This window comes from Engystomops pustulosus, chromosome 1 (genome assembly GCF_040894005.1).
Source record: "Engystomops pustulosus chromosome 1, aEngPut4.maternal, whole genome shotgun sequence".
In the NCBI taxonomy this organism is placed as follows: Eukaryota; Metazoa; Chordata; class Amphibia; order Anura; family Leptodactylidae; genus Engystomops; species Engystomops pustulosus.
In genome coordinates, this window is record NC_092411.1 from 10,424,784 (window position 1) to 10,496,872 (window position 72,089).

General features: G+C 40.7%; 1 protein-coding gene across 3 annotated transcripts; it reads right to left on the reverse strand.

Moving 5' to 3' along the window:
* Positions 1-4,889: 4,889 nt before the first annotated feature.
* On the reverse strand, positions 4,890-43,605 carry SKOR2 (SKI family transcriptional corepressor 2). 3 transcript variants are annotated; one of them, XM_072133070.1, is made up of 9 exons: positions 43,274-43,605; positions 28,421-30,227; positions 27,994-28,051; positions 22,934-23,008; positions 16,631-16,696; positions 14,500-14,595; positions 9,705-9,772; positions 7,358-7,423; positions 4,890-5,395 (listed from the first exon to the last, which is right to left on the reverse strand). In XM_072133070.1, the coding sequence occupies exons 1-8, from the start codon at positions 43,312-43,314 to the stop codon at positions 7,361-7,363; spliced, it is 2,274 nt and encodes a 757-aa protein (XP_071989171.1). In that variant the 5' UTR covers positions 43,315-43,605; the 3' UTR covers positions 4,890-5,395; positions 7,358-7,360. The 3 variants fall into 3 exon arrangements, with proteins under 3 accessions (XP_071989171.1, XP_071989164.1, XP_071989175.1); XM_072133063.1 differs by having other exon boundaries at positions 14,500-14,598; XM_072133074.1 differs by lacking the exon at positions 43,274-43,605 and adding an exon at positions 32,809-32,956 and having other exon boundaries at positions 14,500-14,598.
* Between the last annotated feature and the right edge of the window lie 28,484 nt (positions 43,606-72,089).

Consider the following 72,089-nt stretch of genomic DNA (forward strand, 5'->3'; position numbering starts at 1 on the left):
CCAAAGATTTCTGAAATGGCACTTCCTCTGCAACCACTAAACTTGACTCATCTCATGTGAAAATGGGATGAGAAGAGTCATTTTTGCACATGACTTTGGGGGAGATTTTTATCTTTTATAGGTAAATGGGTGAGATTATACATAAAACATGGAATTCTACAAAGACATTTTTATTTCCGACCTGAGGGGTCTGGTAGTTTTGTAAGGTAAAAGATGGTGACAGGTTCCTACCTAAACTAATTGCTACATTACGCAGGTTTATGCCCACACATGCCACCTTAACTTTTGTTTTCATAATCCAGCTACTTTTCCATGTCAAACATTCACTTTAAAAAATATGCAAATTAGGCTGAAGTGCTTTGGCAGAGCACCTCAGATCTCCACCTCCACACCTCGCTATAAGGTAGGTGGGTAGCTGAAGGGGGAAGGTTGAGAGAAGGCGCTGGGTGGTGGAAGTGTAGCAGAGGGCATTGTTATTACTGTGGAGCTGGAGCTCTGAGGTGCTCTGCTAGTGCCCCCAGAGCACTTCGGCTTAATTTGCATAGTTACATTTTGGCATGGAAGGAACAGCTAGAAAAGTATGGTATAGAAAAGAAAGGTAAGGGTGGCGTGTGTGGGCATAGTCCTAAGTAGCATAGCAGATACTTCAAGTATGTAAATCCTGGTAACAGATTCCCTTCAACCAGAAACTTGCAACAACAGTCACTTATAGCAGAGGGGAGGGGCTGTGGAGCAATTGCAGAGATCTAAGAGCACAGCAGTGTGAGGACACTTGCAGAAGGTGCAATCTTGAATATAAAACTATTTTCATGTATAAAAAGAGATTTTCCAACTGTATGAAAGGTGAAAACTTCCTAAAAAGGTGATACAATTTGAAACATAATACTCTATCTATATTGTATATTCTATATTTCTATGTAATCTGTTGGATAGAGACGTCACAGACTTCACCTGCGGAAATATCTCCCCCCCCCCCCCCCTCCCTCTTTATCACAGGAACAGAAAGCAATTCATTAAGAGGCTTTTTGGTTTGTCTGTCTGTAAATGAATCACAGTCCATTAGGTAGATTATGGAACAATGATCAGGCTGTAGAATGATAACTAGAGAGGAACCTGGATAACTACCCCAGAGCTGCACTCACTATTCTGCTGGTGCAGTCACTGTGTACATACATGACATTACTTATCCTGTACTGATCCTGAGTTACATCCTGTATTATACCCCAGAGCTGCACTCACTATTCTGCTGCTGGTGCAGTCACTGTGTACATACATGACATTACTTATCCTGTACTGATCCTGAGTTAAATCCTGTATTATACTCCAGAGCTGCACTCACTATTCTGCTGCTGGTGCAGTCACTGTGTACATACATGACATTACTTATCCTGTACTGATCCTGAGTTACATCCTGTATTATACTCCAGAGCTGCACTCACTATTCTGCTGCTAGTGCAGTCACTGTGTACATACATGACATTACTTATCCTGTACTGATCCTGAGTTACATCCTGTATTATACCCCAGAGCTGTACTCACTATTCTGCTGCTGGTGCAGTCACTGTGTACATACATGACATTACTTATCCTGTACTGATCCTGAGTTACATCCTGTATTATACACCAGAGCTGCACTCACTATTCTGCTGCTGGTGCACTCACTGTGTACATACATGACATTACTTATCCTGTACTGATCCTGAGTTACATCCTGTATTATACCCCAGAGCTGCACTCACTATTCTGCTGCTGGTGCAGTCACTGTGTACATACATGACATTACTTATCCTGTACTGATCCTGAGTTACATCCTGTATTATACCCCAGAGCTGCACTCACTATTCTGCTGGTGCAGTCACTGTGTACATACATGACATTACTTATCCTGTACTGATCCTGAGTTACATCCTGTATTATACCCCAGAGCTGCACTCACTATTCTGCTGGTGCAGTCACTGTGTACATACATGACATTACTTATCCTGTACTGATCCTGAGTTACATCCTGTATTATACTCCAGAGCTACACTCACTATTCTGCTGCTGGTGCAGTCACTGTGTACATACATGACATTACTTATCCTGTACTGATCCTGAGTTACATCCTGTATTATACCCCAGAGCTGCACTCACTATTTGACTGGTGCAGTCACTGTGTACATACATGACATTACTTATCCTGTACTGATCCTGAGTTACATCCTGTATTATACTCCAGAGCTACACTCACTATTCTGCTGCTGGTGCAGTCACTGTGTACACACATGACATTACTTATCCTGTACTGATCCTGAGTTACATCCTGTATTATACCCCAGAGCTGCACTCACTATTCTGCTGGTGCAGTCACTGTGTACATACATGACATTACTTATCCTGTACTGATCCTGAGTTACATCCTGTATTATACTCCAGAGCTGCACTCACTATTCTGCTGCTGGTGCAGTCACTGTGTACATACATGACATTACTTATCCTGTACTGATCCTGAGTTACATCCTGTATTATACTCCAGAGCTGCACTCACTATTCTGCTGCTGGTGCAGTCACTGTGTACATACATGACATTACTTATCCTGTACTGATCCTGAGTTACATCCTGTATTATACCCCAGAGCTGCACTCACTATTCTGCTGCTAGTGCAGTCACTGTGTACATACATGACATTACTTATCCTGTACTGATCCTGAGTTACATCCTGTATTATTCTCCAGAGCAACACTCAATATTTTACTATTGGTGTCACTGTGTACATGACATTACATCTCTTATCATGAGTTACATCCTTCATTACATTAGATTCCTATACAGAAGATCTATAGTAGAAATTTCCCATTTTATCTCCCATGTATAATACTCCAGAGCTGCACTCACCATTACTGTGATCAATCGGCTGTTTGTTAATGCTTGTTGTGAGCTTAGATTTGCCTGCAGTTTAAATCACCAGATCCATCTCTTTGTGGATATATATATATATATATATATATTTATATCTCAAGTAACAGTAGGAGATTTCTTCTCGGCAGAATTGTAAATGCTGCTCTGAAGTATAATCCAGAACCTATCGCTTTCCCTTAATGACGCAGTTCCCAGTTGCCCAAACAATCGATTGTGAATTTTCCTTTGGGATCTTAAAGTACAACAGTATAAACATGAAGAATATGGAGACTCTCAGGATCCTGGGCGCGGGGTGATGGCACTTACCTGTCGCTGCACAGTAGGTGAGTTCTGGGCTCTGCCTGTGGGATCTGCCTCCTTATCTAGGGCCATTTATGAGGGTTTATGGCACACGAGTAGCACAGCGGAAGATTAGTTACTTTTTCACTTTTATTGCTACAATTACTTTCAAATAACTTGTAGCCTTCATTGTTACCGTATGTTATAGAGCGCCCCCTGCTGGGGAAAATCCGTCAGTACCTCTGGGGATTATAGCATTCAGATTAATTAAACTTAAAGGGGTTGTCTAGGTTAATAAAAGCATAAACGCATCTGAAAACAGTGCCACCCTCGTCTATAGGTTGTGTGTGGTATTGCAATTTAGTCATCAGTCAATACTGTGCAATTCAGTCATCCAGACTGCAATACCAGACAATGGACACAAGCGGCGCTGTGGTCGTGTTTTTTTTAACACTTGAACAAAAAACTTTTAAAGGAGAACTTCCATCACAACGCAAGCTTTTTTTCAAAGGGAACCTGACAGCAATGTCGACCCCTAAACTGCAGCCAGTATTAGGTATTCTCCCTGGGAGAGTTATTATATAATTGTATGTAGCAGCAGTACTGTGTAATATGGACTTACAGTATATTCCAGGATTGTAGCTGGACTTGGAGCACTGAGGGGTTGTCCTCACACTGCTGTACTCTTATTCCCATGCATTGAACTGCTCCTCCGCACTGTTTCCTACAATCTAAGCATAATTGAATAGGCTTCTAGTTAAATGCTACAATTGCTCAGAACATAGAGGGGTCGGTATAGAGAAGATTCATGTGAATAACTCAGAGCACAGCAGTGTGAGGACACACCCCTTTCACAGTTCTGCTGCTACTAACTACACACAAGGAATGATTACACATCTCTCCAGGGACAATATATAACACTGCCTGCAGACCACTGGAGCACACTAGTGTAAGGAACCTCCCGCCCATTTCCCTCAGTACAGTACTGGAATTTAAATCCACATTTCACAGTGCTGCTTCTACTAACTACACACAAGGAATGATTACACATCTCTCCAGGGACAATATCTAACAGTGTCTGCAGAGCACTAAGAGCACAGCAGTGGAAGGAACCTCCCACCCATTTCCCCCAGTACAGTACTGGAGTTTATATCCATGTTTCACAGTTCTGCTGCTACTAACTACACACAAGCTATGATTACACATCTCTCCAGGGACAATATCTAACACTGTCTGCAGAGCACTAAGAGCACAGCAGTACAAGGACAGCCCTTGCCCATTCCCTTCAGTACAATCCTGGAATTTGTATCCATATATCACAGTCCTGCTGCTACTAACAACACACAAGGTATGATTACACACCTCTCCAGGGAAAAGTGCTTGCCATTGGCTGTTGACTGTATGGTCACCAGTACTGATAGATCCATAGTGTTATCATAGTGATAGTGACCTCTGACCTATGAAGGTGTGACAAGTTTGAAACTAGATAGCAGTGCCCCTATGACAACTCTGACTGTCTAGAGCGCACAAGCCAGAGATATTATTTTGGAGGCGGAGCAGACAGGAGGTGGGACTGTGGGATGATTGACACTTCTGTAGTCCTGGGTCATGGGTCCCCCCCTCCTCAGTGGCTCCGCTGTCCGCCATGCTTTACCCTGCAGCGCTACCCAGAGGAGCCTCAGATGCCCGGATACCACTTGATAGCTTTTATTATAGATTCTTATCCACATAAATGTTAAAGAAACTACAAGAACAGTGATAAATACTTTGAGACCAGAGATTATATTCTTAATTACACGTAATATTAAACTGTAAAATTATTTTCAGGAGGGTCCGGCATTAACCCTTTACAGCAGGCAGAGTAAAATGACATGAGGGTCCATCGCCAGTCATTGTCCAATCCACAGGCGTAGTATCACCATCGTGACCGAGGGGGCAGCACTGAGCACAGAGTGCGGCGCTGCTATAGTATACAGTGTCCAGAGGGGGCGCCCTCCCGTGCTGTCCGGGGCGGTTAGTGCAGGTTCTGTGGTCACACATACTTTGGTACCCCTGCAGGGGGGTCTAAGGGGGGGTGAAGTCTCTGCTACTCCTCAGAGTCCTTAGTGTCCGTGATCACTCAGTTGAGTTAAGGAACCGACCTTCCGGTTTCCAGTCTTTGTACAAGTTCGAGGAGGTGATTATCTTACAAAAGGTTTGCAGAAATTCTTACATTGGCTGGAAAAAAGAAAGAAGAAATCAGTTATTTAAGTCACCAGCAGGGGGAGCACAGGAGTCATAGGGCCCCATAGGAACACTTAAAGGGATTGTCCACTTTCAGCAAATTATTAAAATTGTTTGTGTAATCAAAAGTTCTACAATTTTTCAGTATACAGGCGGTCCCCTACTTAAGGACACCTGACTTACAGACGACCCCTAGTTACAGAGGGACCCCTCTGCCCCCTGTGACCTCTGGTGAAGCTCTCTGGATGTTACTATAGTCTCAGACTGCAATGATCAGCTGTAAGGTGTCTGTAATGAAGCTTTATGGATAATCCTTGGTCCCATTACAGCAAAAATTTAGAAACTTTTTCTAGAACTACAATTATAAAATATACAGTTTCGACTTACATACAAATTCAACTTAAGAACAAACCTATGGACCCTATCTTGTACGTAACCTAGGGACTGCCTGTACTTTCTGTATCACTTCCTTTCAGTTTTCAAGATCTCTGCTTGTTGTCTGGCTATAGAAATCTACTGTTTATTTCCTGTGGATAAACACTGGTCGTGGTCATTTGAAGTCACACAGGTGCACATCTCGTTATACTACCTGGTCATGTTATGTTGCACAGGTGTACGGCATGTGTACAAGCTGTGCACCTGTGTGAGATCACATGGCCAGGGATATAACGAAGTGTGCACCTGTGTGACATCACATGACCAGGGATATAACGAGCCGTGCACCTGTGTGACATCACATGACCAGGGATATAACAAGCCGTGCACCTGTGTGACATCACATGACCAGGGATATAACGAGCCGTGCACCTGTGTGACATCACATGACCTGGGATATAATGAGCCGTGCACCTGTGTGACATCACATGACCAGGGATATAATGAGCCGTGCACCTGTGTGACATCACATGACCAGGGATATAATGAGCCGTGCACCTGTGTGACATCACATGACCTGGGATATAATGAGCCGTGCACCTGTGTGACATCACATGACCAGGGATATAATGAGCCGTGCACCTGTGTGACATCACATGACCAGGGATATAATGAGCCGTGCACCTGTGTGACATCACATGACCAGGGATATAACGAGCCGTGCACCTGTGTGACATCACATGACCTGGGATATAATGAGCCGTGCACCTGTGTGACATCACATGACCAGGGATATAATGAGCCGTGCACCTGTGTGACATCACATGACTGGGGATATAACAAGAAATATATGTATATTGTACTAAACCATATGGAAACTGGTCGTGGTCATTTGAAGTCACACAGGTGCACATCTCGTTATACTACCTGGTCATGTTATGTTGCACAGGTGTACGGCATGTGTACAAGCTGTGCACCTGTGTGAGATCACATGGCCAGGGATATAACGAAGTGTGCACCTGTGTGACATCACATGACCAGGGATATAACGAGCCGTGAACCTGTGTGACATCACATGACCAGGGATATAACCAGCTGTGCACCAGTGTGACATCACTTGACCAGGGTATAACGAGCTGTGCACCTGTGTGACATCACATGACCAGGGATATAACGAGCCGTGCACCTGTGTGACATCACATGACCAGGGATATAACAAGCCGTGCACCTGTGTGACATCACATGACCAGGGATATAACGAGCCGTGCACCTGTGTGACATCACATGACCAGGGATATAACGAGCCGTGCACCTGTGTGACATCACATGACCTGGGATATAATGAGCCGTGCACCTGTGTGACATCACATGACCAGGGATATAATGAGCCGTGCACCTGTGTGACATCACATGACTGGGGATATAACAAGAAATATATGTATATTGTACTAAACCATATAAAACAGTAGAAACCTGTCTGCAGTGAGCTCCCCCTAGTGGTAATGCCGTTGTAGAGAAAGCAGAAGGTTCTATGAAATAACTGCACCTCAGTGTCCTCATGTCTCCAGAACCTCCTCTTACCTTTTAGCTTTTGCTCAGGTGAGTCCCGATTTTCTCTTTCCTTATTAAGCTGGCGGCATAGGGGATCTGCAAGGAGAGAAATACATTGTGAGTGGGCGGAGCCATAACTATCACTTCATCTTAAAGGGTTTTTCCATTATTATCACCTATAGCCTGCACACTCTAGATTCATCCTCTGTGAGTGTTGACATCCCAGAATATCCCTTTAACAATTTGTACAAGTGATATGATGGAAATAAAGTTTTATTGTAAATCTGTTTTTTCTCATCAATATTTAGAGGGACTCTGCTTGCAGTCAGTGAATGGGAACAGAATTTACATTCAGAAACTGATATGTTCTTAGATGAATTACTGTTCACAGCTGAGGGTTTGTTACAGTTATATTTTTTCAGCTCAGTTAGGCTACAATGTATCAGTTTGTACAATGTAGCAGTCTACAATCCAGTGTGTTTATCTTCCAGTCTAGCGTAGTCTAAGGCGCAGTTCACACTACCGTTCCTTCCCTCCATTAAAAAAAAGTAAAGAACTGAGGTTTAATGTAACAATCAATTTTTCCGTCCAAAAAGACGCATGGATATGGACACTTGCCTAAATGGAACATAAGGGATGACATCAAATTTACATTGATCAGACCCATAGGAATCAATGGGTCATTGTGCCATCCCGAAAAAAAAAAAAGGATCGCATACAGATCTCAAAACCGCTTGTCTGAATGAGCCCCATAGTGACAAGAAAAACTCCTATAACAGCCAATAATAAAATGAACACCAGGTGGCGCTGCAGGTTCGTGACTTAGATGGAAATGAATTGGCTGCATCTGATTGACACCGTAAATGCGCAATATTGTTACATTGTATAACGGAAAGTAACTGCGGGTTGGGCAATCCACATGTAAGGGTTAATGAATGTGGAAATACCTTTATTACATATTCTAAAAGTTAAAGAATTCAAAGACTTGATCATCTTAAAATGTGTCACATGGTGCAATTTTTGGCACTTTTTCCTCGCCCCTTTAGGTGAGACCACGCACCCGTTTCATCACAAACATTTCTAAAAAGTGTCTGAAATACGTGGCATCAAGGAACATTAGGCAATTATCAGAGCACTAGAATTTTGGCAAGTTTTTCATGAAATATTTTTTTTTTCAATTTACAAAATTTTAAAAACGTACAAAATTGTCCAAAACGAAGACAGACGGCTTAAAATAGCGCTGCATTTATCAGGGTCACGCTGCTTTAAATAGGCAAGAAGATTAGAAAACCGGAAGATTTGAGCCCTGCCCTCTAGTGGCAAATGTATGAACTGCTAGGAATTAGAATTGAAGATATTGGGGGTCATTTATCTTATTTCCCACCTTCTCTGCGCTCTTTTTGCGGCTTTTGTGAGTCTATTTTTTTGCATCTCATTTGTCTTTGTAGTTTTGGATCTTTGTCAAATGCAGTTTATTTTTTAGCCTTATTAGGCGCAAATTTTTAAAAAGTCGCACTTTTGTTGCGCAGTTCACACCATTGCTTTTCCTAAGCACAGTCAGGACTAGCGCATTATTACAATTTTTAGGTGCAAATCAGTAATAAATCCGGTGCATACATCTGGAAGCAGGACGCAAAAAATTGCGCAAATACCCCAATGCGCTCAAAAAGTCACTAAAATAACAAAAACTCTGCATCAGACTAAGATAAATGACCCCCATTTTATGCATCAAAGGAAACCTTTATTGGTAAATATGAGCGAATAAGAGCTTAATTTTCTGGCATCAAATAAAAAACTAATTTTTACAATTCCCTAAAAAAGGTCTCATTTTCTATTGTTAATTTTACACACATTTTGTAAAAAAGATCTGCTTAATTTAAAAAAAATGTTGTTTACAAAATGTGACAGTTGACGCAATGTTAACACACACGTTAAAAGTCGTGTAAACGGTTGCGTTGTGTAATGAATCAGGCAGATCTCTCTTCAGCGGTTGCATTGCAGTTTGATGCTTATGCGTTAAACCCCGCGTGTGCCTGCCCCCTGCATTGGGGTGGGGACTCACATTGGGGGTTTTTTTCACACCAGTGAGTTTTCAGTGAACCCATTTTGGCTTATGGACACATACAGATTGGTTTTCGCTTCCTGGCTTCAGTGATTTGTCACTGATATCTTACTGACCCATTCTTCTCAATGGGCGTTTTCACACCTCAGTATTTTTTCACTGATCAGTGTCAGCGTAGAACCTGTTCTTTTTGTGTTTATTGACAACATTGGATCAGTGGATAAAAACTGACGTGTGAAAAATCCCATTGTAAAAAGAATGGGTCAGTAAGGTAAGGAATGGAGGAGAACGTATCACTCGTGTGCGGTTACTTACAATCTGTAGTTGCTGGACCATCTCCTCTCTGTACGCCAGCTCTCTCTTCATCTGGTCATGGAAGTTATCTGGGAAGGAATGTAGAGAATCCACGTTACTACAATGTAGCGATATACATAGACTATCGCCATTCAACATGGCTCCTCCTCCTCCAGGGCATCAAATGAAGCCAATCAAATACTGAAATGATAAATGTCTTTGTATCTATGAAAGTCATAAAGTCCTAGCAATATAAAACTGCAGAGTACAGATAATGGCGCCATATAGTGCCTATAGGATGTGTTATACCGACCTATAGTGCCTATACATCCATATATAGCCATATCCATTTATAAATAGTACCCATAATATATTATAGTACCCATAGGGGTCATACCGTCTTCGTATTAATAGTACCGTATAATGCTCATATAATATTTTCATACTGAGTAGTGATACATAGTACCAATAGGTGTCAGAACCGTCCTCATATAAATGATTCCACGTATTGGCAATATAATGTGTTATACAGTCCATATACAATTGGTGTCATATATTTGTGTTATACCAGCCTATAGTGCCCATATGATGTGTTATACCGGCCTATAGTGCCCCTATGATGTGTTATACCGGCCTATAGTGCCCCTATGAATACCGTTATACCATCCTCATTTAAATAATGCCATACAGTTCCTATTTTCATATGACCATGCACTAAGCTCTATAAATAGCGCCGTATAGTGGATCCATGATGAGTTATACTGCCCATATATAAAGGGTGCCACATAGTACCCTATATGATGTGTTATACCAAGTATTGTGCTCATATATTATGTTACACCATCCTAATATTAATGGCGCCATATAGTGCCCACATGTTGTATTATACCGCCCTCATATCAGCCATATAGTGCCCATATGGTGTGTTATACCGCCCTCATATCAGCCATATAGTGCCCATTTGGTGTGTTATACCGCCCTCATATCAGCCATATAGTGCCCATATGGTGTGTTATACCGCCCTCATATCAGCCATATAGTGCCCACATGTTGTATTATACCGCCCTCATATCAGCCATATAGTGCCCACATGTTGTGTTATACCGCCCTCATATCAGCCATATAGTGCCCATATGGTGTGTTATACCGCCCTCATATCAGCCATATAGTGCCCACATGTTGTGTTATACCGCTCTCATATCAGCCATATAGTGCCCATATGGGAAGCGTTATACCATCCTCATATCAGCCATATAGTGCCCATATGCTGTGTTATACCGCCCTCATATCAGCCATATAGTGCCCATATGGGAAGCGTTATACCGTCCTCATATGAATAATGACATATAGCGCCTATTTTCATAGTAGGAGACACTAAGCTATATGAATAGTGCCATAATGTACACATGGAAGACTATGAATAATATAGAGAATCCTGAAGAAATGGGCCACTGAAAACTCTCATTTGCTGATGCCACCCCATAGTTGGCACACTATGCCATGAAAAGCAGGAGTGTCATGGGAGGAGGCAGGTTCTAGGGAGCTGTGGTGTGATGTAGGGTTGTGCTGGGTCTGTTCCTATGGACTTGTGACGGGTAGTAAATCCTCAGGACACAAGTTATCAGAGAAGCTCCAGTTTCTGGGAGAGTTTATCATGGTTGGCCCAGAGCGGGGGCACCTGGAGGGTTTATCATGGTTGGCCCAGAGTGAGGGCTCCTGGAGGTTTTATCATGGTTGGCCCAGAACGGGGTCTCCTGGAGGGTTTATCATGGTTGGCCCAGAACGGGGTCTCCTGGAGGGTTTATCATAGTTGGCCCAGAGCGGCGGCTCCGGGAGGGTTTATCATGGTTGGCCCAGAGCGGGGGCTCCGGGAGAGTTTATCATTGTTGGCCCAGAGCGGGGGCTCCGGGAGGGTTTATCATTGTTGGCCCAGAGCGGGTTCTCCTGGAGGGTTTACTATGGTTGGCCCAGAGAGGGTTCTCCTGGAGGGTTTATTATGGTTGGCCCAGAGCGGGGGCTCCGGGAGAGTTTATCATGGTTGGCCCAGAGCGGGGGCACCTGGAGGGTTTATCATGGTTGGCCCAGAGTGAGGGCTCCTGGAGGTTTTATCATGGTTGGCCCAGAACGGGGTCTCCTGGAGGGTTTATCATGGTTGACCCAGAGCGGGGGCTCCGGGAGGGTTTATCATGATTGGCCCAGAGCGGGGACTCCGGGAGGGTTTATCATGGTTGGCCCAGAGCGGGGGCTCCGGGAGAGTTTATCATTGTTGGCCCAGAGCGGGGGCTCCGGGAGGGTTTATCATGGTTGCCCCAGAGCGGGTTCTCCTGGAGGGTTTACTATGGTTGGCCCAGAGCGGGTTCTCCTGGAGGGTTTATTATGGTTGGCCCAGAGCAGGGGCTCCGGGAGAGTTTATCATGGTTGGCCCAGAGCGGGGGCACCTGGAGGGTTTATCATGGTTGGCCCAGAGTGAGGGCTCCTGGAGGTTTTATCATGGTTGGCCCAGAACGGGGTCTCCTGGAGGGTTTATCATGGTTGACCCAGAGCGGGGGCTCCGGGAGGGTTTATCATGATTGGCCCAGAGCGGGGACTCCGGGAGGGTTTATCATGGTTGGCCCAGAGCGGGGGCTCCGGGAGGGTTTATCATGGTTGGCCCAGAGTGGAGGCTCCTGGAGGGTTTATCATGGTTGGCCCAGAGCTCCAGGTAATGGAGGGAACATGTAAGAGATCCCATTAAACAGCCGCCTCTCATCATCTTACCAGGAAAAACAGGAAGACAAACGTCTGGAAGAGGAGGAGGAGGAGGGTCTCATGGGAGGATGATATATATATAACATATAAGATATAGGTCCTGATGGAGAAGCCTTTCAATCACTTAATCAGGCTCTGAAAGGACTTAACCACTTGTGTGCTGTCCTGTCATACATCTAAGATGTGAGGACCCCCCTGGAGCCCCCCACCATGCTCATAGTCCCTTGTATTTGTGCCCCTCTGTAGTCATTTCATAGAGGAACGGCCATTACTTAAAATTATTCTGGAGATTTCAGTTATGGAAATATCTATGAAGATAAGTGTAAGGCTGGATAATGGGCCGGGGGTTTCTCACCCTCACATCCACCCTCCTCCTCCTCTTTTACCGGAATGTTCTACAGCACATCCCCTTTTAAACAGACCCCTTTAAATAAGTAATAACTCCACTTAACCGTCCATGCGAGGGAAGTCTACAGGGACCCATCGTACTGACGTCTATTTATCATCTCCTTCTCACCTATCTATCTATCTATCTATCTCATATCTATCTATCTATCTATCTATCTATCTATCTATCTATCTATCTATCTATCTCATATCTATCTATCTCCTATCTATCTATCTATCTCCTATCTATCTATCTATCTCCTATCTATCTATCTATCTATCTATCTATCTATCTATCTATCTCCTATCTATCTATCTCCTATCTATCTATCTATCTATCTATCTATCTATCTCCTATCTATCTATCTATCTATCTATCTATCTATCTATCTATCGATCTATCTCCTATCTATCTATCTATCTATCTATCTATCTATCTCCTATCTATCTATCTATCTATCTATCTATCTATCTATCTCATATCTATCTATCTATCTATCTATCTATCTATCTATCTATCATCTATCTATCCATCTCATATCTATCTATCTATCTATCCATCTCATATCTATCTATCTATCTATCTATCTATCTATCTATCTATCTATCTATCTATCTATAATCTATCTCATATCTATCTATCTATCTATCTATCTATCTCCTATCTATCTATCTCCTATCTATCTCATATCTATCTATCTATCTATCTATCTATCTCATATCTATCTCATATCTATCTCCTATCTATCTATCTATCTCCTATCTATCTATCTATCTCCTATCTATCTATCTATCTATCTATCTATCTATCTCCTATCTATCTATCTATCTATCTATCTCATATCTACCATCTATCTATATATCTATCTATCTATCTATCTATGTATCTATCTTAAAGGAAACCTACCACCAGGATGAAGGATTGTAAACCCAGCACACTTGCATGCTCGCTAGTTTCCCCTCTGGTGGGATTTGCTCTTTTTTAACTTCTTATGTCTTTGCTATTTCAAAATTATGCAAATGATCCGGAGGGGCTCTGGGCTCCATAAGTGTTAATTGAGCCTGGGGCCCCTCAGACGCATTTGCACGATTTTTAAAGCCTTTTGTTTTGTAAAAAACAGGGCACAAGAAGATAAAATAAGAGCAATTCCTGCCAGAGAGAGCACACACCAGGATGTCAGTGCTTGGTTTACTATTCTTCATCCTGGTGGTAGATTTCCTTTTTATATGAGTTTACACAGTTTACACCTACCCTGTGAAAATCTCATAAAACGTACCAATCATGTACATGACTTTTGTGACACAGGAACGCAGCAGGAGGCACTTGTGGACTTCCCCCCCTCCTCCATCTCCTGCAGACAGATATGACTACTGAGGCGGCTCATCTCCTCTTATACTGTATAATGTTTCCTAATTATGTTTCAACTTTCTCATTCAAAATCTTTACTTAGGGCAAATATAAAGAAATAATAATAATTAAAAAAAAAGATAAAAATAAAAACAAAATAAAAACACAATAGTAATAACTTGAAGTATTACAATGATCAAAATTACAATATACTATTCAGAATATGATAAAAAAAAAACGGAAAAATAAATAAATATATATATAAATAAAATTAAAAATTTTTTTAAAAAATATTAAAAATTAGCATAGACTTTGGAAATAATTGACACTTACTGAAAACCGGAAAGGACGGCGTCCCCTTTAACACTTGGAATTCTTGTTCCAATCTCCGTCTCAGATCGATTTGCTCGAATAAAACTTTTTGAAGTTCTTCTGGGTAAAAAAAAAAAAAAAAGAGAACAAAAAAAGTTATTTTCCAATTGACGTTCATTAAAAGAAAGAAAAAATAAAAATAGATGAAAAAATTCTTGAGTCGGGGGGGGGGGGGGAGATCTGAAAGCCATGAATATAAATCAATGCGATATATTATTATAAAGTCCTCCCACCCGTGTCAGGTATTGATTGATACTCGTGCATTAATCTCAATTATATCCGCGCAGCCGCTATATATTATTCATACGTCGCTTGTCAGGAGTAAAATATGGCCCATAAGCCGGTTACCTGCCTAACTGTGCCGCTAACCCTTTCAGTGGGACGAGGCGCCTCCCTATGACGGATGAGATTCCGGCCTCGGGCAAGGAAGGAGTTAATGTCAGTAGTTAAAAGGGGGGCCGTGTCCCTGCCGTAATGATGGGGGGGGGGGGGGGGATAATGGAGTCTAATGTGTTCACCCTGTAAGAGATCACATCTGGCCGCTCCACGACTAGAGCCGTGACCTTGTGCGTCCTTTAAATGCAGAGTCCAAAAAATTGCATCTTTCAGGGACTTTCTGGGAAAGCTGGGTGACAAGCAATATTGCAAAGGCTGTCACCCAGCTTTCCCAGACTCCTATATGACTGAGTACATCCACCAGTCCGGGTCCTGCAGCCCATCCCTGGTGGCCTTAGACAGCTCCTTGGTCTGGCCCTTGGTGGAGAAGTTGGTGTGGGATTGAGTGTGTAGACAGGTGTCTGTTATACAGGTGCAATTAATACAGGGAATGAGTGCAGAGTAGGAGGAGCTACAGATAATTAGTGCAGAGTAGGAGAATCTACAGGTAATGAGTACGGAGTAGTAGGAGTTACAGGTAATGAGAGCAGAGTAGGAGGAGTTACAGGTAATGAGTGCAGAGTAGGCGGAGTTACAGGTAATGAGTGCAGAGTAGGAGGTGCTACAGGTAATGATTGCAGAGTAGGAGGAGCTACATTTAATTGGTGCAAAGTAGGAGGAGCTACAGGTAATGAGTGCAGAGTAGGAAGGGGCTTCAGATAATAAGTGCAGAGAAGTAGTAGCTACAGGTAATGAGTATTGAGTAGGAGGAGCTACAGGTAATGATTGCAGAGTAGGAGGAGCTACATTTAATTGATGCAAAGTAGGAGGAGCTACAGGTAATGAGTGCAGAGTAGGAAGGGGCTTCAGATAATAAGTGCAGAGAAGTAGTAGCTACAGGTAATGAGTACTGAGTAGTAGGAGCTACAGGTAATGAGTGCAGAGTAGGAGGAGCTACAGGTAATGAGTGCAGAGTAGGAGGAGCTACAGGTAATGGGTGCAGAGTAGGAGGAGCTACATTTAATAGGTGCGGAGTAGGAGGAGCTACAGGTAATGAGTGCTGAGTAGTTGGAGCATCTTAATGCCAAACTTACAGGTTTGAGAGAGGCAGAATTCTTACTGATTGGGAGATTATAGACTTATTTAAGTATATAAAATGCAAATTCATCATTTACATATAAATACAATGTGATTTTTTTGGACTTGTCTTTAGATTCTGTCTAAGTAGGGCGACAATGATACGAATGATGTCCTATAGGCAGGACCCACCGGACTAAAAGGCCAACAAGGTCCTTCACCACTAGAGAACCTGGACAGGACCTTGGCATGAGAAGGGAGGCACCAGCTATATTATATACCATATTATATACTATAGTAGGGGGCTATTAGTTTTTCGTTCTGTGTACATCGCTCCTCTGGTGCCATATTGGATGATGTCTTCATCGCCCCTACTTAGAGTAACCCTATAGTAGCCAATGAAAATCCAGACTGCCCACAGAAAGGTAGATTCTCCCCTTCCTATGTTAGACCCTTAATTGTTATAAGCTAATTACCCCTGATTGTTCATATATTAGGAAAATTCTAATAAAAACTTTTGATAAAAAAAAAACTTCCACTGTTATTATCTTGGAAAGGACATGAGAACTCCTTACCCTGCAGAGCCCCCCACAGGAGAGAAGAGGTATTACACTCTGTCCATGTAATCCCTGGAGCCTACCTTTCCCCATGCTGCCCATGTCCTTCTTCAGGGCCTGTGACGCGCCATTGTCCTGACTCGCTTCTCCTGCAGACAAAACGGCAAAGAAAAAAAAAAAATAAGAACAAAAAAAATGTCTTTTTAACGAGTTTGTTGACTTTGGATTTTTTCCATTTATTTTGTATTTTGTTTCTCCCCCCCCCCCCCTCGTCCGCTTTTATGGCAGTCGAGTAATTGCCTTTTTCAAGATTAAAACAGTTTCACGGGTAGAGAAGAGGCGACATAAATTTCACTTTAAGGGCCCATTCAGCGCGGCGCGTTGCCACAGGCGGGGACGGGGTTACGGCTGGCGCTCGTTGGATTAACCACCGTCTCTCGCTTTGTGTCGCTTTTACATGTTTAGTGTTGGCTGTCAGGAAAGATATTGGCATCTGTTAGTGAAGCGGCGGAGGAAGGGGGGGGGCGGGGGGGGGCTCCGACGCGTTTTATGTCTTTACTTGGAATTTTTTATCTTCCGCCTTTTATGCCAAACATTTCAACAAGTTATTAAAGTAAAGACGGAGAAAGATCAGGATTTCACTCGTGACCCCACTGAGAACATGATGCAAAAGTTAATTAAACCCGTTATGGGCGCAGATGTCCCGCTATCTACAAGGTTGGTTTTTAAAGTTTTTTTGTTATTTTGTGGGATTCAACATTAACTTTATGTATCGATAAAAACTGCGGAGACAACAATGCAACGGGAAAGCGGGGAAATTGTAACAACGGTTATAAGGGGCTACAATGTATCGGAGGAAGGGGGGGGTGTTATTAGTTACATAGTAAAGTTATATGTGGGACCTTGGACTGGGGGTGTTGGGGGCAAAACGGCAAAAACTGGCAACATAAAACGGAACAGAGTAAGGACAGAAAGTGAAGAGAATGTAATAATCTATAAAATACATAAAATATTTATTATTATTTATTTACTTAATTTATATACAGGTGGTCCCCTACTTAAGGACACCCGACTTACAGACGACCCCTAGTTACAGACGGACCCCTCTGCCCACTGTGACCTCTGGTGACCTCTCTGGATGTTACTATAGTCCCGGGCTGCTATGATCAGCTGTAAGGTGTCTGTAATGAAGCTTTATTGATAATCCTTGGTGCAATTACAGCAAAAACTTTTGAAACTCCAATTGTCACTGGGGCAAAAAAAAATTTTTTTGCTGGATCTACAATTATAAAATATACAGTTCCGACTTACATACAAATTCAACTTAAGAACAAACCTATGGAACCTATCTTGTACGTAACCCCGGGGACTGCCGGAGTAGGGAAAAGCAGTGAATTAATTAGGATAAAACCTAAAAATAAATGAATATAAAATACAGTAAATAATTTAAAATTTATATGAAATAAAGAAATAAAATCTAATAAATAAATTATAATAATTTAAGGGGATTCGACCAATTTTTTTTACTACTTTTCTCCAAAAAAAATATCACTACTGTTGTCCACAGGTTGTCTGCGGGAATTTCATGGTGTTGAGCTGCAATACCAGGTTCAACCCATGGATAGGGGTGGTGCTATTTCTTAAAAAAAAAAGCAGCCATGTTTTGTGTACTCTGGACAATCCCTTTAAGGGTGCTGTGAGGAACTGAAAAATTGGCCAAAATTTGATAAAATATTCTTAAAACAGTTCCACGGCTGTTTATGGGTTGTTAAGGGTTTTTTTTTTTCGTTGAAGTTAAAGGGGGGTTACTAGTGGGAACTGGTTAGGGGAAAACTTGAAGGTCAGTGGGGTCCAACCTCTGGGACCACCATATAAAGTCCCCTAGAAATGTGTGCATGACCCCCCCCCCCCTCCACTCAAACCCCTATTCTAGTCATTGTTGGGGTCTAAACATTGTTTCCCCCTCATTATTCCAAAGGCTTTGGACAGGGAATATGTTTTTTTCATTGCTAAAAGCGTTTAGTGCATCTAACATGCAATACCACAGATAGCCTGCAGACAGGTGTGGCACTGTACCCCTTTAAATGCAGCCTAATATCCTAAAATATACTGATATGACTAATGACTAATATTGATTGCAGTGTAAGAGCTATTCTCTTTATATAACAATAAATTGAACACCCGATCAAATCATCTGTGCTGACTCCTTAATAATAAAGGTTTTAACGGTCTAGTTTTCTTTTTTTAAATCAGATCGTATTTATTAAATAGCGAGATCACATTTTCCATTTACAACACTAAGAACAAGAACGCAGCATACCCCCCCCCCCTCCTCCCCAAACCCCAGCCCCCCATTCCGCTGTACATTTCTTCAAAAGTACTAAAGGTCTAGTTTTCAAATTTTTTGAAAAAAAAAAAAATCTTACTGCCGGCCACCTCCACTAGGGGGAGCTCACTACATGTGGATTATACAGTTGTCTTGCCTGTAGTTAGCAATGAAGCTTCCTCTAGTGGTGACTGCGGTAGACCATCAAAATCTTCTTATATTTGTTATCCATGGTCTCATCCCTTCCAAAATCAACTTGTAAAAATATGCTAATGAGCCTGAGGCCCATCCATTCTACAGACTCAAAGGTTGTTACACTGTGCAAAAGCACTTCCCCCACCCACTGTGTGGGATTACAGCAGTCAGAAGTGAGGGAGGAAGTGGTGAGGGAGCAGGGAGAGAGGGAGACAGTGTAACAACCTGTGAAATTTAAAGCACAGAGGGGCTATGGTAACACCCCCAGAGGCCTTCAGGCTTATTAGCATATTTTTACAAGTTGATTTTAGTAGTAATGAGGCCCTCCACGCTGTAGCTTCATAGGCTGTTTCTCCTTGGTCCCTCAGTACCTCACCCTGCCTGCTGTAATCTCACACAGTGGGAGGGGGGAAGTGTTCCTTCACAGTGTAACAGCCTTTGAATCTGCAGCACAAAGGGCCTCTGGTGACATTCCCTAGAGCCGTTTTGTCTCACTAGCATAATTGTAAAAATTGATTTTAGAAGAGACCAGGGAAAACAAATATGAAAAAGATAAATATTCTATAGATAGACAGATATAAGATAAATAGATAGATATATTTTCGGGTGGTTGTGTCAAAGAAATTTCTGGGTATGTGGGATAGATAGATAGAAGACAGATATTTATGAGATATATATATATATAAAGATACAAAGAGGTGAGGCAGCACTCGGGAAAAGTTATGAACTCGGGTGCAATTCCCAGGACCTGAACCAAGGTCCATCAAACCATAGAACAGCAAAAAAAGGCAGCACTCCGAGATTTGTGGAAATCAGAAAAACATACTCATTTATTCACACATGTGTCAAGGCTACGTTTCGGCTCCTTGCATCTGGAGCTTGAGAAAGGCTCCAGATGCAAGGAGCCGAAACGTAGCCTTGACACATGTGTGAATAAATGAGTATGTTTTTCTGATTTCCACAAATCTCGGAGTGCTGCCTTTTTTTGCTGTTCTATATATATATATATATTTGGTGCAGTCAGTATATTTGTCTCTAATTTGCGACTTTTTTGGGTGCAAGCAAAAGTCTGGCACTTAGTGGCTCTGAGTCCCTGCGCCATACCTGACATAGTGAGCGGCTGCTATACAGATGTTTGCGAGGCATCTGTCACAATTTTGCACCTAAAAAGTTGCAAAAAATACCCCTGGTCTGAACAGATGCACTTGAAAAAAAAACTGCCCTTTTCATTACTGAAAACAAAGGGTTTCACTTCCCAAATGAAAAATGACCTCGGTGCAACATAAAAAACCCTTCAGCTCAGTTTTAGGCTGCACTCACACACATGTATGGGGGACGTATATACGGCCGATATACATCCCCCATACACTTCTATGGACTCACGGTATCGTACGGGAGCGGTACGGTGCAGCACACGTGCGGCACCGTACCGCTCCGTGGCCTGGGAAAAGATAGGACATGTCCTATCTTTTCCCGTGTTCCGGCGCCGTGGCCCATATGTTCATATGGAGAGGGGTGGGGGTGAGCGGCGCTCACCTCCTCCTCCTCTCCCCGCGTGCTGCCGTGTGCCCGTCATGCTACAGAGCGGCGGGCACCGGCAGTGTGCATGTAGCCTTATAATGTAAAATTTCTCCAGTGACGACTTCATCATTGTCTATGGGATCATCTTTGTGAGTGATTATTGTCTTATTGTACAGATCAGAGAATATTATCAGACTCCATTTACTGTACATTATAATATATATTTTTTCATCTCTGTAACTTTTAGGGGGACATTAATCATAGTGGGGTCTCAGGTTTCGCCTATTTTTGCACCTGGTTTGCTCTTCTTTTTGGCTCCTGATCTATGATGGATCTGGTTCTGCCTTAGTAAATGTGTTTTGGAATTGTCACATGTCCGATTCATTAGCGCCAAATTTGTCTCTAATTTTTACCCTACCCAGTAGATCTCATTCTTGCTGAAATGAGTCTTTTCCTTTGTTATTATAATGTACAGTAAATGGCGTCTGATAATATTCTCAGATCTGTACAATAAGACAATAATCACTCCCAGAGATGATCCCATAGACAATGATGACGTCGTTACTGGGGAAATTTTACATTTTTACAACTGAGCTGAAGGATTTTCCATGTTGCATAAAGGGAATTTATCATTTAGGAAGCGAAAACCTTTGTTTTTAGTAATGAAAAGGGAAGTTTTTTTGATGTGCAGCTGCTCAGAGGAGGGGCATTTTTGAGTCTTTTTTGCGTCTTTTTATGCACAAATTAGTGATAGATCCCGTGCAAACATCTGTATAGGAGGCACTCACTATGTCAGATAAGGGGCAGGGACTCAAAACCACTAAGTGCAGGACTTTGCCGTGCGCCGGAAAATGGCACAAAAAAGCTCCAATTTAAAGAACTGTGCCAGATTATTGCACAAAAAAACGCTAGAAACAGTCTAAAAAACTATGATTAATGTCCCTCACCAGGAGCAAAAATAGGTGAACCTGAGATCAAACTGTTTATGGGATAGATATGAGATAGATAGATATGAGATAGATAGATAGATAGATAGATAGATAGATAGGAGATAGATAGATAGATAGGAGATAGATATGAGATAGATATGAGATAGATAGATAGATAGATAGATAGATAGATAGATAGATAGATATGAGATATAGATAGATATGAGATAGATTGATAGATAGATAGATATGAGATAGATAGATAGATAGATAGATAGATAGGAGATAGATAGATAGATAGATAGATAGATAGATAGATAGATAGATAGATAGGAGATAGATATGAGATAGATATGAGATAGATAGATAGATAGATAGATAGATATGAGATATAGATAGATATGAGATAGATAGGAGATAGATAGATATGAGATAGAATATAGATAGATAAATATGAGATAGATAGATAGATAGATGATAGATATGATATAGATAGATATGAGATAGAATATAAATAGATAGATGATAGATAGATACTTGTTATGAAATGGATAAAAGATATAGATAAGATCCATAATAGATAAATAGAACAATAGATAGAACAGGTGTAAGTTCCATTGTAGACTCACACAGTGACATTTCCTTTCTTCTCCATAGCCCATAGTGTGATTCCTCCCTCCCCCAGTAGCCCCCGGTCGGTGCCCCCTCCTCCAGTAGGTGCACCCCACACATTTTGAGGCTGTCCTGTCCCCCTCTTGCTGCGGCGGAGCGTCTCCCCTCTCTCCTGCCCCTCTCAGCCTCTCTCTCCGCTGCCTGCACTCTCTCTGTCTCATTTGACAGGCAAATTTGCAGACATTGCCTCGGGATAACAACCTCGTTTGACAGTCAATTAACCGTGAATAGTCAAAGCCAAGGCAGTTTGCATTACATAAATGGGAAATTAGATTCCCTGCTCCCAAGAAAGCAAAACCTCTCCTTAAGACACAGCAATAGACAAGTTAGTATCACAAGTTCTAATCACGTCGTCCGTAAAGCCCTCGGAGACGTTTAGCAATCAGTAAAAAGGTGGTTTCATTTAATTTGTATAATGTAATTTTTGTGAATGTATTATACATTTTGTGTAGAGATCATTATCATGTAGATAATATAAATGTCGCCAAAGACGCCATAAAACACCTTTAATGTCTGTCTGACAGATAGAAAAAGCAATAAGCTGTGATCCTTCTTAATAGAAGGTTTCTACGGAACATTTCAATTATTGTCATTCCAGCCTTCCGCACGCCGCCTCATTGTATACGCTTCTAAAACCGCCACCGTGCGGACAACGCAATTAATAATCCGTTCGCTATTAGCGCCATCTTTGATTTTTTTTTTTTTTTTCCGGAATATTCTATGTGGATATCTTTGTATCTTACCTGGTAATTCTCTCCAGAATTCGCCCGCCGACGTGTCCGATTCTGCGACGTAAAAATGCATGTCTTTGCTTTTATCTGCAAGGAGACACAATGGAGATTTAGCTATGGCAGTTTTATTACTTCATTATATGTATATTGGGTATATAGTCAGGGCAAAGAACTAAATATTCGCTATATTAACTTAATAAACTAAATAAATTAGTTCAGCTATGTCTTAATTCAACTTAACACAAATTCTACCAGGTCCAGAAATTATTCTCAACTAATTTACCAGAATAGCAGCTAGCACCAACCACCACTAGAGGGAGCTCACTGTATACAGATTTCTACCAGCTACATAGATATGTATGCAGTTAGCTCCCCCTAGTGGTGGCAGCAAACAAAACAAAATATAAGGGCAGATTTACTTACCCGGTCCATTCGCGATCCAGCGGAGCGTTCTCTGCGCTGGATCCGGGTCCGGCCAAGATTTATTAAGGTAGTTCCTCCGCCGTCCACCAGGTGGCGCTGCTGCGTTGAAAAGCATCGGAACGCGCTGGAGTTCACCGAGCCGGGCTGAGTGAAGGTAAGTGCAAGCTCCGCGACAGATTATTTTTTTTTAAATACGGCGGGTTTTCGTTCGGCCACGCCCCCCGATTTCCGTCGCGTGCATGCCAGCGCCGATGCGCCACAATCCGATCGCATGCGCCAAAATCCTGGGGCAATTCAGGGGAAATCGGCGCAAATTGGAAATATCCGGGTAACACGTCGGGAAAACGCGAATCGGGCCCTTAGTAAATGACCCCCATATTGTTTTATAAGGCCGGCACCCCCTATAGATGCTTTAGTAATTTTAGTCGTGTGTTCAGAATTTTGGAAGTATAAATAGTGGTATATACAGAAATGTTGTGGGACAGATACAAAAGGTTTGGTCAGACCCAGGTTTAGGGGTGTTAGGGATGCCTCGTTATCATATAATGAGATCAATACTATGAACATTATAGTTGGAGGCCTGGTACATATGTCATATTGGGGACCAGCAATTTCAGTGTTCTCTGGGGGCCAGGGGGGGGGGATTCATGAATTTTGTGCTTAGATATCATGAAAATGTATTGTACTGTGTTAATAAGTTAGAACACAAAATGTATTCAGCATATCCATCATTAGAATAAGATCCAGCCTTAGGAGCAGTAGTAGCCAGCTTGCTGACGGTTTCCAGGTGGTTTATTTGGGTGTTAATCATGGATCTCTCAGGGAGCCTCACACTGTCACTGTCTTTTGAGAAAGAAATGTAAGACTAGGCTCATGTTTTATAAATCTGAAAAGTCAAATTTTTGGGGGTTTAAATGTTTTTGCTTCCCCTATTCTGATCCTATTGTGGCATCTACATAGATAGATAGATAGATAGATGATAGATATGAGATAGATAGATAGATAGATAGATAGATAGATAGATAGATAGATAGATAGATGATAGATATGAGATAGATAGATAGATGGATAGATAGATAGGAGATAGATATCTTTCTATCTCATATCTATCTATCTCATATCTATCCATCTATCTATCTCATATCTATCTATCTCATATCTATCTCCTATCTCATATCTATCTATCTCATATCTATCTCCTATCTCATATCTATATATCTCATATGAGATAGATAGATAGATAGATAGATAGATAGATAGATGATAGATCGATATGAGATAGATGAGAGATAGATATGAGATAGATAGAAGATAGATAGATAGAAGATAGATAGATATGAGATAGATAGATAGATAGATAGATAGATCTGAGATAGATGGCTAGATAGGAGATAAATAGATATGAGATAGATGGATGGATAAATAGATAGATAGATAAATAAAGTAAAAAGCGGGCAGCACTCCATGGTTCAAAATTTCAAAATAAAAGGTGAACTTTATTGAACAAGTGGCGACGTTTCGGTGTGTAACACCTTCATCAAGATAGATATAGGATAAAAAGATTGATACAGAAGAGATAGATATGACAGATAGAAGATGAATAGACATCTAGGAGATTTATTTATTTGTTTGAGAGCAGAACTGCTCTAGTTGCCCATGGCAACCAATCAGAGCTCAGCTTCCAGTTTCCCACAGCTGTTTATAATATGAAAGCTAGTCTGTGATTGGTTTCCATGGGCAACTATAACAATTTCACCTCAGACACTTCTGATAAATCTCCTATATGCAGGGGGAGATTTATCATGTGCTCCACTGTATGATGTCACCCCTGATAAATCCGGCTATGCTAAAGGGGGAAGTTCTACGCCAGGTCCAACCTGATGTAGAATTGTTCCATAACCTACACCTGATCAGACACAGGCTATAGCTTGTGCGCAGGCCTGGGGCAGGAATTTACGACTTCCTTTAAGCCTATGTGCCCAGGAAATGTGCCCATTTCAGAGCGTGTACACTAGATATAGGCATATAATCATCTGGTGAAAAATTTGACCCATAGACAGATAGATGGACATCAAACGAATAGATAGACAGAAGCATAGATAGATGGAAGATGAATACGTAGATTATACACATATAGATAGATAGATAGATAGATAGATAGATAGATATGAGATAGATAGATAGAAGATAGATAGGAGATAGATAGATAGATAGATAGATAGATATGAGAGAGATAGATAGATAGATATGAGAGATAGATAGATAGATAGATAGATAGATAGATAGATAGATATGGGATAGATAGATAGATATGCGATAGATAGATAGATAGATAGAGAGATAGATAGATAGATAGATAGATAGATATGAGAGATAGATAGAGAGATAGATAGATATGAGAGATAGATAGATAGATAGATAGATAGATATGAGAGATAGATAGATAGATATGAGATAGATAGATAGATAGATAGATAGATAGATAGATATGAGAGATAGATAGATAGATAGATAGATATGAGATAGATAGAAAGATACATAGACATAAAACAGACATATACAGAAGCATAGATAGATGGAAGATGAATGCGTAGATTATACACATATAGATATGAGATGGACAGCTAAAAATAAAACGGATATATATGGTACATAGATAAATAGATATGAGATAGATAATAGATAGATAGTTGGATTGATAGTCTGATACAAGATAGATATCAGAAAGATAGATACATTTGACAAAGAGGTGACTAGATAGATGATAGATACAGTAGATAATAGATAGATTATTCACAATTAGTCAGATAAATTACTCGTTTTGGTTATTTAGAAAAAATGAATGAATATTAATCACTGCAATTATATCCGGTTTCACTCTTGAAAAATTTGTTCATAGAAAGGTCATTGAAGATGATCAATAACTTGATACAAAAATGGCGGTAAATCTGAACGACATGCCCAAGTAATTACACAAAATGGGCGATCAATTATCCATCAGATCTACAAATCTACTGAAATTATTGATTTTTTTAAAACTTGATGCAATTTTTATATTTGAAATAGCACCCTATGATTATCTATAGAGCATCTGTAGCTTCTGATTGTAAGTTTCACAGACCCATTGGCTTTAAGGACCCAAAACGGGCACAGAACGCGGTCAGTACTCGCCTTTTGATAAAGGGGAGGGGGTTAAGGCCTTAGCGGAAACAGTTTTATTTTTATAAGAGTTAAAATATCAATACAAGTAAAACCGGGATAAGACGGAGAAACATGATTTATTTATTTGGGTAAAGGGGGTTGTATTCAAAACTGCCTCTTTAAGTGCCTTAAAGGGGAATATTAGAATGATGGATATTTCCATTATATTATGTATAGACTGTGCTGCTGTATAGAAGTAGAGGACAAAGTCAGCTCTGCTACATCTCTACGTGTGACATGTACATGGCGGTATAGTGTTGGAGTAATTACATATGGGGGCAGTGTATACAGAGCACAGACAGGGAAGGAGATGTCGGAGAATGTGACCCTACACCATCCAGCCCTGATTCACCGGAACAAATGTTATATCAGCGCCGCGGCCGAGTGACCTCTAGTGTTAATAGAGACAGAGATTTCATTTAACATCACAGTCATGAGATCTGAGGAGACTGGGGACATCCTAGGTCACTACTTACTGTAGATAATAGTCATGTAATACTGTCTATTCCCATGGTAGAGCAGAATAATAGATAGATAGATAGATAGATAGATAGATAGATAGATAGATTAGATAGATAAAAAATAGATACATAAATAGATATGAAATAGATAGACATGAGATAGGTAGAAATTAAATTGGTATATGATAGATATGAAATATAGAGATGATAGATGGATGGATAGATATTAAATAGATGATAGTTACAAAAGGTAATAGATAGCACAATGTGACATTCTCTGTTGTTTATTAAGCCACGCCCATTTGTTTGCGCCTAATTTCTTCTGCCACCAGATTTAACATTGATTTGCGCCAAATGGGCAAAATAATTGAGCAAGAACACTCCAGTCCTTACCATAGGAAAAGCAATGGTATGAGTTGCGCAAAAAAATTGCGGCTTTTCAAAAAACTTGCACCTGTAAGTCTCAAAAAAAAATCTGCATTTGAGGGGCAAAATTGCAAAGACAATTGAGGGGCAAAATAGACTCACAAAAGGTGCAAAATGAGCTCAGGGAAGGGGGAAATAAGATAAATGACCCCCTGATTGCAGAACCAGGAGTAGTAAGTCCTTCATATATAAAGGTCAAAAAAATGGCGGCACACTAAAAATGAAGTGAAAAAAAAAATGGCTACTGTATTCCCCAAATGTTCTTAGCACTTTTGGAATAAAGTAATCCATTTTTATTTTTTTACTTGATTTTTAGCGTGATTCCATTTTTTAATATTAGATAGAAAGAGATAGAGAGATAAATGGATATATATATATATATATATATATATATATATATATATATATACACGAGATAGAAAGTTAGAGGATACATAGATAGATATATGAAAGATAGATAAATATTAGATAGATTACAGAAGTTTTAATGATATTTCCATGGGAATACAATCCATTCTGCTAGGTCTGCGGCCAGGAGGAGGTTAATGGATCCTCCCTTACCTGAGTAGGAATCTTCTTTGGAGGATAAGTTCCCGTTGTCTTCTTTGCTTTTCTGTGTCTACAAGAAAGAAACATAACATATAGAAAGATATGGAGGATACACAAGGTACAGGATATATGGGGGTATCACACATGGCAGGTTCTTGGGGTGAACTCATTATAATTATATTTGGAAATACAGGGTTGGAGGGGGGGGGCTATATAACATATGGGCCAGGGACCACCCCCCGCATCTCCTATACTCGGGGGTCTATTTGCATGTAGAACACTTGCTCTCGGTGGCTTTGTGTTAAGGAGCTCCGCATATTGAAGCTTTCCTTTCTGTAGGGCATCTAGTTATCAATCTTATTATGCAGACGTCGCCCGCTCACCCTAAAGCTGCATTTAAATAATAATAATTAGCTGTGAAGCCGGGGGGGATATTTACATCTTTGTAGCAAGGTTCCTCCAGTGATGTATGACGGGGGCTGGAGTCTTTTGGGGTGGAAGAAGGATGTTCTGCGTTTTCCATTTTCTCGGCCTGGGTTTCGCTCCTGGAGCTGGAGAAGGGGGAACGTTCTTTGCAGGTTTTCTCGTTGCTTTCCACCAGTCCTCTACTCTGCAAAAACTGACTGCTGAGACTTTCCTCCTCTTCTTCTTCTCCTGTAGGTTTGTTGGTCTCCACATCTACGTCCTGCTCTTCGTCCGAATCCGAGCTGTCGCTTTGGTAACTGCAGCTAGTGCCGGGAGAGACGTGCCTATCACTTTGGAAGTCCTCAAGGTTGCCATGCAACTTGGCAATGCTCTCAGCGTCCTTGACTACCGGTCGGAAGGCAGAATGGTAGCTCGGTTTCCGAATTGGGAAGGAAGGTACATCCAAGACGTTGGTCCTGGTCTCTGAAGAGGGCCTGATGTCACTGGACACGGGTGAACTGGAACAATCGGTCTCGAACATGTTGTCTCCGGTGTTGCTGAGGTTACTGGCATCGCTCTGGTCCGCCAGCTCTAGGAAGGCCTGTCTTAGAGTTGGGTTGTCTGTAATGGAAGTCAAAGTGCTGGGTTGAGGCTGGAGATATGTTGGAACTGGAAGTCCACCAGGGGTTCTTGGGGGCCAAAACATACAAAAAGGGGGATAAAACGCATCCTTTCTACCGGGCCAGAACAGTCCTGACAATGCACTAGTCTTCTGCCCATTGACTGCATCAGCGTCATCTTTTTTCTGACACAAACCAAAGGCTGGGAAGGTGTAAGGACTTGGAAACAAGGTGCTGGCAGGGAATTTTTGCAACATGCCAAATCCTTTGCTAGGGACAGGGATGACAGGGTAACTTCTTTGGGTCTTGTTGGTGATATTGGTAGGCTCTATCTCTTCTTCTTCTTCGAACCTTGGCCTCTTCTGGTTGAGGTCTTGGCCAATCATATGGGGTAAGATCCCATTGGATGCTTTTACAGTGCCCAGACTTTGGCAGTGTGCATGACTTAAAGCCCTCTTTCGGCTGCCACCATTGAACATTGCTTTGACGTCCTCCCAGGCAAACACCATTTCATCTGGAGGTGTCTTTTCTGAAAGCTTTAGGTGTCTTCTCCATGAATTGAAGTTGGCAGCATCGGGCTGAGTGTATTTTGCTTCTGGGGTTCTGTGCGAGTGGAAAATGAACTTATTTGGGGAGAAGTACATGTTGCAGTAGGTGCACTTTATACACTTAGCTCTGGAGCTGTTATACCTAGCCGGGATGAAGTTCCCCCTGCACCCCCATGCACATTCATGAGTAACGTCAAATGCAAAGTTATCTGGAAGCTTTGGTGGCCTGTTCTCTCCTAGGAAGGACTTGCACAGTCTCTCAGCCTCCCTCTTAGTGATCATTCCACATCTCCTTGAAGATATGGGCATTGCTCCAGCCCTTCTCAAGATCTCCAACTGGACTGGGGTACACTGGACACAGGTGATGCCAAGGGCTACCCTCCGATTGTGGATCTCGTTGTAGCTATAGTTTTTAAGGAGTGTATTAGAAATCTGGGCAAGGCACAACCGCTCCTGCCCATCTATGACCAGTGACACAATGGGGATGCCGTACAATATGACTTGGCTGACTTGGTTTGGTTTCATGTTGGAGTGACTGACTCTTGACTGGAGGGAGTCTTGTTGGTAGGAGTTTGGTGGAGAAGACAGGAGGAGGTCGTTTGCAACTGTTAGCGGGCTGGTGGCCATTGCTTCAAATCCCAGATGAAGTAAAATTCCTTGGTTTGGTAAATACCTAAAATTAGAAGAAATATATATTTTTAGAACTTTCTGGACTAAAGATCATAAAACTTTCCGAAAAATTGTTACATCCTAAAGACAAATAAACAGAATGAAAAAGTAAATTTCTAATTTTGGATATTTTTTTAATTTTTTTGGAATACTATCTATCTATTATCTTTATTCTAGCGATTTATTTATCTAAAAATGCAAAAGCACAATATTATAACAACATTTTTGATATCTATTATCTATCTTTATAGCTTCTATCTATTAACAATTATAATCTATCCATCCTTACTATTCATTATTAAATTTATCTTTATAGTTATCTATCTGTTATCTATTTATAAACTATCCATCCTTACTATTGATTATTAAATTTATATTTCTATCTTTATACAGTAGATATCTATCTATTATCTATTTATTAACTATTCATCCTTACTATTGATTATAATTCATCTATATATCTATCATTAAAAAAATTCCCAGCACAGAAATACCAACATTCCGCATTGTATGATATTGTTACATTTTAACCATAATTTGCATATGTAAACAATAGGTGATGCAGTTTTTGCTACAGGGTGTTCTATGTACAAAGCAAAGGTTCCTGGTAATGTAACTATTAATTAAAATGCAATTAAACTCCTTACTGTGACGGATAACCCAGAACCATTCTCATTAGATTAGGATGAGGCTAAGAAATAAAACGAGGATATGTTTAGGTCCTGGGATTACAAACGATATGTATTCAAACATAATCCACCTTCTAATCTATATTTTTTACTTTCCTTTTGCTAAATCTGAATATAAGATGTTTTATATTTGCAAGAATAAATCAAATTAAATTAAATGAAAATACAAAATAAATGAAAATATAATGAAATCCCAATTTTTTTTTTATTTAAATCATTCCATATAAAGGTATGAACTAAGTAAATAATAAATAATAATGAATTTAAAAATAAATGAAATATTGAAACCAATAATACAGTAGCTATCAATGACAATGAAAAGAATAAATTTGTATCACTCAATATTATTTATTAGGATCAAATACAAATAAAATAAAATATTAGAAAATAAACAATAGATATGAATAGAGAAAAATAACATTTTTACTATCATGTAAAATATAATAATTTAAATATAAAAAGTTATACTAAAATGTAAACTTAAATATGAAGGATTTAGAACATGTCCAGCTTATAACACAAAAATTCATTTTGATATTAGGTTATAATTTACAACATTATTTTATACTATGCATATTTATTTTAAAAAATATTATTGTTAGTAAAAATAACAAATATTATTAGCTATTTCTATCATTTAATTCCTAAATTAAATATTATTACTGTCCTTAAATGGTAGAAATTCAGAATTTTTATTACTACATATATTTTCTTTCATTTTTAAAATATATTTCTACTTCCATGTAACTTTTCCACATAGAAGATGTTACATTTTCATTTCCTTTGGGCTTTCAGAATAAATGCTATCATTATGTTCCACAATATAATCCCCTGCTAATTTATTTCTAACCCCGAAATTCATCTAACACTATGAATGACTGAATGATCAACATTCACTGCCCCCAATTTATAAAATCATCTGTCTCCTTCCATTCACAAGCATCGATAACCAGACTGATAGAGAAGGATAGTGAGGGGATAATGCAGGTCTCATGTCATGGGCTATGATTTACCATGGAAATGTGTGTAATAAAAAGCATAAAAACAGCTTAAATATAAAGTATTCAGTTTCACGGTGTATGTGGAAGTATTGTCAACAGATAGATGTCAACATTTATATAGGCATATAATTTATATTTTTATATTGATGTAGATATACAGATATGAGATAGATAGATAGATAGATAGATAGATATGACACAGATAGATAAGATGTACATACATGATAGATATAAGAGAACTAAATAGATAGATAATAGATATAAAGAAGATATAGATACATAGATAATAGAATATAGACGTGATACAGATATATAAGCGATACATAGATGATAGATATAAGATTTTAAGTGCAAATGATATTTAAATATAGGAGTACTATGTATATAAAGGTACTATATATACTGTATATATAGATTCTCTCATTCTATAGAATACTATGATGTATCAACAAACAAATATATATATATATATATATATATATATATATATATATATATACATCAAATGCAACATCAGCCTCCAAATCATCTAATAGTGTATACCATATATATCTATGTATTGTAATTTTAACCACAAGCCTACAAACATATATTTGTGTTTCATCACAAAATGATGGATATGACTTTACCTACACAATTTTCTAATGAAAGCTACACACAACTAATGCAAGCATGTCCCATTCACCACTGTTCATCTCTGTCTATCTCTTATCTATCTGCATGATGTATATATATATCTATATATCTATCTCGGATCTATCCATCTCATACAGATCACAACTACATGAACAGGGCAGAGCTAAACTTTCCCACCACATTCCCCCTAGACACATATCACACACAGCAGGACAACCTACAGTCATCCCAGTGCATAGGATTACAGAGAAGTATCTACCTGCAGAGCAGAAGCCTCACAGGGCACACCTGGGCATGGTGTGGGCACAGTCCTCAGGCTGCAGGTGACATATATCCAGGCTCCTCTCTATGACTGATCTCCTTCCTCTGTGATCCAGCTTCAGGAGTCTATGGAGAAGCTCCATCCTCTGAGCCTATCTTCTTACTAGAGCTCCACGTGACGTCACCAGCCCTCTGATTAACCCCTTCAGGCCTGGGACTTCCCTCACAGATCCATGACATCCTGTGATCTGTCTTCACCTCACATGTCCATCCATATGGAGACAGAGATCTGATAATCCTGGAGGTGCAGGAAAAGATGATCTGCCACATAATAATGGCCCTGGCTGCTCACTCTATGACATGGAAGGTTCTAGTTCACATGTTTGGATGTTTTATATATAAAAACACAGTCCTCTAATTTTGCCAGACTTTTCTGTTGATGAATGGATGGATTGGTGAGAAGCAGAAAGATGGTAACATAATTATAGATAAATAAGGAATGAAATATATATATGAGATTCTGTATAAAATAGTTAATATTATGTATCCCTCCATATCATATCTATTTGTCCATCTATTTCATATCTATCAATTCTTTATATTTCAGTAGATAGATATTTACCATATATCTATTAAATCCAACCATCGCTCATATAATAAGTATCTATGATAACTGTATCTATATTCTCCCTCTTCCTTCCTTCTTTCGCTAATCTATCTATCTGTATCTTAAAATATAAACATGTTATATAATGACAGATATATTGGCAGAAAGATGCTGTAGATAGATACATACATAGATAATATCTAGATAGAAGCAAGATAGAGGGACAGATCTATAGATAGATGATAGATAGATATGAGATAGATAGATAGATAGATAGATAGATAGATAGATAGGAGATAGGGGATAGATAGATAGATATGAGATAGATATGAGATAGATAGATAGATATGAGATAGATATGAGATAGATAGGAGATAGATAGATAGATAAATAGATAGGAGATAGATAGGGGATAGATAGATAGATAGATAGATAGATAGATAGATAGATAGGGGATAGATAGACAGATAGATAGATAGATAGATAGATAGATAGATAGATAGGAGATAGATAGGGGATAGATAGATAGATAGATAGATAGATAGATAGATAGATAGATAGATAGATAGATAGGAGATAGATAGGGGATAGATAGGAGATAGATAGATAGATAGATAGATAGATAGATATGAGATAGATAGATAGATAGATAGATAGATAGATAGATAGATAGATAGATAGATAGATAGATAGGAGATAGATAGGGGATAGATAGGAGATAGATAGATAGATAGATAGATAGATAGATAGACAGATAGATAGATAGATCGATAGATAGGAGATAAATAGATATGAGATAGATCGATAGATAGATAAATAAATAGATATGAGATAGATAGATAGATAGATAGATAGATAGATAGATAGATATGGGATAGATGGATATGAGATAGATAATTAGGAGATAGATATGAGATCGATAAATCATTATATAGTGACAAGCGTCCCTCATTATCTTTTTCCATAAAACTCTCCGATAATTCCCTATGATTTAATTGTCGCAGTTTATTAGAAGCAAAACATCAGATCTGATCCTGTGTCTCCCATACTATACAATGACACAAGAGAATCATGTGACAACGACACACAAGGAAGGACATATGCGACAGATTTAGCACCGAAGCCGCACATAATTACTGTTAATTAAGAACACAAAATTTGCATGCGAATGTGACCTTTTAGCATTTTTACACAATTTGTAATTTTTCTAAAAAGTTTATTGGAGAGATGTTCGATTGTCATAGCATCTGCGACTCTTTGGAAGTGATATTTAACGGATGGCAAACGCCTTTTGCGGAGTTTTGTGTGGGACATTTCTTGATGGATTTTTAACTATCCGTTACTTTCCGATTAGGCAGGGGTCCGTTAGCCATGCGTTTTTTGGACGGCAAAATCACGGAGGCTGCAGTACTTTTCCTCCGTTTGTAAAAAACCGCATGAATAACGCATCCTTGCCAAACTGACTATAACGGATGACGGAAAATTTACATTGATATCAATGGGATTTTTAAGTGAAATGTTAAACCTCCGTTTTAACCCTTATGCTTTACATTTTTTAACGGAGAGAAGGAAGGGTAGTGTGACATTCTTCACTTTTGGAGTGTATGTTGGAAGTGTAGCAGGCGGTAATTGACTTACTTCTTCTTTCTATATCCATCCGTCTTTATTTGAAAGATAGAACATAAAGGGTCAATCCTGACCACAAGATGCATCAAAGACCCAGGGGTGTAAGTATGGGGCTAGTATGTGTCCAATAGAGAAAGAACTCACTGTGTTTATGCCAATTGTTTAGGTTATGTTTATTCTAACAATTCTTGTCTATTATTCACAATATTTGAGATCAGAAAATGTACATTAAATTATGAATAAATAGTAATAATATGGTGATAGGTATAAAACATGAAGTCCTGAGTAATATCAACTCTCTCTTCCCTTAACCGCAAGGTCTTAATTATTGCTCGTGTCGGAAATGGGTAATTAATAAAAATAATTAGGCTCCAAAAACAATAATTTCTCCATTCTAGAGACATTACAGAGATGTCTGATTTTAGAGGGGAGGTGCTGGATGTGCTCACTAGAATTGACCACAAATTAGAATAGTACAGAATTATTATCACACCACTACTACTAATCACTATAATGAATCAAATGTTTTTAATTTATTTTATTCAATAGTAAAACGTTTTTGAATAAAATGTTATTTTTCTGCTAAAATGTTTGATGATTATTTTGCTAATGTTGTGAGTATTGTTTTTGTTATAGTTATACATTTTGCTCATTTTACTTTATTTTATGAATATTACACCAGTAATAAATATTCATCTGTTCAAGGTAAAATTATATAATACCAGCGATGTAATTTAGAATTTACTTATTGGATATCAGATTAATAGAAAATATATCTTCACATCATCTATGTACCTATCCATTTATCTATGTATCTCAAATCTATCTATTTTATATATATATATATATATATATATATATATATATATATATATATATGAGAGAGAGTATATATATATATATATATATATATATGAGAGAGAGTATATATATATATATATATATATATATATATAAAATAGATATATATGAGAGAGAGTATATATATGAGAGAGAGTATATATATATATAAATAATTATTATTATTATTATTATTAATTTATTTATTTTTACTTACCTGGTCTATTAAATTTCAGTAAAACTTCAGTAAACTGGGGAGTTTTTGACCCCTCAGCGGGTTAAGTGATCAAGTGCCCCCCAATTACCCTGATGATGGTTGTTATTGCTTCCCTGTGCTTTTAATTATGTTCAGACTGTGGCAGAAATGTTTTATTTCTCTACAATACAGGAGATTTGCAATGGAAATGGTCCCATCTGGAGAAGTCTAGGGCTCATTTGGCCACAGCACTCCAGGCTTTGTCTGTCATTCTGAATAACCTCTGGTCAGGTCTAACAATAGCAAAGCCTGAGAGCTGCACACAAGGCACCCTGGGTCCTGCAGTCACCCCCAAATTGTTATTCCTCGGGGTTAAAGAGATAGGGTTTAATTATGCAGACTGAGCCGTGTGAAGAGATAGATATAGAGATAGACAGATAGATAAATTGATAGATATGAGATAGATAGAAGATAGATAGATAGGAGATATATAGATAGATAGATAGATATGAGATAGATAGATAGATATATAGATATGAGATAGATAGAAGATAGATAGATAGATAGGAGATAGATAGATAGATAGATAGATAGATAGAGGATAGATAGATATAGAGATAGATAGATAGATAAATAGATAGATATGAGATAGATAGAAGATAGATAGATAGGAGATAGATAGATAGATAGATAGATAGAGGATAGATAGATATAGAGATAGACAGATAGATAAATAGATAGATAGGAGATAGATAGATAGATAGATAGAGGATAGATAGATATAGAGATAGACAGATAGATAAATAGATAGATATGAGATAGATAGAAGATGATCATAGAAATAAAGAGTATAGCTAGATCATAGCTACATAAGAGATAAATAGATACATTATGTGTGTGTATATATATGCATGGATATACATAAGGATATAGATAATGAATATAATAATATAAGATAATGTTGATAGATTGTGGATAAATACATATGTAGATAATAGATGATTGATAATGTATATATATATTACAAATACTGTAGAGAGATTGATAAAGAACACTACTACTCCTACCTACTACTACTACTAAGAGGCGAGTCCATATTGAAGTGTTTTTTTTTCAGTAATAACTGTGGTTAAAGAGATATCTTTAAATATACAGACTGAACCATGTGCAAAGATAGATATGAAATAGATTATGGATACATTAGAGAGAAATCAATACATAAATACTGCATATGCATGCAGTCCCCTACTTAAGGACACCCGACTTACAGACGACCCCTAGTTACAGACGGACCTCTCTACCCACTGTGACATCTGGTGAAGCTCTCTGGATGTTACTATAGTCCCAGACTGCAATGATCAGCTGTAAGGTGTCTGTAATGAAGTTTTATTGATAATCCTTGGTCCCATTTCAGAATTTTTTTTTTTGAAAATTCAGTTGTCACTTGGACAAAAAAATGTCTGGAGCTACAATCATAAAATATACAGTTCCGACTTACATACAAATTCAACTTAAGTACAAACCCATGAAACCTATCTTGTATGTAACCCGGGGACTGCCTGTATATGAATATGAAGGATACAGAGATGAATAGATATTGTTCATAGATTGTGGATAAATAGATATGTAGATATTGTAGGTAGTAAGTGTAATTGCAGTAGAGTAGATGATAGATAATGGATACATAGAATAACAAATACTGTAGACAGATGAAGAGCACTACCACTACTACTACTACTCTTACTGCTACTACTACTCCTACTCTTACTACTCCTACTACTCCTACTCTTACTACTCCTACTACTACTTAGAAGAAGCCATATTGAAGTGTTTTGCAGTAATATTTGTGGTCAAAGAGATATTTTAATTGTACAGACTGATGCATACCTAGAAGGTTAGATACTATTCCATTTAAATTTTTTTTTGGGCACTAGATTCCAGGTGGTTAAACAGATATGTTTTAATGATACAGACCTATAGATAGATCGATGGGTAGATAGATATTGCATATCAGTAGATAATGGATAGCTATATATATATATATATATATATATGGACAGATGATGGGAAGATAGATACATAGATAGATACAATAACAATGACTGAGCAGCAGAATTCCATATTGAGGTGTTTTGCAGGAATTTCACTGGATACAAGGAGAGGAATGGATGTTCTGATGTAAAGTTGGAGTGTGATACAGATGTGGGGCTGACTCCTGGCTCCTCTGCTGCTCCTGAACAAATCACTAAGTAACTATTACAACTGGATAGAAGGAAATAAGAGTGAGATTCTCTTTCCAAAAGCAGTTCCAGGGCTGCTGTTATAAAGCTGCATCCATCATTACTGATGACCACCCACTGGGATATTATTGCTTTGCGAGAGAGTATTACAATCAAGAGATTTCTTTACTTACTGTTCACAATCACTTAAAGCTGCTGCTAATGACTGCTCTGAAATCACAGCAGAGCTTCCTGGGGTCCTGGGGAGGAGTACTTACACATCCCACATCCCTTCTCTATGGCCTGGACACTGGAGACTATGGGCACCATGTGGGGGCACTGCAGACACAGTGAGGGGGCACTGCAGACACAGTGAGGGGGCACTGCAGACACAGTGAGGGGGCAGTACAGACACAGTGAGGGGGCACTACAGACACCATCAGGGGGCACTATAGACACCATCAGCGTGCACTGCAGACACCGAGAGGGAGCACTACATACACAGTGAGGGGGCACTGCAGACACCAAGAGGGGGCACTGCAGACACAGTGAGGGGGCACTGCAGACACAGTGAGGGGGCAGTACAGACACCATCAGGGGGCACTACAGACACCATCAGCGTGCACTGCAGACACCAAGAGGGGGCACTACAGACACAGTGAGGGGGCACTGCATACACTGTGAGGGGGCTTTGGAGACACTGTGAAGGTGCACTGCAGAAACCAAGAGCGGGCACTACAGGCACTGTGAGGGGGCACTGCAGAAACCGTAAAGGGGCACTGCAGACTCTGTGAGGGAGCACCAAAGACACTAAAAGGGGGTAAATGAAGACAATATGAAGGGGGTACTGCCCCCATTAAGAGAGGGCACTACAGTCACTATGAAGGGGACACTGGAGGCACTATGAGGGGGCACTACAGTCACTATGAGGGTGCACTACAGTCACTATGAGGGTGCACTACAGTCACTATGAGGGTGCACTACAGTCACTATGAGGGTGCACTACAGTCACTATGAGGGGGCACTACAGTCAATATGAGGGTGCACTACAGTCACTATGAGGGGGCACTATGAAGGGGAAACTGGAGACACTATGAGGGGACGCTAAGAGGGGGCACTACAAGCACTATGTGGGGGCACTACAGGCTACATAAGGGAGGGCAATACAGACAATATGATAGGGGCACTACAAACAGTATGAGGGGACACTGCAGACACTGGGAAGGGGCACTTTGAAGGAACTTGAGGAAATAATTACTGATTTTGGTTCTGTCTATTATATCTATCTATCATCTATTTATTTATATATCTACATATTTATTTAATATTTTTTTCTCAACTCTAAGATGTTTTTCTGTTTCATCTCATTTTATTTTCTCTTTTGGAAAATGTATTATCTATCTTTTTATCTATCTATCTATCTATCTATCTATCTATCTATCTATCTATCTATCTCATATCTATCTATCTCCTATCTATCTATCTCATATCTATCTATCTATCTCCTATCTATCTATCTATCTATCTATCTATCTATCTATCTATCTCCTATCTATCTATCTATCTCCTATCTATCTATCTATCTATCTATCTATCTATCTATCTATCTTGTATCTGTCTGTCTGTCATTTACATGTCTTATGCATCAAAATTTTGTCTTTCTTTCCTTTTTTTCCTTTCAATATTTAAATTCATGGATACATTTGTTGTTTAGTCAATATTCATCCTAACAATAATATATAAGATAATTATATTTCGAAAATAATATAGTATTCATATATAGGATAGTTTATTTGATACAATATCCATGTAGCACAGTATAACTGCATATTCCTAGTCTGTAGTATAATCTGTAGTATATAGTATACAGGGTTGGTATACAGTGCTATTGCTGAACGATCTTGTATTATTACATTCTGTATTATTTTTTACATACCATTATCATGTATCACCAATACACTTCTATTTTCTGTAATATGGTATTAGCACAGTATGTATAGTTTATTATATTATATTGTATTGCTGCAGCATTCGTTTTATTTTTTGCACTGTAATTTAGACATTACTATATATATTATGTTATTTTGTTATAATAAAATATCACAAGTTACTTTAGTAATAATATCTAATGCTGACAATCCTGACGATCTGCAGGCAACATATCAGCCATGTCCTTTGATTGGAATATAATACAGACACACATTCATTCATATCATTCATAATGAGTCAAACTGTAGAGGTTGCATTAGCTTAATGTATAAAACACACAATGGATTGTATAGAAAGGACATACAGTGTAGCCTACATAGTATCATCCCTACTAATAGAGGATTGCATAGGATGCATTAGCAAATTGCAAAAAATAAAAGATTGTATAGAATGAAGAAGATACATCGTATCAGTCACAATACATAAAATTCCACTCTGTAATTACCAGAAAACAGATTTGGATACAAGTCCTCAGAACTAAGTTCTATAAGTATTATACTTGAGGAAATGTCAATGTATAGACCAATTATGAGGTGATACATAGTAGATATATGAACTCAGAGCTGCAGAACTGAGGTCTGTGGTGCTGAAGGGACAGCGACTGACTAATAGAGGAAATGTATAAAAACCAGGACTAGAGATATCGTATAAAAAATTACAATAAAATCTTCTACATTCCATATAGAAATTTCTATAATAATATTACAATTTACTGCAATGTTATACTGTAAATCCATAAGCATCGCCAAGAAATATATCTATATAATATATCATAGCCAGATCTGATCGCTCTTCATGTATGACAAGACTCCTATCTACCCTCCAATTGATTGCCCCGATCACTCAGCGACCTGCAGCACCTGAGATGGTCGCTCTTCTGTCCAATGACACTCGAACAGAGTAATCAGAGATTAATTGACTTCATCAAATCGGCCTCAGCCTCAGCGATTAATCTTTTGGCAACCAAATTACACACAATTACCTCAATCTGCCTGGTCAGGGGGCGAGCTGTTTACAATCCACTCCTCAATTAAAACCTCACGATATATAATAGCAGGAATCAATCCTGGCAATTATAGGGGATGAAGCTGCGAAGAAGAACGAGCAGCACCATGTCACAGGGTACAGTACCTGGCATGCTATAAAGACCAGGTCTGAAGGTTATAATACCTGTGATAAGGGGGTGCACAGCACCAGGTCATCTATCTACAGTACCTGCGATAAGGGGGTGCACAGCACCAGGTCATCTATGTATAGTACCTGTGATCAGGGGGTGCAGAGCACCAGGTCATCTATGTACAGTACCTGTGATCAGGGGGTGCAGAGCACCAGGTCATCTATGTATAGTACCTGTGATCAGGGGGTACAGAGCACCAGGTCATCTATGGACAATATGTGCTCAGGGCGTGCAGAACACCAGTTCATCTATGTCCAGTACCTGTAATCAGGGGGTGCACACAGCACCAGGTTATATATGTACAGTACCTGTAATCAGGGGGTGCACACAGCACCAGGTCATCTATGTATAGTACCTGTGATCAGGGGGTGCAGAGCACCAGGTCATCTATGTCCAGTACCTGTGATCAGGGCGTGCAGAACACCAGGTCATCTATGTCCAGTACCTGTGATTAGGGGTTGCACACAGCACCAGATCATCTATGTCCAGCACCTGTGATCAGGGGGTACAGAGCACCAGATCATCTATGTACAGTACCTGTGATCAGGGGGTGCACAGCACCAGGTCACCTATGTCCAGTACCTGTGATCAGTAGGTGCACACAGCACCAGGTCATCTATGTCCAGTACCTGTGATCAGAGGGAGCACACAGCACCAGTTCATTTATGTATAATAACTGTGATCAGGGGGTGCACAGCACCAGGTCATCTATGTCCAGTACCTGTGTCAGTAGGAGCACACAGCACCAGGTCACCTATGTCCAGTACCTGTGATCAGTGGGTGCACACAGCACCAGGTCATCTATGTACAGTACCTGTGATCATACCAGATGGTAGGAAGTTGTAATCATTAGGTTATCAGTGTATAATACCTGTGATTAGGGGGCGCACAACACCAGGACATCAGTGTATAATACCTATGATATGGGGGTGGGGGCGATCCATGCATAGTAGTGTACATTGTGTTTTGGTCAGGGGGAGGAGGGATACAACCAGTCCCATGTAACACTATGCAATACCTGTGCAGTCAGCTCTACACTTGTGCACAATATATGCTATGGCCAGAGGTCTCTGCAGTCAGCCCTGGATCAGTAGTAGTACCAGTGCTGGGCTAGGGAGCTCTCCAATCAGCACTATATCAGTAGTAATAGCAGTACTATGGTAAGAGGTTTAGGGTCTATACACCCCATTATCTCTTATGTGCTCCTGTCAGAACCTCATTCCCAAGTCTAATACCTGTGATCAGGGGGTGCAGAGTACCAGGTCATTTATGTACAGCACCATGTCAGGGGGTGAAGAGCACCATGACATCTATGTACAGCACCTGTGATCAGAGGGTGCACAGAATAATGTTATCTATGTACAGTACCTGTGATCAGAGGGTGCACAGAATAATGTCATCTATGTACAGTACCTGTGATCAGGGGGTGCAGAGCACCAGGTCATCTATGCACAGTACCTGTCATAATAGGATGCACAGCACCAGGCCATCTATGTCCAGTACCTGTGATCAGAGGGTGCACAGCACCAGGTCATCTACTTACAGTACCTGTGATCAGGGGGTGTAGAGCACCAGGTCATCTACTTACAGTACCTGTGATAATAGGATGCACAGCACCAGGTCATCTTTGTACAGTACCTGTGATGAGAAGGTGCACAGCACTAGGTCATCTTTGTACAGTACCTGTGATTAGTGGGTGCACATCTATGTACAGTACCTGTGATTAGTGGGTGCACACAGCACAAGGTCATCTATGTACAGTACCTGTGATCAGGGGGTGCATAGCACCAGGTCATCTACGTACAGTACCTGTGCTGGTCGGAGCCTGCAGTGCTCTGTACGATGCACATTAGATCCTGGTCGTGCAGATCATCGGTCCCATTTGGTCGCAGCTTTTGTCTCTTCCCAGTGATGTGGAGCTGTAGTCACTTTCCTCTATAGAGATGTGTGAGCTGCTGCACGCCCGAGCAGTGCAATACATCCCCCTATCACTAGCAATGGGGGCAGCCACCAGCTTGTCACAGGGGGGCACTGCTACCCTCCCACTGCTGGGAGATGTCCTACAAGAGAGGAGACAAGTCCGGATACTTTCCCCTTTAATCTTCTCTGGAGAGCCTGAAATGCTAAGCTGCCTCCTTACAAGCAGAAGATCCAGGACTGCCTGCTTACTGCCTGCTGCCTGCCTACTGCCTGCCTACATATACTGTGGCATCGCCTCCTGGGCATATAGTTACACTCCACTGCAGCCTGCAAGCCATACAGTGCAGCAATGTATATATAAGTATATATACACACACCGACACTGAATATGTACACCTACATACATCAGATTGTACAATACAGTAAGACATTAATATAAAGAAAGTAGCTTTTTATTTTACAAATATCGACACATAACAGACACAAGCATATACCCATAGTAATACAATAATATAAAGGAACACGATTGAACAGCTGTATATCAAATATACTTAGTTACAGCAAATATATGCACATACACATATACACTGCATATAGACAGCCACACATACATATACACACACACACACATACATATATACACGCACACACACATACATATACACACAGATACATATACACACACCCACATACATATATACATAAATAAACTTAAGTAAATACAGATATACAATAAAATTAAGCCAACGCAATATAAGGAGTTGTGTACTATTTTAGCCACTTACCACCCTCATACATAAACACAGGGACACAAATATTGAATAGATCCACACACATACAGTAATGTATAGACACAATTCTGAAAAGAGTTGTGTAGCTTTGCGTTTACACACATTCATAGACACATACACAAAATATACAAACATACACACACAGATATCCATAGATACACAACATACATGACATACATGAATGGGTGTAAACACAAAGATATAAAACTCTTTTCAAAGTTGTGTATCTTTGTGTGTACACTCTCTCATAGATAACACATACATAAATAAATATACGTACGTACACGCATCATACATATAAACATATTGTAAGGTTGTGGTAATAAACTAATATAAATGACTTACACTATGTATACATACAGATATATATATATAGTGTAGTGAGTATGAGTGTAGTGAGTATACAAAGAATTTTAAATACAAGAATACTTACACTTGGACACCCACACAAACAAAACAGATACAACTTGTTTGTATGTTTAATATCCATATATATAAAGATTACTGTATTCTTTAATGTAACATAGTCATAGACAAAGAGTGTATATCTGCACAACATACACACATACACTTCATATACTGTATATATCTACATACACATATACTTCATGTATATACCTACATACACTTCATATATAAATATATATATATATATATATATATATATATATATATATATGTATATATGTACATAAACACATACACTTCATGTATACTTCATGTATACACTAACATACACATATACTTCATGTATATACCTACATCCACTTCATATATAAATATAGATATGTACATATACACACATACACTTCATGTATACACTTACATACACAGACACGCAGCTTGCACACTATATATATCTGTAGACTTATTTCACCCCTGTCCCTGTCACTTAGTTCTGGTGACATTGTATAGGTATTTAGTGACAATACTGTTGTAAGACAGGACAGTCCTCACATTCCCCTGCAGTGTCCTCTTCATGTAACACATTGATCTGTGATGTATCCTTTTGTACAAATACACACAGACACTGTGAGAGGAGCAGGAATAATACAGAGTCCTAATGAGCTCTGGAGCTGCTCTGTAATTAAGCCTGTGTCCAATTCCAGCTCATTAGTAATTCATTAAGAGAAGAGAGACTTGTATGAGGCAGAGTGTTACACATCACACAGTATACAGGAGGAGACCTGTGGATCTGCACCTGCAATACACGACAATGCATGGACATCCTGAGACTTGTAGTTCACCTTGGTTGTAAAACTCACCCCCCCCCCAAAAAAAAATAAAAATAAATACTAGTTCTACTGCAAAGATAAAATATGAATAGGTCCAATAATGTATTAAAAACGTGTATAATAATCTTTTAAACACATCTCCGACACAACACTACTGATACAGCCCACAATGTACAGAATATAATGTAAAGGAATAACCTTTCCAGTTATTATCATCAGAATATCCATTGCTGCTATTTCAGATTTTTATGTTTTATTATTTTGCGTTATTTTGTATTTTACATTTAGATTTTATTTTTATGTTTTTTTTTATTATCGTCATTTAAATACTGACATGTCCCCCCCCCCAACCAGTTATTATTAATACTCACACTCACACATACTCACACTATAAAAATCTACTAAACGAGTGCAAAATAATAAAATCTAAAAGATAAACAAAATGTAAAATGATAGGATCGATGGTAAAGACTGCAAACCTAATGACATCTAATCCCACATTGTTCATTGTCCTTCCAGGGCGTCCCGATGTGGGAATATTATATGTATAGTTATAGCTCTGCTCATACACGTGTCACTAATTATACTCCAATGATTAGGACGTTTATTGTTTGTATTCAGCAATTGGAAGAAACACATAATAAATTATTCAATAAAAACTATTTTATTGATGTGAATTAGCGTTACATGAAAGTTGTCCTATGTATCCATGTAAAGCTGATCCTAATAAAATACAGATATGTAACATTATATAATGGGGATTCAAAGAACATGTTACACTGAAATATAATGTGACTACTGGATAAATGATAAAGAATTATAACACAACATCTATTTATCTCATATCGATCATCTATCCATCTATCTATCTATCTATCTATCTATCTATCTATCTATCTCATATCTATCTCATATCTGTCCATCTCATATCTGTCTATCTCATATCTATCTATCTATCTATCTCATATCTGTCTATCTCATATCTATCTATCTCATATCTATCTATCTATCTATTTATCTATCTATCTATCTATCTATCTATCTATCTATCTATCTATCTATCTATCTCATATCTGTCTATCTCATATCTATCTATCTCATATCTGTCTATCTCATATCTATCTATCTATCTCCTATCTATCTATCTATCTATCTATCTCATATCTATCTATCTATCTATCTATCTATCTATCTATCTATCTATCTATCTATCTATCTCTCTCATATCTATCTATCTCTCTCATATCTATCTATCTATCTATCTCATATCTATCCATCTCATATCTGTCTATCTCATATCTATCTATCTATCTATCTATCTATCTCATATCTGTCTATCTCATATCTATCTATCTATCTATCTTCTATCTATCTATCTATCTATCTATCTATCTATCTATCTATCTATCTCATATCTATCTATCTATCTCATATCTATCTATCTCTCTCATATCTATCTATCTATCTATCTCATATCTATATCTCTCTCTCATATCTATCTATCTATCTATCTATCTATCTCATATCTATCTATCTCATATCTATCTATCTCATATCTGTCTATCTCATATCTATCTATCTATCTATCTTCTATCTATCTATCTATCTATCTATCTATCTATCTATCTATCTATCTATCTATCTATCTATCTATCTATCTCATATCTATCTATCTATCTCATATCTATCTATCTCTCTCATATCTATCTATCTATCTATCTCATATCTATATCTCTCTCTCATATCTATCTATCTATCTATCTATCTATCTATCTCATATCTGTCTATCTCATATCTATCTATCTCATATCTGTCTATCTCATATCTATCTATCTATCTCCTATCTATCTATCTATCTATCTATCTATCTCATATCTATCTATCTATCTATCTATCTATCTATCTATCTATCTCTCTCATATCTATCTATCTCTCTCATATCTATCTATCTATCTATCTCATATCTATCCATCTCATATCTGTCTATCTCATATCTATCTATCTATCTATCTATCTATCTATCTCATATCTGTCTATCTCATATCTATCTATCTATCTATCTTCTATCTATCTATCTATCTATCTATCTATCTATCTATCTATCTCATATCTATCTATCTATCTCATATCTATCTATCTCTCTCATATCTATCTATCTATCTATCTCATATCTATATCTCTCTCTCATATCTATCTATCTATCTATCTATCTATCTCATATCTATCTATCTATCTCATATCTATCTATCTCATATCTATCTATCTATCTATCTATCTATCTCATATCTATCTATCTCATTCCTATCTATCTATCTATCTATCTATCTCATTCCTATCTATCTATCTATCTATCTATCTATCTATCTATCTATCTATCTATCTATCTATCTATCTCACATGATCCACCCTTTCTATTTATCTATCTCATACCTATCCAGCTACCTATTATTCCATGAATATATCTATTAATCGGAGAGTCTTTACCACTGGATCTATACCATTAGATTAAATGTCCTTGAAAATGAAGTGATGTGGCTGTCATGATCGTCCATCACTGCTCGACATATTGTCCATTCCAGCTACAAGTGGACTTACAGGAAATGTCTGAAGAGCAGGGACAGTACATGTGGATGGCCACCTACCCCCAGGGGGACACTTCACATAGAACAGGAAGGGAACTAGACCCATAATTCTTCATCACAGCAAACCCCTGCCTCCCCCCCCCATCCCCCGCATTATATACATCACATCTCCTCCATCTCCTGCTATCTATCTCCTATCTCTCTACCTGTCTATCTGTATCCTTCTACATTCTACCCAACCATCTATCTAGAATCTATCTTATATCTATTTTTTTTATCTTTTCTCATAAAGATTTACGATACATACAGATATATACATACAATGGGGATTTTGTATCTTGGAGGTAGGGTTTCATTTTGGGGCTTTCCTTAAAGGAAATTTACCATGAAAATCCATCCTGATAAACCAGGGACATTACTCATAGATCCAGGCACCGGGACTGTGGTATCTTCTTATATTTCTTATCCATGGTCTCCTTCCATCTAAAATTAACTTTTATAATTATGCTAATGAGTCAAAAGGGCTCCTGGGGGCCTTACCAGAGTCTCTCTGTGATGCAGCTTCACAGGCTGTTAGATTGTCTCCTCCCTCCCTCTGCAGGTGTAATCTCCTGCACAGTGTAACAACCTGTGAAGCTGCAGCATGAAGGGGCTCAGGTAATACCTCCAGAGTCTCATGGCTCATTAGCATAATTATAAAAGTTAATGTTAGAAGGAAGGAGACATGGATGATAAATATAAGCAGATACCACAGTCCCGGTGCCTGGGTCTATGAGTAATGTCCCTGGTTTATCAGGATGGATTGTGATGGGAGATTTTCATTAAGCTGTGTTATGTTGTGCACCTCGTGTACTATGGGGGACATTGATCATAGTTTTTTAGACATTTTTTTTGCGCAATATTTTGGCTCAATTAGTATATTTGTCTCTAATTTGCGACTTTTTTGGGTGCAAGCAAATTTTCGTCACTTAGTGGCTCTGAGTCCCTGCGGCTTATCTGACATAGTGAGCGGCTGCTATACAGATGTTTGTGCGGCATCTGTCACAATTTTGCGGCTAAAAAGTTGCAAAAATGCGCCTCCTCTGAGCAGATGCACTTGAAAAAAAAAGGTCACTTTTCTTTACTAAAAACAAAGGTTTTCGCTTCCGAAATGATATTCCCTCTATGCAACAAAAAAAAATACTTCGGAGCAGTTTTAAAATGTAACATTTCTCCAGTAACGACTTCATCATTGTCTATGGGATCATCTCTGGGAGTGATTATTGTCTTATTGTACAGATCTGAGAATATTATCAGTCTCCATTTCCTGTACATTAGAATAAAAAAGGCAAAGACTCATTTCAGCAAGAATTTTTTTTTCCATCTCTGTAACTTTTAGCCCCTGCAGTTACATCACAATGTGCTCCGGACCTTGTTCAAGCTGAGACATTGGGGGACATTAACCCCTTAAGGACCAGGCCCTTTTTCGTTTTTGCGTTTTTATTTTTCACTCCCCACCTTCAAAAATCTATAACTTTTTTATTTTTCCGTGTACAGAGCTACGTGATGGCTTATTTTCTGCGTAACAAATTGCACTTCGTAGTGATGGTATTAAATATTCCATGCCGTGTACTGGGAAGCGGGAAAAAAATTCTAAATGCAGTGAAAATGATGAAAAAACACATTTGCGCCATTTCTTGTGGGCTTGGTTTTTACAGCTTACACTGTGCGCCCCAAATGACAGGTCTATTTCATTCATTAGGTCAATACGATCACGGGGATACCAAATTTGTATAGGTTTTAGAATGTTTTCATACATTTACAAAAATTAAAACCTCCTGTACAGAAAAAAAATTCTTCATTTTGCCGTGTTCTTGCGCTAATAACTTTTTCATACTTCGGTGTATGGAGCTGTGAGTGGTGTCATTTTTTGCGACTTCTGATGACGTTTTCAATGCTTCTATTTTTAGGACTGTACGACCTTTTGATCACTTTTTATAGAATTTTTTCTATTTTTCAAAATGGCAAAAAAATGCCATTTGCGACTTCGGGCGCTATTTTCCGCTACGGGGTTAAACGCAGTGAAAAACGGTTATTATATTTTGATAGATCGGGCATTTTCGGACGCGGCGATACCTAATGTGTTTATGATTTTTACGGTTTATTTATATTTATATCACTTCTAGGGAAAGGGGGGTGATTTGAATTTTTATGTTTTTTTAATATAATTTTTTTTTTTTTACTTTTTTTTATTTATTTTTTTTACTATTTTTAAGACTCCCTAGGGTACTTTAACCCTAGGTTGTCTGATTGATCCTACCATATACTGCCATACTACAGTATGGCAGTATATGGGGATTTTGCATACCATCTATTACAATGTGCAGATCGCACATTGTAATAGATAGCCTCGATCATGACAGCCTCGGATCTTTGTGTGATCCCAGGCTGTCATGGCAACGGATCGCCGCTCCCCGGTGACGTCACGGGGAGTGACGATCGGAGCCAAGATGGCGGCGCCCACGCGCCGCCGGCTCTTTAATGCAGCCGGCAGCTTTGCCGGCGGCGATCAAAGGGTTAACACCCGCGATCGGTGCAAGCACCGATCGCGGGTGTTAGCGACGGGCATTTGCTTCATTATGAAGCAAATGCCCGGTGAGTATGAAGAGGGATCAGCCCGTGAGCCCTCTTCATACTCCCCCATGCGCAGTAAGACGTAAGGGTACGTCTTATTGCGCTATGGGGTTAATCATAGTGGGTCTCAGGTTCGCCTATTTTTGCGCCTGGTTTGATCTTCTTTTTGGCTCCTGATCTATGATGGATCTGGTTCTGCCTTATTAAATGCACTTTGGAATTGTCACATGTCCGATTCATTAGCGCCTAATTTTGCACCAAATTTGTCTCTAATTTTTACCCTACAAAGTAAAACTCATTTGAGACTAATAATGAAAGGAGACTGAGAAAAGGTGACAGAACGTTCAGGGCTTCATCTCTGCACATAGTCCAATGTACAATGTCCGGAGCACATTGTGATGTAACTGCAGAGACTAAAAGTTACAGATATGTGAAAAAAAAATAAAAAATTCTTGCTGAAATGAGTCTTTTCCTTTTTTATTCTAATGTACATGAAATGGAGTCTGATAATATTCTCAGATCTGTACAATAAGACAATAATCACTCCCAGAGATGATCCCATAGACAATGATGACGTTGTTACTGGAGAAATTTTACATTTTTACAACTGAGCAGAAGGATTTTTTTATGTCGAATAGAGGGAATTTTTCATTTGGCAAATGAAAACCTATGTTTTTAGTAATGAAAAGTGAAGTTTTTTGGAAGTGCAGCTGCTCAGAGTAGGTGCATTTTTATTTGCAAATTAGTGATAGATGCCGTGCAAACATCTGTATAGCAGCCGCTCACTGGGGGTCATTTACTAAGGGCCCGATTCGCGTTTTCCCGACGTGTTACCCGTTATTTCCGATTTGTGCTGATTTCCCCTGAATTGCCCCGGGATTTTGGCGCACGCGATCGGATTGTGGCACATCGGCGCCGGCATGCACACGACGGAAATGGGGGGCGTGGCCGAACGAAAACCTGACGGATTCGGAAAAACCGCCGCATTTAAAAAAAAAATGTGTCTCGAAAATTGCACTTACATTCACTCAGCCCGGCTCGGTGTATTCCAGTGCATTCCGCAGCAGTGCCACCTGGTGGACGTCGGAGGAACTACCTTAGTGAATCTCAGCCAGACCCGAATCCAGCGCAGAGAACGCGCCGTTGGATCGCGAATGGACCGGGTAAGTAAATCTGCCCCACTATGTCAGATAACGGTCTCAGAATCACTAAGTGCCGGACTTTGCCGTGCACCAGAAAATGTCACAAAAATGTGCCAAATTAACGAACTGCGCCAGATTATTGCACAAAAACGTCAAAAGTTGTCTAACAAACTATGATTAATGTCCCCCTTTATGTGCAGAGATGAAGCCCTGAACGTTCTGTCACCTTCTTTCAATCTCGTCTCCTTAAATGAGATCTACTTTGTAGGGTTAAAATTTGAGACAAATTTGGCGTAAATGAATCGGACATGCGACAATTCAAAAACACATTTACTAAGGCAGAACCAGATCATACATAGATCACCAGGTGAACGAACCAGGTGGAAAAATAGGCAAACCTGAGACCCCCTATGATTAATGTCCCCCTTTTTGTACTTCATTTGACAAGGGACATGGTTGTGGGTGGAGCATAAGATGCACTAATGTGATGCAAAAATGCACCAAAATTTGGAGCAAAATATTCAGCAAATGTTTGATGCATATTGGGACAAATTAGTTTTGCTGTGGAAGTCCCCTGCACCCCCCAGAATCAACTGCACCCAATTTATCATCCAGAATGAACCCCTGTAATATATTCGCCACACATTTGACAATTTTATACAATTGTTTAGACAATTTTGTAAATTTTCCCCGATATTTTGTCCAGCAGCTTTCGGAGACCTGGATCCAGACCTGGGGGACATTGAGGGACGTCTGTGCTCTACAGATTCCTGTGTCTCTACTACAACATGAACATAGCACAATGTACTTTACATCTCCAAATTCTGGCCGCTGTGGGCAGGATAGGGTTAATTCCCCAGGCACTAAACCTAATTACTTTACGCTTCATTTTGATGTAAAAACTCTCATTTCAATCCCATCCAGGGGACTCGAGTCTTGCTCCGGCTCTTGAGAGATTCACTGTGCTCCACATAACAGGATAAGGAGCCGGTGAAGTGCGCAAATTGTATTCTTCGTAAAAAGACACAATCTGTGATGCAAAGACTGCTGGGAGTTGTAGTCCATCAAGGAATCCGAAACTCATTCGAGCCACTGAAAGCTATGAAGGAAAAGTGGTCCATGGTGTATAGTAGTGGTCTCTAAGCTAGATGGGTTCATGGACCCCGCATAACACTGAGTCTTTAGCAACCGTGGTCTGAGTATGGTTTGTAAAAAATAAACAATACAATTGTAAAAAAACAACAATATTGCTGTAAATGATGAAAAGGCCCCATAAAAAAAATAATAGAAAGGGATCAAAATGTTGCATGTGACCCAAAATCACCTTGCAAGGCACAAAACCCTTGCACAACCTGGTACTTAGTGTGACCCAATTCATAGCTCCCAACTGTCCGGACCTCACTGAGACAATCCTGGATATCCTGCTCTGTTCAGTAGTCCAGGGCGGTGCGAGGTATGTTCTTGGATTCTCCTCTCAACACAAAAACTGTTGAATTCAGTGGTGAGGCAAGGAGCCATGAGCTCCCTGCTCTACCATTGAGATTCCGCTGCTGCTGTGTGTGGCTTCGGCTTTTAGGCGCCATGTGATGACATCATCGTGCCCGCCCTCAGCCGCACACAGCAGCAGCAGAGGAAAGCAGAAGCCATGTGATGACATCATCGTGCCCGCCCTCAGCTGCACACAGCAGCAGCAGAGGAAGTAGAAGCCATGTGATGACATCATCGTGCCCACCAACCTCAGAGCTGCAGACAGCAGAGAAAGAAACAACAGGGGGCATTACTCTACGGGGGGTTTATACACTTGGGGGGGGTATTATACCATGTGGGCAGTCTAGAGGGTGGGGTTAGGACCTTAAAACATTCTGCATTTGGAAAGTTCGGAGGTGTGTGAATGCAGCCTGTTGGGTGCGACCGTGATGGGCCTGTCTAGTTCTACTTATAATAAGTGATGAGCGGACCAGAACTGCAATGTAAGGGTCCCCGTACCTGCACTTCCAGAGACAGATTAAGACCACTATGGGCCCTGGGCTGTATGAATATTATAGCCCCTACAAGTCTGGAATCACTTCCTACATCTGGTCCTAGAATCAGCTTCTTGGGGAATGGAGGATGTGTCCCTTCTGCTGCTTTCAATCTGTGGGTTTCAGGACCTTTTGAGGACCATCGAAGGTCCTGAAATGGTTCTTGTGTACATATGTTTTGAGAGCAGGAACAGATTTATGGGGAATTCATGAGTGAAGTTCCTTCTTAGTATAAAATTTGGTGAGTGGATAGGGGGAGCCACGGGCCCCCCCTAGAAGGCATTGGTACCGGGCTACCACCCAAATCACCTATATTACAATCCACTACTACTTCAGCCAAAAGTTGGGATTCGGCGCTCAGCTCATGATTGGTGCCTGTGTTGTTACTAACTTTAGGATTGTCGCTCCCCAATGACATTATGGGGAGTGTTGACCCTTGGTAAAATGGCGGCACAAGTGCGTGTTGTCAGCTATAAAGTTCTCGGTGGGGTACGTGGACTTGAACCTGGACGGAACTTTCAGCTTTGGGTTCGGCTGAACTTGATCGGGACACTTCTCTTCCATTTCTGTGTTTGCATCCAAGACCACCCGGTCCCCAGCCTCAGATATAAGCTCAGCAGTGGCGCCCCCTGCAGTCTGGGCAGTTACTACACTCCCTTAAGACCACATCTACTCCCCAGCCTCCGTTTTCCTCCGCCATTGACTCTATAGGATCTTTCTAAACACGTAACCGCTGCGTGGAACCTAATGTGAGTAAAACCGCAAAACATATTTCTGGCAGATGTTCAAGTTAAGTCTGCGCGCCGGGATCGATACTTTGTTAAACAATGTCATAATCTGGCTGCTTTTAGCCTTTTACAAGGTAATAGGAAGTGATATTGTGAATTATCTGGAATATTGCGCCGCTCATGCCAGGGACCCAGAGTTTTGTTCATTGTTAATTAACAAGTTGGGAAGTGGCCAGCTGTTTGCTTCTGCTTCCACTGGGTTAAGGCAGACAGTCTTACTTTAAGAAGTCTATCGATCAGATGCCATCCTCGCAGGCTGAGAGTGCTTCTCCGGGGGAACCACTCTCCAATTTTAAGTGCACGCTCGTTCCTCTCAGCGCTGGCTTGTAAACAAGTTTTAATGGGGCTATTAGTGTAAAAGGACAGGAAAGTTTCAAAAACAGCCCCTTTAAATATTAATGAATATGTTTAATCTGCTACTTAATCACCAGTGTTTGCACACATCTAAGTGGGAGGGGAGCTGAGAGAGTTAACCATTGACAAGGCATTAATAAGCGATCAGTGATTAATGTCAAAGGAGGATAAGGAAGATTTGGGCAAATTTGTTTTCCTATCTTTTTCAGCCAATAGGAAGTAAATTGTTACTGTGGTGAAAGATACGTTCATTATATCTATATATATATGGTTTTTTAAATCAAGTAATTTGAATTAAAGGGAATCTGCCATTTAAATTAAACCACCCAAAATAAAAGCATTAAAAAGCATTGCCTGTATCCCAAAATGGTTCCTTTTCAAGGCTGCAATGATACAAAATCCGTTTGTAAATTTATATGCAACTCAGTAAATGTTACTTGCATTGCCCCGCCTCCCTGTTCTCTGATTGACAGGTCTCACTGCTAGGACATGCTGCTATATGGAACATTGAGAGAGAGCTCTGTTACATCATTGGGCACTTAAAGTCATATGACCAGGGTGATGTCTTCTATGGTCCTGTTACATTTGCATGGGCTACCCCATGTATGTATCTGATCACATGAAAGCACAGCAGCCTCTATGGAGGATGGGGAGGAATAGAAGTCCATGGAGGCTGCTGTGATTTCACGTTATCAGATACAGTGGTGGGTTTAGTGTCCCATGGGCCCCAGGCTGTTCACATGACTCAGGGCCCCCCTCCCTTCCAGATCAAACCCCACAGATACTGTAGAAGATGTGGATGCTGCCCCCCGGCATCTGTGCTCTGCAGATGAACTTCCCCTCATACTTTATATACTCTCGTATAAGTCAAAGCTCCTAATTTTACCCCCCAAAAATGGGTAAAGTTATTGACAGGAGTGTAATCCCTAGTGTAGGACATGTAGCTGCTACTCTAATAACATGTCCCGCAGCAGCCGCACCTCATTAATGAAATGTCCAAAGCAGAGCCCCCCTTTACAGTAATGTCCACAGCAGAGCCCCCCTGTAATGAAACGTCCATTGCTGATACCCTTCTTTAATGAAGTGTCCACAGCAGAGCCCTCTTGAAAAAAAAAACCTTTATACTCTATCTTTCCGGCTACTACTTCTACTTCCCGCGGCTGCGTCCTATCCCCACCACTCCATAATGTGTATGCATCCCTGCAGGAAGAGGAGACAGAGCCGTGAGGAGAAGACAGAGCCGGGGAGAAAAAGCCAGAAGGTGAGTATAGATTTTATTTTAAGACTGATGGCAGATTTTCATATAGGGCCCGGGTATGGGCCCCTCGGAAGCCAAAGGCCCCGGGCACCCGCCCATGCCGCCTATATGAAGATCTGCCATTGATCAGATACATACATGTGGTAGATATTCCAAATGTAACTGGGTAAAGGATCTTAGATGACATCACCCTGGTCACATGACTGTAAGGACTGTACTGTATGATGAGAAGAGGCATGGATCATGAGGAGGAGTAGATGGGAGGAGCTGGTCAAGCAGGACACGCCCCCCCCCTCTGGTGCCAGGTAATATTACATGAAGTTGATTTATGGGGATGTAAGCATAACAATTTTTAGGAGAGGTTTCACTTAATTTCACATTTATCTTTATGTGTACAGAATATATCTATCTATCTCTCCCTCTTATATCAATCAATCAATCAATCATCTATCTGTCTATAGATCTATTTATGAATACATTATCTATCTATCTATCTATCTATCTATCTATCACATATCAATCTATCATCTATCTCATCTATCATTATTATTATTATTACCGTATTATTATTATTATATATCGGGCCACATGTATCACTTGTTTTTTCTGTTGTTTTTGCGCCTTTTCATTCAGGCGCACCATTTTTGCACCATTTTTGCGACTAAACGCCAAACTAGCCGCGCAGCAAAAATAACCAGCTTTCCCTCATCTATCTTACCAATCCAGATGTTTTGCTGCACCTAATGATATTCATCACTTGTAACGTTTTCATTTAGCAAAAACACTCCAGTCCGAAGGTGGCGTTATCTGAGAAGAAAGCACTGAGCCCCTTTGCAGAACAGCTCATTTCTAGCAGCAGAGCTCAACCAGACACTAGAACAGATAATACAGACATTAGATACTCTGCAGACACTAGAACATATAATAGATACATTAGATACATTACAGACAGGAGCTGCAGACTCTATTTACAGTTCATCACCTTCTATTTACAAAACATTCTGCAAAACGCTGAGCTCACAGCAAGAGAGAAGAGAACTTTGCAGAATGTTGCAGATACTACAGACAAGTGTCCCCCATGTAATTCTGCACCAGTGTGTCTGAGGGGGATACTGTGCAGAATTACAGGGGTGCAGCAGGAGACCAGCACTGGGGGATCCCCTCATGCATGCTTGAAAAAGGTGTGTTTCAACGTCGAAACGTTGCACATGGAATAAAACTTCACCCTTTTCCACGTACCTTGGAGTGCTGCCTCTTTCCTATAGTTACCTAGACGGACCCTGGCCAAGGGACCTACGGCTGCTGCACCCTTACTTATCTGTGCTGCTTCGGACTCTCCTTTTTCTTTCTATCTATCTATCTACTATCTATCTATCTATCTATCTATCTATCTATCTATCTATCTATCTATCTATCTCATATCTATCTATCTATCTATCTATCTCATATCTATCTATCTATCTATCTATCTCCTATCTATCTCCTATCTATCTATCTATCTATCTATCTATCTATCTATCTATCTATCTATCTATCTATCTATCTCCTATCTATCTCCTATCTATCTATCTATCTATCTACTATCTATCTATCTATCTATCTATCTATCTATCTATCTATCTATCTATCTATCTATCTCATATCTATCTATCTATCTATCTCATACCAACTATCTATCTATCTATCTTCTATCTATCTATCTATCTATCTATCTCCTACCTATCTATCTATCTATCTATCTATCTATCTCCTATCTATCTCCTATCTATCTATCTATCTATCTATCTATCTCATATCTATCTATCTATCTCATACCAACTATCTATCTATCTTCTATCTATCTATCTATCTATCTATCTATCTATCTCCTATCTATCTATCTATCTATCTATCTATCTATCTCCTATCTATCTCTCTATCCCTTCTTCCATCCATTTAGGTGAAATGCCTTTGTTTGGGGCTTAGGGTAATGGGTTAATCAGTCCCTGTAAAGTGCAGGCGCTGGGCTGTATTGGGGCGGTATTAATGTGTTGTTATTGGCAGAATGTGCATTAACAAGTCTTATGCTCCTGTATTAAGCATTATGCTTCATCTTTAAAGTCAGATTAATGTGGATTAGGGAAACCATTTAAGAGTTTACCCATCACACTGACCCAAATCTCGCACTCGGCTTCACTCACACAATGACATGTCCGGCGCGATGTGACAAAACTCATTTGCTGAATTGTTTTGTAGATTTAAGAGCAAATGTGTCCCAGGGAAATGATGTCCTCATACATGTGTCCTACAGCGGAGGAACATCTCACTCCATACATGAAAAAAAGTAGTACAAAAAATTGTAATTTTTGAAAAAGAAAAGTAAATTTTTTTCTAGTTAATTTTTCTGTAATTTTTGTTGCTTTATCAATGTCCTGTAGCTTTTTTCTACAAAATTAGGTTTTATTGATAAAATGTTGGAGTATATATATAACCATTAGTTCTTTAAAAAAATACCTAAAAATGTATGGTACGGAGCATATGTGTTAAATAGTGGATATAATGTGGCTAATCATGGATTTGCAACCAAGGGAAAAAGTAAGGGTTGCCCTAATACCTACTTCCCATCCTACTCTAGATAGTAGGTGACAACTGGATGACGTTCTCTTCCTGTGATGAAAGTGAAACACAGAGATAAAAAGAGGTCAAAACAAACACAGAAGGAAAGTTGTACAAATATTGGTGAAGGCAGAAAGGACAAGTCAGATCATGTAAAGCAGGGGTAGGGAACCTATGGCTCGGGAGCCATATGTGGCTCTTTTGATGGCAGCATCTGGCTCTCAGACAAATCATTGATTAGTAGGGACCAGCAGTGTATATATCTAAGACACACACCGCAATAATCACTGGATGCAGGGATGTTAACACTGCCTGTGTCCTTTGTGTGACCAAGGTGCCATTGCCGCACCATTGCTTAGGAGGTGACAGCGCCTGTGTCATAGAGTAGAGCAGCATCCACTCTTCCCTGTGACCCAGGTGCCATTGCCTAAGCAATTATGGTAGCGTCGCCTGGGTCATAGAGAAGAGCGCGGGAGTGATGAGAAGCCGCTGAAGGGAGAGCAGGTAGGTGAGTATTCCCTTTTTTTCTCTATCTACTGGGGGCATGTGATGGGGCTACCTATCTACTGGGGGCATGTGCTATGACTACCTATCTACCTAGGGCATGTACTGTGACTACCTAACTACTGGGGGGCATGTACAGTGACTACCTAACTACTGGGGAGCCTGTACTGTGACTACCTAGCTACTGCAGAGCATGTGCTATGACTACCTAACTACTGGGGGGTCATGTGCTGTGGCTAACTATCTACTGGGGGAATGTGCGATGGCTACCTATATAATGTGGAGGCATGTGCTGTGGCTACCTATTTACTAGCAGACATATGATGGTGCTACCTATCTACTGGGGGGCACATGCCATGATTACCATTATACGGGGGGGGGGCATGTTCTGTGGCTACCTATCTACTTGGGGGCACGTGCTGGGGCTAGCTGTCTATTTGGGTCCATGCTCTGTGGCTACATATATACTGGGGGCATGTTCTGGGGCTACCTATCTACTGGGGCCATGTTCTGGGGCTACCTATCTACTGGGGCCATGTTCTGGGGCTACCTATCTACTGGGGCCATGTTCTGGGGCTACCTATCTACTGCTGGGGGCATATACTGGGGCTACCTATCTACTGGGGGGCATGTGCTGTGGCTACATATTTACCGGGGGCCATATACTGGGGCTACCTATCTACTAGAAGGGAAGTACAGGCAGTCCCCGGGTTACATACAAGATAGGGACTGTAGGTTTGTTCTTAAGTTGAATTTGTATGTAAGTCGAAACTGTATATTTTATCATTGTAGTTCCCGACTATTTTTTTTTTTTGCCCCAGTGACAATTGGAGTTTCAAATTTTTTTGCTGTAATAGGACCAAGAATTATCAATAAAGCTTCATTGCAGACAATTTTAAGCTGATTATTGCAATCTGGGACTATTTTAAAGCATCCAGAGAGCTTCACCAGAGGTCACAGTGGGCAGAGGGGTTCGTCTGTAACTATGGGTTGTCTGTAAGTCGGGTGTCCTTAAGTAGGGGACCGCCTGTACAATGACTACCTATCTACTGGGAAACATGTGCATATTGTATGGCTCCCCAGAGAATTACATTTTAACATAAGTGGTGTTCACGCCTCTCTCAGCCAAAAAGGTTCCTGACCCCTGATGTAAAGAGTCAAAAAGAAGGTGAGGAGGCGAGAAAAGTTCAGAAAAACCAAGACAAAGCAATACAGAATATCCTAACAAGCTCCAGGGAAGACTGATAGCAAGCCCTAGGAAGAGAGTCCAGGAAATTCTTATGGGGGGTCCTGGTCCAGGTGTGATTGGACCGGTCCCCCTGACATCTAAGCCAAACAGCCAAACAATCTGAATTGAGAAACAGTCAGTCCATCACAGATGGCTTAACTGTCAGCAGATTGGGTGTGGAATAGGGCAACGTTCAGACTAGTGCAAGACAGAATGCAAAATGACTACAAAAGAGTAGTGGACATAAATATGTACAAAAATCTAAAAAAAAACACAACTAAAGATGTAACCACAAGTATAGCAACTATGCAGTCCATCATCTTCTCTACTACACTCTTTACTGGTACTAAATGGACCCTCTGTACAAACTGGTTTCCTATAGGACTGCTCCGAAGGGGGTTATCCGAGGGTTCCTGGCATTTTTAAGATTTTACTGCACAAGGTCACCAAGCTATTAGTTTTTGGGGTAGTCTCTAGGTGACAGCTGAGTACGGCACTAAAGAAACAGCAGTGGGGTAGTCAAAGGCAACAGCCAAGGTCAGGGAAGGCAGGTGAGACAGAGGTACAGGCACAGGATCGGGGGCTGGTAAGTCCATGCAGAATCAGTAATCCACTCGGAGATCAGGATAGAAGAGCAAATCCAAAGTCAGAAAACAAAACTAATGCTCAAACATTGAGATCTAACAAGCGAGGAACCACCGCTCAGGAAACGCTCTGTGAGTGACGATGCCTTAAAAAGCTAAAAATTGTCTTTATTTCTATAGCGACATCATATTCCATAGCTTTATAACTCATAGGGGACATATACAAATATAATACTGCATTACAAGAGCTTACAGTCTATGAGGATGAGGGGGTGACACAAGAGCTTATAGTCTATGAGGATGAGGGGGGGGGGGGACACAAGATCTTACAGTCTATGAGGATGAGGGGGTGACACAAGAGCTTACAGTCTATGAGGATGAGGGGGTGACACAAGAGCTTACAGTCTATGAGGATGAGGGGGTGACACAAGAGCTTACAGTCTATGAGGATGAAGGGGGACACAAGAGCTTACAGTCTATGAGGATGAGGGGGTGACACAAGAGCTTAAAGTCTATGAGGATGAGGAGGTGACACAAGAGCTTACAGTCTATGAGGATGAGGGGGTGACACAAGAGCTTACAGTCTATGAGGATGAGGGGGTGACACAAGAGCTTACAGTCTATGAGGATGAGGGGGTGACACAAGAGCTCACAGTCTATGAGGATGAGGAGGGGACACAAGAGCTTACAGTCTATGAGGATGAGGGGGTGACACAAGAGCTTACAGTCTATTAGGATGAGGGGGACACAAGAGCTTACAGTCTATGAGGATGAGGGGGTGACACAAGAGCTTACAGTCTATGAGGATGAGGGCATGACACAAGAGCTTACAGTCTATGAGGATGAGGGGGTGACACAGGAGCTTACAGTCTATGAGGATAAGGGTGACACAAGAGCTTATAGTCTATGAGGATGAGGGGGTGACACAAGAGCTTACAGTCTATGAGGATGAGGGGGTGACACAAGAGCTTACAGTCTATGAGGATGAGGGGGTGACACAAGAGCTTACAGTCTATGAGGATGAGGAGGTGACACAAGAGCTTACAATCTATGAGGATGGGGGGTGACACAAGAGCTTATAGTCTATGAGGATGAGGGGGGACACACAAGAGCTTACAGTCTATGAGGATGAGAGGGGGGGACACAAGAGCTTACAGTCTATGAGGATGAGGGGGGGACACAAGAGCTTACAGTCTATGAGGATGAGGGGGTGACACAAGAGCTTACAGTCTATGAGGATGAGGGGGTGACACAAGAGCTTACAGTCTATGAGGATGAGGGGGTGACACAAGAGCTTACAGTCTATGAGGATGAGGGGCTGACACCAGAGCTTACAGTGTATGAGGATGAGGGGTGACACAAGAGCTTACAGTCTATGAGGATGAGGGGGTGCTTACAGTCTATGAGGATGAAGGGATGACACAAGAGCTTACAGTCTATGAGGATGAGGGGGTGACACAAGAGCTTACAGTGTATGAGGATGAGGGGGTGACACAAGAGCGTACAGTCTATGAGGATGAGGGGTGACACAAGAGCTTACAGTCTATGAGGATGAGGGGGTGCTTACAGTCTATGAGGATGAGGGGCTGACACCAGAGCTTACAGTGTATGAGGATGAGGGGTGACACAAGAGCTTACAGTCTATGAGGATGAGGGGGTGCTTACAGTCTATGAGGATGAAGGGATGACACAAGAGCTTACAGTCTATGAGGATGAGGGGGTGACACAAGAGCTTACAGTCTATGAGGATGAGGGGGGGACACAAGAGCTTACAGTCTATGAGGATGAGGGGGTGACACAAGAGCTTACAGTCTATGAGGATGAGGGGGTGACACAAGAGCTTACAGTCTATGAGGATGAGGGGCTGACACCAGAGCTTACAGTGTATGAGGATGAGGGGTGACACAAGAGCTTACAGTCTATGAGGATGAGGGGGTGCTTACAGTCTATGAGGATGAAGGGATGACACAAGAGCTTACAGTCTATGAGGATGAGGGGGTGACACAAGAGCTTACAGTCTATGAGGATGAGGGGGGGACACAAGAGCTTACAGTCTATGAGGATGAGGGGGTGACACAAGAGCTTACAGTCTATGAGGATGAGGGGGTGACACAAGAGCTTACAGTCTATGAGGATGAGGGGGTGACACAAGAGCTTACAGTCTATGAGGATGAGGGGCTGACACCAGAGCTTACAGTGTATGAGGATGAGGGGTGACACAAGAGCTTACAGTCTATGAGGATGAGGGGGTGCTTACAGTCTATGAGGATGAAGGGATGACACAAGAGCTTACAGTGTATGAGGATGAGGGGGTGACACAAGAGCGTACAGTCTATGAGGATGAGGGGGTGACACAAGAGCTTACAGTCTATGAGGATGAGGGGGGTGACACAAGAGCTTACAGTCTATGAGGATGAGAGGTGACACAAGAGCTTACAGTCTATGAGGATGAGGGGTTGAGGGGGACTCCAGGCTGTGATCAGCCCTTGTTTAAAACTGCATGCTACAGGGGCCCTACTGGGATCAAGAAATGTTCCGTTATCTCTGCGGATCGAACTGCTTGGAAGTGACTTTGGCTAAAAATCACTTTTTTCAAGTGGTTGACTTCCTTTATCCTTCATTTTCTCCATAATGACAAACTTCTAAAATCCAGCAAGAACTTGGCTAAGGCTTGAAACGCGTTGCTTCAAAGGACACAATTGAATTCTCTTCAGCCATCATTCAACTTCTGCATGATGACCTGGCTGTTTCAAACCTGCATCAGGTTCTACATAAAGTTCAAAATTCCTGAATCGAGGTCGGGGCTTGGTCAGAATTTTAAGCAATTTATTTGTGATGAAACTAAATATTCTAAGCAGGACTTTACTTGGTTCAAACCTCATCTTCTCCTTACTGACTTTGCTCTTTGAAACCCAGACCACATTCTTCATGGAGTTGAAGTTCCTGATTCTAGGAAAGGACTTGGCTAAGGCTTGAAACGCTTTGCTTCAAAGGACACAATTGAATTTTTTTCAGCCATCCTTCATCTTCTGCATGATGACATGGCTGTTTCAAACCTGGATCAGGTTCTTCATGAAGTTCAAAATTCCTGAATCGTGGTCGGGGCTTGGTCAGATTTTTAAGCAATTTATTTGTCAGAAACTAAATATTCTAAGTAGGATTTTACTTGGTTCAACCCTCATCTTCTCCTTACTGACTTTGTTCTTTAAAACCCAGACCACATTCTTCATGGAGTTAAAATTCCTGATTCTAGGAAAGAACTTGGTCAAGGCTTGACCAAATTCATTGAATTTAGTTTAAGCCATCTTTTCTTTGATGACAGCCATGTTTCACACCCAGACCTGGTTCTTCATGGGGTTTAGGTTCTTGAATCGGGATAGAAGAGCGGAATCAAAATCAGAAACCAAAGCCAATGGTCAAGCAAAAGGACCAAAGATCTTGCAAGCTAGGAAGCATTGCTCAGGCAATGGAAGAAGCCTTAAATAGCCCATGGATTATTGGCTTGAAACCGATTGTTTCTAGAAGGGAAATTGATCTGACAAGTAAGAATGGAACACAGCACTCTCGGACAGAAACAACTTTGTGTCCAAGTGGACTTCACGGATTACTGTTATGTGGCCAAGTAGTGCAACACTGAAGTCACTGCTGAATTTGTCATGGTATCTAATGACTGACTGCAGCTCACGTAGGGACCAGATTACAGCTTCCCATTTATTCTATGAAGATGGGAATAAGGAGGAAGCTAGAGAGAAGAATCACAAGAGCAGACCTTGTGAACGCCCTGAAATGCAGAATTCATCCCTACTTTTTGGGGATAATTGCTCAATTCCTTTGAGGAAATGGTCAAGGGGTCTGGTGCTTCTGGATACTCCAGACTTCAGATTATAAGATGAGGGCTCCTTCTAGCAAGGTTTTTCTGTGCTAAAAAAGTCCCAAAACATGTTTGTATTCAGAACCCTAAAGAAACCCAAATAGACCCCAGAACATGAAAATGTCCTCTCCATCTTTTGTCACCTTGTAATGTCTCCCACGCATCGGGAACCAGGGAGGAGCATGACGAGAGCTGCCCGGCATCACTATCCTCCTCCACCTCTCAATCTAGTTTCTTCCCCTCCAGTTTAGCATTGGGAGACATAACGTTGCTTTTGCCCCCCAAAATGTCAAACGCACCCCTGCTTGTCAACCTTGGTCAGATTTTACATCCAGGTTGCTACTCCCTGAACATAAGAGTATCAAAAATGTTCTACTGAAGCAACAGAATATTTTTTTATTCATATCAACAATGATAAAGATAATGAAAACCAAATTATTTCAAGACTTTACATAAAAAAAACATTTTCGTTCCGTTGTGTTTGCTGGATTTGCAGCTCAGTTGGAGCCGGCAGTGTGTAAAAATTAGGATGTTCAGGTTGGTTAGTTCAGCGATAAGTGATGAGCTGTGAGTTCAGGCTTGAGAGAACGCGGACTATGGAAATGTGAGATTATCCCCAGTGTTGATCCACTTGAGCGGAACTTAGTAGCGTCTTAGATTTTCTTCTAGGTATTATATTATATGGCTTCTTGTAGGGTCATCATTACAGTTGGTTAAATAGAATTTATAGGGTCCCGCAGGTTTCTTATTGAAAACGTTCTTCCCCACTGTACTGAATGACCCATGTAGTCCTCTTGTGTAGACCTCTCTTGTAGACCACTCGTGTAGACCTCTTGTGTAGACCTCTCGTGTAGACCTCTCGTGTAGACCTCTCGTGTAGACCTCTTGTGTAGACCTCTCATGTAGACCTCTCGTGTAGACCTCTTGTGTAGACCTCTCGTGTAGACCTCTTGTGTAGACCTCTCATGTAGACCTCTCATGTAGACCACTCATGTAGACCTCTTGTATAGACCTCTCGTGTAGACCTCTCGTGTAGACCTCTCGTGTAGACCTCTCATGTAGACCACTCGTGTAGACCTCTCGTGTAGACCTCTCTTGTAGACCTCTCCTGTAGACCTCTTGTGTAGACGACTCATGTAGACCTCTTGTATAGACCTCTCGTGTAGACCTCTCGTGTAGACCTCTCGTGTAGACCTCTCATGTAGACCACTCGTGTAGACCTCTCGTGTAGACCTCTCTTATAGACCTCTCGTGTAGACCTCTTGTGTAGACCTCTCGTGTAGACCTCTTGTGTAGACCTCTCATGTAGACCTCTCGTGTAGACCTTTTGTGTGGACCTCTCGTGTAGACCTCTCGTATAGACCTCTTGTGTAGACCTCTCGTGTAGACCTCTCGTGTAGACCTTTTGTGTAGACCTCTCGTGTAGACCTCTCGTGTAGACCTCTTGTGTAGACCTCTTGTGTAGACCTCTCGTGTAGACCTCTCGTGTAGACCACTCGTGTAGACCTCTCATGTAGACCACTCGTGTAGACCTCTCGTGTAGACCTCTTGTGTAGACCTCTTGTGTAGACCTCTCTTGTAGACCTCTCATGTAGACCTCTCGTGTAGACCTCTCGTGTAGACCACTCGTGTAGACCTCTCATGTAGACCTCTTGTGTAGACCTCTCATGTAGACCTCTCTTGTAGACCTCTCATGTAGACCGCTCGTGTAGACCTCTCGTGTAGACCACTCGCGTAGACCTCTCATGTAGACCACTCGTGTAGACCTCTCTTGTAGACCTCTCATGTAGACCTCTCGTGTAGACCTCTCGTGTAGACCACTCGTGTAGACCTCTCATGTAGACCACTCGTGTAGACCTCTCGTGTAGACCTCTTGTATAGACCTCTTGTGTAGACCTCTCGTGTAGACCTCTCCTGTAGACCTCTTGTGTAGACCTCTCGTGTAGACCTCTCATGTAGACCTCTCGTGTAGACCTCTCGTGTAGACCTCTTGTGTAGACCTCTCGTGTAGACCTCTCATGTAGACCACTCGTGTAGACCTCTCGTGTAGACCTCTTGTGTAGACCTCTTGTGTAGACCTCTCTTGTAGACCTCTCATGTAGACCTCTCGTGTAGACCTCTCGTGTAGACCACTCGTGTAGACCTCTCATGTAGACCTCTTGTGTAGACCTCTCATGTAGACCTCTCTTGTAGACCTCTCATGTAGACCGCTCGTGTAGACCTCTCGTGTAGACCACTCGTGTAGACCTCTCATGTAGACCTCTTGTGTAGACCTCTCTTGTAGACCTCTCATGTAGACCTCTCGTGTAGACCTCTCGTGTAGACCACTCGTGTAGACCTCTCATGTAGACCACTCGTGTAGACCTCTCGTGTAGACCTCTTGTATAGACCTCTTGTGTAGACCTCTCGTGTAGACCTCTCCTGTAGACCTCTTGTGTAGACCTCTCGTGTAGACCTCTCATGTAGACCTCTCGTGTAGACCTCTCGTGTAGACCTCTTGTGTAGACCTCTCGTGTAGACCTCTCGTGTAGACCTCTTGTGTAGACCTCTCGTGTAGACCTCTCGTGTAGACCTCTCATCAAGCAATCAAGATCAGACACAAAATAAAAACATCTTATTTGAAAAATGAATAAACTTTCATTAGGTGGTCAATGAAGAGAGATCTTAGCCTTGTCTGGATATCTTGCCAACTAGAATGTGGACCATTGGTGAGAGGTGGATGATTCCTTCCACCACAATCACATGAAGTCTATATAAGTAAGATCCTGAGTATGAAGCAAATATGATTCAATGGATCTTCATGGATGTAAGGCACTTTATCTGATCTGTATAAGGTTGTAAGAAACAATGGACCTCTCTGGACAATGGTGTTGTCATAAAGAAATGACTCAAGAGAAATGTAAAAATCCATGTGTCCTAAGAAACAATGGGGCACATTTACTTACCCGGTCCTGTTGCGATCCGGACGGTCCGACGAAGATGAAGTCCGGTGCAATTCACGAAGATCATGCACCCGAATTCCTGCATCCGTCGCTTCCCCGCCGAGGTCCGCCGGAGTTCACCTTCGTCCGTCGGCCAGGTCGCCCTATCTGTGTTGCATGCAAGCCGGCGCAATATCCGACCAAAGTGCGGCCGCAGGACCCTTAGTAAATGAGCCCCAATGGGGGTCATTTACTAAGGGCCCGAATCACTATTTTTCGTCGGGTTTTCCGAATATTACCGATTTGCGCCGTTTTTCCCTGAATTGCCCTGGGTCTTTGGCGCACGCGATCGGATTGTGGCGCATCGGTGCCGGAATGCATGCAACGGAAATCTGGGGGCGTGGCCGTGGGAAAACCCGACTGATTCGGAAAAACCACGGTATTTAAAAAAAAAAAGTGTCGCTTGACACGCGCTTACCTGCACCCACGATAGGAAGGTGAACTCCGGCGAACTCCGGCGGTCTTCAGCGCAGCTGCGACACCTGGTGGACATCAGGAGCACTACCTTAGTGAATCGCTGGAAGACCTGAATCCTCGACGGATAAAACACGTCGCTGGATCGCGACAGGAACGGGTAAGTAAATCTGCCCCAATGTCTTGCAAACCTGGATTGAAATATTTCTTCTCTTAGAAACGGACCCGTTTCTTCACGAGGTTCAAGCTCTTGTTTGAAAAACAAATTATTTTTTACATTTTCCATAAGCTGACCCTCATCTTCTCCATAATAACATGACTGTATCAAACCTGGACTAGATTCTTCACTAAATTCAAACTCCCAAACTCCAAAAGGAACTTGGCCGAGGCTTGAAACGCGTTGCTTCTAAGGAGTCGATTGAATTTTCTTGAGTTGTCCCTCATCTTCTCCATGATGACATGGCTGCATCAAACCTGGACTAGGTTCTTCATTAGGCTCAAACTCCTAAACTCCAAAAAGAACTTGGCCGAGGCTTGGCACGTGTTGCTTCTAAGGAGTCAATTGAATTTTCTTGAGTCGTCCCTCTTCTTCTCCATAATAACATGACTGTTTCAAACCTGGACTAGGCTCTTCATTAGGCTCAAACTCCTAGACTCCAAAGAGAACTTGGCTGAGGCTTGAAACGCGTTGCTTCTAAGGAGTCGATTGAATTTTTTTGAGCTGTCCATCATCTTCTCCATGATGACATGGCTGATTAAAACCTGGACCAGGTTCTTCATGAATCACAAAATCCTGAAGCTGTGAAAGAGCTTGGTCAGAGTTTAAAGCAAGTTACTCGTGATGAAACCAAATATTTTAAGTAGGATTTTACTTGATCCATCCCTCAGCTTTTCATTGCTGACTCTGCAGTTTCAAACCCAGATCAAGTTTTTCATGAGGTGTAAGCTCTTGATCCCGGAAAAGAACTTGGTCAGTGCTTGGAATGTATTACTTCTGAGGACACAAATCATTTATTGCATTTTGTTTACAACATCCCTCATCTTCTCTTTGATGACATATTTCAAATGCAGACCGGGTTCTTCATGGGGTTCAGGTTCTTGAATGGTGCTATGCCCAGGGAACAACTAACCCTGGTAAGTACACAGTCACTAGTAGCCCAGCGCAGTAATAACTAGATTTGTAGATGTTCTTCACATGAAGCAATTGAAACAATTGCCGTATTGAAAAAAAAAACGTGTCGCTCGACACGCACTTACCTGTACCAGGAATAGGATTGTGAACTTCAGTAAACTCCGACGGACTTCAGCGCAGCAGCGCCTCCTGGTGGACATCGGGTGCACTACCTTAATGAATCCCGGCAGAACCCGAATCCTCCTCTGAGAATGCGCTGCTGGATCGCGACTGGACTGGGTAAGTAAATCTGCCCCAATGTTCAGTGCCTTCATATCCGCTGCCCTTCCCAGGAGCCAATAAGCTTTCAGCTACACTTCCGCCACTTGAAAGGCCCATGATTTTTCTTTCTTTTCTGTAATTACATCCATTAATTAATGTCGCTTTCCCGTAAGTAACAACCACAGGAAAAAAAAAATAACAAAAATAATTACGTCTTCCGAGGAAACTTCCCGCTAATTCAAGTGGAACGAAACAAAGTCTGTGGATTGTGATGGACAGAGGTGTCGTAGCCGCCATCGTTTTCCCGGGTTATCCTTTTGCCCCCCTCCTCCTCCTTGAATCCTTCCCGCTTTGCCACAATTGTAGGGTTAACTATCTCGAAATTGAAAGTGTCAGCCGCACATAAGGGAGAGCGGCTGTAATTCCCTGTCTGTGTCATTAAGCTTCCTGTCTCCCTCTTTGTTTTGTTAAAAGCCAAATGAAACAATGCAATTAGCTTGTTACAATTAAAGTGACTCGACTGGATAAATTGTAATCACCCGGAATGAAGTTAGGCATCCCTGCAGGACCCGGCCGGTGCAGCTGAGCTGCCTCATTTGCATAATTAAAATATACAAATGATAATGGATTTTGTACTCAATTTCCAGCGGCTGTAAATTTGGAAAAAACTATGAAATTAGAATAAAAGAGATGAAGGCCGCCTTGAGGTAATGAGGGTGACAAGTTTTTGACAGTGGGGGTGTTTAGTCCTCTTGTATCTCCTGGAATAAAATTTTTTTTTTAAATGTTCTAGTAAAAAAGATGACACGCGATATTAGTTAATCGGAAACGAACAGATAGACTGATTACCTTTGCAGATTTTTCGGATGTAACCTTAGGGGACACCTCGCCTCCGATTATGAGGAATTGAGAATGAATTAAATGTATAAGAAGGGGTTGTCACCGATAGACAAACGCCAAGCAATAGAAATCAAATTAGCCTTTGCTGTATTTTAGCTGGAAGCAGAATCGCGGAGAACAAGGTTTAAAGATGCACCCGGCAAAATTATTCCGGCTTCTTAACACTTCTGGAGCTCGGGGACCGGCGCTGGAATACTGATGATTATTCACGAATAAAACCGCCGTCCCCTCTGATGGGAACTGCAATGGCTTAATACAATAGTAAGACAATACTGTCATGATATATCAATGGCTCCTCGCTCCATTCATTACAACTGGTAATTAAAAAATCTAAATTTAAAGGAAATCTACCACCAGGATGAAGAATTGTAAACCAAGCACACTGACATACTGGTGTGTGCCCCCTCTGGCAGGATCCGCTCTTCTTTTAGGTTCTTATGCCCCGTTTTTTTAAGAAAAAAGGGCTTTAAAATTATGCAAATTGGCCTGAGGGGCTCCAGGCTCCATTAACACCTATCGAGCTCAGAGCCGCCAGGACTCATTGGCATAATTTTAAAAGCCTTTTTTGGTAAAGCCTAGGACATGAGAAGATAAAAGAAGAGCAGATCCGGCCATAGGGGGGAAACACCAGTGTGTATGGTTTACAATCCTTCATCCTGGTGGTAGATGTCCTTTAATTTGAGTTGCTGGATTGTGCTTTGTCATAGACTGGAGTCTTGTGAATCCAATGGGTCAGAGGATCGCACTTTCGTAGTTTTTTTTCGCTGTTTTTGGGATTTGCGCAGCTTTGACAGGTATTTAACAGGGGTCTGCGCTGGGATTGTGTCACACGCGATCGGATTGTGGTGCAGCTGTGCTGTTTCCATGTGACAGAAATCAGGAGGCGTGCCGTAGGACAATCCGACTGATTCGGACTGAGCGCGGGATTTAACTTTCAAATTGTGTCGCATCCAATGCACTTACATGCACCAGGAAGAAGAAGGGGAACTCCTGCGGACCTGAGCGGGGAAGCGACACATGCAGGATATCGGGCGCACGGTCTTAGTGAATCGCGGCACAGAGCATTAGCGTCGGACAATGCGCTTTCTGTGAACTCCTCAGACTTGGTAAGTAAATATGCCTCATGATGTGTGAATTTTCAAGGATTTGTCCATTTTCAGCAAATATTTGATGGTTTGTGTAAGGAACAGTTATCAAATTTTTCAATATACTTTCTGTATAAATTCCTCACGATTTTCTAGATCTCTGCTTGCTGTCCGGCTACAGGAAGCTTCTATGTTTACTTCCAGTGGATAGAAATCTGTCCATGTGATGAGAATGAGGTGCAGGTTCATGAGCCGTTATCTCCTATTACTCTCTGTGACAATAGCAGCTCCTGCACCTGTATGTCCATCACAGATTGGGGCTTATTTACTAAGGGTCCGCGGCCGCATTTCTGTCGGACTTCCCGA

Excerpts from the sequence above, each read along its gene's own strand:
- SKOR2 (XM_072133063.1), bottom strand. The coding sequence starts at position 43,314 with ATGTGCATCGTACAGAGCACTGCAGGCTCCGACCAGCACAG. Across the intron at positions 23,009-27,993 it reads CAAAGAAGATTCCTACTCAG|ATAAAAGCAAAGACATGCAT; the intron begins GTAAGGGAGGAT and ends GTCTCCTTGCAG. Across the intron at positions 7,424-9,704 it reads TGGTCCAGCAACTACAGATT|ATCCCCTATGCCGCCAGCTT; the intron begins GTAAGTAACCGC and ends CTCTCCTTGCAG.